This window comes from Arachis hypogaea, chromosome 1, assembly GCF_003086295.3.
Source record: "Arachis hypogaea cultivar Tifrunner chromosome 1, arahy.Tifrunner.gnm2.J5K5, whole genome shotgun sequence".
NCBI classification, from domain to species: domain Eukaryota; kingdom Viridiplantae; phylum Streptophyta; class Magnoliopsida; order Fabales; family Fabaceae; genus Arachis; species Arachis hypogaea.
The window spans coordinates 91,542,533-91,614,621 of record NC_092036.1 but is presented as its reverse complement, the minus strand read 5'-3'; the positions used below and the strand labels follow the sequence as shown (position 1 = coordinate 91,614,621).

Here is a 72,089-nt window from a genome sequence, read left to right as displayed (position 1 = left end):
GCAAGATTGATAGAAATCAACAAGCTCTTGTGATGATAAGTTGAAACCTCGGTCCAATGAAATTAGACATGGCTTCACAGCCAGCCAGATTTCAACAGATCATCATGAAACTCTAGAATTCATTCTTAAGAACTCTGAAGAAAAAAAAATACCTAATCTAAGCAACAAGATGAACCGTCAGTTGTCCAAACTCAACAATCCCCGGCAACGGCGCCAAAAACTTGGTGCACGAAATTGTGATCACTACAACTTCGCACAACTAACCAGCAAGTGCACTGGTCGTCCAAGTAATAAACCTTACGCGAGTAAGGGTCGATCCCACAGAGATTGTTGGTATGAAGCAAGCTATGGTCACCTTGTAAATCTTAGTCAGGCAGACTCAAATGGATATGAATGATGATATACGAATAAAACATAAAGGTAAAGATAGAGATACTTATGTAATTCATTGGTGGGAATTTCAGATAAGCATATGAAGATGCTTGTCCCTTCCGTCTCTCTGCTTTCCTACTGTCTTCATCCAATCCTTCTTACTCCTTTCCATGGCAAGCTTATGCAAGGGTTTCACCGTTGTCAGTGGCTACCTCCCATCCTCTCAGTGGAAATGTTCAACGCACCCTGTCACGGCACGGCTATCCATCTGTCGGTTCTCGATCAGGCCAGAATAGAATCCAGTGATTCTTTTGCGTCTGTCACTAACGCCCCGCCCTCAGGAGTTTGAAGCACGTCATAGTCATTCAATCATTGAATCCTACTCAGAATACCACAGACAAGGTTAGACCTTTCGGATTCTCTTGAATGCCGCCATCAGTTCTAGCCTATACCACGAAGACTCTGATCTCACGGAATGGCTGGCTCGGTTGTCAGGCGAGCACTCGGTTGTCAGGCGATCAACCATGCATCGTGTATCAGGAATCCAAGAGATATTCACCCAATCGAAGGTAGAACGGAGGTGGTTGTCAGTCACACGTTCATAGGTGAGAATGATGATGAGTGTCACGGATCATCACATTCATCAAGTTGAAGAACAAGTGATATCTTAGAACAAGAACAAGCGGAATTGAATAGAAGAACAATAGTAATTGCATTAATACTCGAGGTACAGCAGAGCTCCACACCTTAATCTATGGTGTGTAGAAACTCCACCGTTGAAAATACATAAGAACAAGGTCTAGCCATGGCCGAATGGCCAGCCTCCCCATGATCTAAGATAGCATCAGAACAAGGATAACTACCCAGATATCTCAATACAATAGTAAAAGGTCCTACTTATAGAGAACTAGTAGCCTAAGGTTTACAAAGATGAGTAAATGACATAAAAATCCACTTCCGGGCCCACATGGTGTGTGCTTGGGCTGAGCAATGAAGCATTTTCGTGTAGAGACACCTCTTGGAGTTAAACGCCAGCTTTGGTGCCAGTTTGGGCGTTTAACTCCCATTCTTGTGCCAGTTCCGGCGTTTAACGCTGGGAATTCTGAGGGTGACTTTGAACGCCGGTTTGGGCCATCAAATCTTGGGCAAAGTATGGACTATTATATATTGCTGGAAAGCCCAGGATGTCTACTTTCCAACGCCATTGAGAGCGCGCCAATTGGGCTTCTATAGCTCCAGAAAATCCGCTTCGAGTGCAGGGAGGTCAGAATCCAACAGCATCTGCAGTCCTTTTCAGTCTCTGAATCAGATTTTTGCTCAGGTCCCTCAATTTCAGCCAGAAAATACCTGAAATCACAGAAAAACACACAAACTCATAGTAAAGTCCAGAAAAGTGAATTTTAACTAAAAACTAATAAAAATATACTAAAAACTAACTAGATCATACTAAAAACATACTAAAAACAATGCAAAAAGCGTACAAATTATCCGCTCATCACCTCCCCACCCTTAAGATCAAGCATCGTCCAAGATGCTAGTGCTCAGGCTCGGAATGGGGGTCAACGGTCACATTTGGCTGCAGCTGGGGCTCAGGCTGGGTCACTAGCTCCTCGCGAGGCGGCTGCGTCTCCTGGGTAGTCTGTGTCTGTGAGGGTGCCTCCTACTAAACTGGCACCTCCACATGCTCCTCCTCATCGGATGCTGAGGAGTCAGGAAGAGATGGTAGCTCAACGCCATGTGCTGCGAATGCCAGGTCCAATCGGTCTAAGCGTCGCATAATTCGGCGCTCACTGCACTCCATGAATCGGAATAGACGCTGAACCAGAAGGTAGGTCGGCTCGGGTACTGGTGGTGGTAAAGGTACTGCTGCTAAAGCAGAGGGTCCTGCTGGTGCAGCTGATGAAGGTCTAGCTGCCCCTATTGCTACTCTAGTTCGAGAGTGGTGCCTGGATGGGGGCTTCTCGTGCACCCACGTACCCCACAGAATAGTAACCTCCTTATCGTCGTCGTCTGGGGGTGGTGGTATTGTGTCATCATCCCTCCATGGGGCGCCAGCTAACTCAATCATCCTAGTGACCAAGGTGGGAAATGGTAGTAGGACATGGATGTGTGCTCGCCACATGCATCTCCTGATCAGCCGGGGGATGTATACCTCCTTCCCCTCCATAACACAGCCAATCAGGAGAAGCATATCCATTGGAATCTCAGAAAAATGGGTAGTATCCATGACGTAGTGGGCAAATATCTGCTGCCAAGTCCTGGCCTCTCTACACAGATAGGCAAATAACATCCCCTTGGGCCTCTTATTGTTAGCATCCATCACCCAAGGGGCGTCCGGGGTGGCAATAACACTCTTCAAAGCTTCATAATCAAAGGTCATAGCATTAATTGCTATCTCTGCCTGCTAGTATACACAAGTATCACCAGTCCGAGGTAGGCAATGCAATACATCCCCATTGTCTGCCTCAGTAATCAAGATCTGCCCGCCCCGTAAATGTACTGAATCAAGAGCCTCTCGAAAGAAATTGCAATAAAACTCCTGGATCCATGAGGTGTTTATCCATCCCAAATTCCTATCAACAAAGCCTAAGCCCAATCCCTGAATACGGGCCTCCATAGACTGCCTCAGGTCATCGGGAAGAGCCAATTTCTTCTCAATATTCAGGTTCTTCTTCCGAAAGGTAGGGAAGCGGAGCTCATAGTATATATTGGGAAACTTGGCCGTATGAGTGGCCGGTGTTGCTGATTCTCCTTATCCACTTCGTTAAGTGGGTTCTTGGCATAGTTGGCCTAAGCATGCTCACATTCATGAGGGGAATGCAGTCATTGATGATGAAATTTAAAATTGCGAAAGGAGCAATTAATTGAAAGTACGTCATCAAGGGTTCAAAGCATATCACCGGGAACATAAGAAACACGAAAAAGCCAACCCAAGGTCACCTAAGAGTTGAACTTGAGGTATTCCAGTCAATACTCAATTCTAAAAGCAACAAGTTCAATTATAGGTAGCATGTCTAAAACCAAAATAATTTCTAGAAAATTGGGCAGCATTCCGACAATAAATTGGATGTTCCCAGATGGCAATTAGTAGCAGAAACAGTCATATAAGTTGACATATCAAAAGGCAAAGTAATTAAGGAATACATAGGACTCGGGCAGCATTATCGAGCAAGGCAGTAGTGAGATAGAACACATAAAACAGGGTACACCACTCAATATTCAGCATGTAACACTCAAACAAGTAAGCACAAACGGAGCACTTATCAGGCCTAGAATCTTCTAACCACAACCTAACTACCTAACCGCAGTTATTTCTATCTAGCCTAGCATGCAGGATTAACCAACTAACTCATTTAAAACCAACTAATCAAAATTAATGAAAACAGTAAGGAAATAGAGCAAAGATAGAGGCATGGTGAACCTGGGAGTCAGAGATAGAATGGAAGTGGAAATGGAACTAGGGAAGGAAGGGTTGCCACCACTCAAAGCTAGTGGCGACTGGTGGAGCTCGCGGTAGCTTGCAGCGGGCAGAAGTAGAAATCAGCGCTGAAGCAGTAAGGCAGCGCGGAGCAGTAGAATAAATACAGGGCAGAGAAAAGAGTGAGAAGAGGAGAATTAGATGGAATGTGAGAAGAGGGGAAGAAGCAACGGCGGCAGAGGGTTCGCCGGCAACTGCTGGTAGCTGCGGCGGAGAGAGAGCAGAGAGAGAGAGAGGGGCGGTGAGAGAAGTGAGTGAGAATAAAGGAGGGAAGTAGGGAAAGAGAATGGTGGTGGTGGCAATGGCGTCACCGGCGGCGGTGGTGGGTGGTCCGGCAGCACTTGAGAGTGATGGTTATGAAGGGGAAAGGGGAAGAGAGAACGTTAGAAGGGGTAAGGGTTAGGATGCACGAATGAGGGGTTATCGCGTCCCTGGGGTGTTAGGGAATTCAAATTCATATAGTTGTGCACAGCACGCGTCCGCACGGTTGGTCGACAGAAAATGGTGCACGGAAGCGCCAGGTGTGCCTTCGCATAGATAGAGGGTGTAGGCATGGGCGCGGACGCGTATAGTGCGCATCCGCGTCTAGTCAGTTGGGCCAGTGGCTTGATGTGAGCCCAGAGTTAGCGCAACTCTCGGGTTGGATTATGGAAATTATGTCGGCGGACCCGCGTGTACGCGGCATTGGCGCGGGCGCGCACAATGCAGTATGATGCCATCGGCGTCCATGCACGTAGTGCGCATCCGCGCGAGTGAGGTTGTGCTAGGAGCTTAATGTTGGCACAGGGGTGGCCCAACTCTCTGGAAAATGTATGGGCATGCATCCTCGCTATGGGCGCGGGCGCGTACAGCGTGGTCTCACGTCCCTAACACTACCGACGAAAACAGCTCAAAATCCTCCTAACACTACCGACGACTCAAAGTTGACCAAAAATACAGAATTTTCAAAAATCTTTTGGCTTTTTAAGAATTTTCAAATTCAAGCAAGAGAAACTTGGTTCACAAGCAACCTACAACCACTTTATTGAAACAAGTATATGGAGAGAAAACTACCTACAATGGTAACTCAAATCACTTATTAATCAAAACTACAAGAGAGTGGAAAGAGTTTACCATGGTGGGGTGTCTCCCACCTAGCACTTTTAGTTTGAGTCCTTAAGTTAGACCTTTGGAAGCTCTTTGTCATGGTGGCTTATGCTTGTCCTCATCCTTGAACCTCCAAGGATCTTTGTTCCTCAAATGGTTGACAGAAGTTCCAGCCATCTTCACCAAGTTTGGATGGAGTTCCACCCAAAATATGAGTTCCCATAGTCGGTCATCATGCTTCGATCTGGGATCCCATATCTTATTCTCACACTTGTCTTCTAGTTGATCTTCATGATTTTCCCTCTAGGTGTTGACAACTTGAATTCTTTTTAGTACACCAATTCTTCTTCCTAGACCCATGCAAAGCGGTGTTCGTCCAATCGTGGTCCCTATGCCTTGGAACTTTGACCTTAACGAGCCTAATACCAAACTTCCAACCGCTACACAACTCCTTTTTACCCTTAGTTCTACAAAGAGCTCTAAGTTGTCCATCCATTTCAATCAAGCCATATTCAAGTTAGAAAGTAAAGCTTAAGGATAGGAATTTCACCCACTTGAATGTTGTGTTGCATGGCAATTTGGGGAGGGAAACCTCCCCACACTTAGACAATGCAAGGTCGACTTCCATATGCTCTTCTTTGGGTATCTCCACCTCTTGACAACTTCTTTCAACTTCTTCTTTCTTGTTGACTTCTTCCATTTCCTCCTTGTCCTCAATCAAATCAAACTTGGGAGGTTGTGTAAAATCTACTTCACTATCAACTTGACCTTCAATGGAAGAGTCTTCAATGAGATCACCAACTTCTTTTGGTGTTGAGTGATGAGCGGATAATTTATATGCTTTTGGCATTATTTTTAGATAGTTTTTAGAAGGATTTAGCTACTTTTTCTTATATTTTTATTAGTTTTTAAGCAAAATTCACATTTCTGGACTTTACTATGAGTTTGTGTGTATTTCTGTGATTTTAGGTATTTTCTGGCTGAAATTGAGGGACCTGAGCAAAAATCTGATTTAGAGGCTGAAAAAGGACTGCTGATGCTGTTGGATTCTAACCTCCCTGCACTCGAAATAGATTTTTTGGAGCTAAAGACGTCTAAATGGCTCACTCTCAATTCCTTTGGAAAGTAACATCCAGGGCTTTCCATCAATATATAATAGTTCATACTTTGCTCGGGTTTTGATAACGCAAACTGGCGTTCAAACGCCAACTTTCTGCCCTCTTCTGGCGTTAAACGCCAAAAATAGGTTACAAGCTAGAGCTAAACGCCCAAAACAGGCTGCAAACTGGCATTTAACTCCAAGAAAAGTTTCTACACATGAAAGCTTCAATGCTCAGTCCAAGCACACACCAAGTAGGCCCGGAAGTAGATTTCTGCATCATTTACTTATTTTTGTAACCCTAGTAACTAGTTTAGTATAAATAGAACTTTTTTTACTATTGTACTGGAGGATCTAGGGACTTTTGACATCTTTGGATCATTTTTAGTCGTTAGACATTGGGGGCTGGCCTGACGGCCATGCCTGGACCTTCATCACTTATGTATTTTCAACGGTGGAGTTTCTACACACCATAGATTAAGGTGTGAAGCTCTGCTGTTCCTCGAGTATTAATGTAATTACTACTGTTTTCTATTCAATTCATGCTTATTCTTGTTCTAAGATATCCATTCGCACACAAGAACATGGTGAATGTGATGATTATGTGACGCTCATCACCATTCTCAACCTATGAACGCGTGCCTGACAAACACTTTCGTTCTGCATGAAAACAAGCTTGAATGCATATCTCTTGGATTCCTGGTCCATGCGTTTGATTTCCTCTCCTGACAACAGAGCCTTCCATTCCTTGAGATTAGAGTCTTCGTGGTATAAGCTAGAATCAATTGGCAACATTCTTGAGATCCGAAAAGTCTAAACCTTGTCTATGGTATTCCGAGTAGGATCTCGGATCAGATGACTGTGACGAGCTTCAAACTCATGACTGTTGGGCATAGTGACAGACGCAAAAGGATCATTGGATCCTATTCCAACACAAGTGAGAACCGACAGATGATTAGCCCTACTAACCCGTAGCCGGACTATTTTCACTGAGAGGACGGGAGGTAGCCATTGACAACGGTGATTCCCGAACATACAGCTTGCCATAGAAAGGAGTATGAAAGATTGGACGAAGGCAGTAGGAAAGCAGAGATTCAGAAGGAATGACGCATCTCCATACGCTTATCTAAAATTCCCACCAACGAATTACATAAGTATCTTTATCTTTATTTTATGTTTATTTATATTTTAATTATCAAAACTCCATAACTATTTGAATTCGCCTGACTGAGATTTACAAGATGACCATAGCTTGCTTCAAGCTGACAATCTTCGTGGGATCGACCCTTACTCATGTAAGGTTTATTACTTGGATGACCCAGTGCACTTGCTGGTTAGTTGTGCGAAGTTGTAAAAAGAGTTGAGATTACAATTGTGCGTACCAAGTTGTTGGCGTCATTGAGATCACACTTTTTTGCACCATTGAGTTGTCTTCATTAGCTTCAATTTCACAACCCATGGGAGAGTATTCAATTTGTGATAAGAAGTCATTGATGATTGAATCCATCTCTTGATCAACCTTTTCATATTCCTCAATCCTTATATCCTTCTGACATGCTTTCAGAATGGAGCATCTTGGATATATTCTATGATGGTCTGTCTGAATTGTCCAAGATGTCATTGGACCACTCTTCTGGTGATCTCTTCATCTGAAGAGAACCCCTGTAGAAGCTCAGGAACTCATTGAAGTGGTTGCAAATAACTAGTTCATGTACACTTTTGAAAGAAATCCTGTGAGTAATGGGATGACTCAGAAGAAAGGAGTTTTTGAGATTGATACTTTGAATGCCATATTGGCTCAGAACAAAATATTGACTCAGCAAGTCAATATGATTTCTCAGAATTTGACTGGATTGCAAGTTGCATCCAGTAGTACTAAAGAAGCCTCCTCTAAAGGAGAAGCCTATGACCCTGAGAATTCTACAATGGAAGAGGTAAATTACATGGGAGAATCCTATGGAAAGACCTATAATCCTTCATGGAGAAATCATCTAAATTTCTCATGGAAGGATCAACAGAAGCCTCAATAAGGCTTCAATAATAATAATAATGGTGGGAGAAATAGGTTTGGCAATAGCAAGCCTTTTCCATCATCTTCTCAGCTACAGACAGAAAATTCTGAGCAGAGCCCCTCTGGCTTAGCAAACATAGTCTCTAATCTATCTAAGGCCACTCTCAGTTTTATGACTGAAACAAGGTCCTCCATCAGAAATTTGGACGCACAAGTGGGTCAGTTGAGTAAAAGAGTTACTGAAACCCCTCCTAGTACTCTCCCAAGCAATACAGAAGAGAATCCAAAGAGAGAGTGCAAGGTCATCAATATAACCAAAATGGCCAAACCTATAGAGGAGGAAGAGGCAGTGATTTCCAGTGAGGAAGACCTCAATGGACGTCCACTAGCCAATAAGGAAGTCCCTAATGAGGAACCAAAGGAATCTGAGGCTCATATAGAGACCATAGAGATTCCACTGATCTTCCTATAACCATTCATGAGCTCTGATGAGTATTCTTCTTCTAAAGAAGATGAAGATATTGTTGAAGAGCAAGTTGCATGATACCTAGGAGCAATCATGAAGCTGAATGCCAAGTTATTTGGTAATGAGACTTGGGAGGATGAAACTCCATTGTTCATCAGTAAACTGAATGCCTGGGTTCAGCAGACATTACCTCAAAAGAAACCGGATCCCGGAAGGTTCTTAATACCTTGTAATATAGGCACCATGACCTTTGAGAAGGCTCTGTGTGACCTGGGGTTAGGTATAAACCTCATGCCACTCTCTGTAATGGAGAAACTAGGGATTTTTGAGGTACAAGCTGCAAGAATCTCACTAGAGATGGCAGACAAATCAATGAAACAAGCTTATAGAGTTGTAGAGGATGTCTTAGTGAAAGTTGAAGGCCTTTACAACCCTGCTGACTTCATAATACTGGACACTGGGAAGGATGAGGATGAATCTATCGTCCTTGGAAGACCCTTCCTAGCCACAGCAAAGGCTGTGATTGATGTGGACAAAGGAGAGTTAGTCCTTCAATTGAATGAGGACTACCTTGTGTTTAAGGCTCAATGATCTTTTTCTGTAAACATAGAGAAAAAGTATGAAAAGCTTCATCCAATTCTCTCCATATAGAGTCAAGGAGAGCCCCCACATTCAAACTCTAAGTTTGGTGTTGGAAGGCCACAATCATGCTCTGAGCATCTGTAAAGCTCTGTAAGAGCTTCCTGTCAAGCTATTGACACTAAAGAAGCACTTGTTGGGAGGCAACACAATTTTATTTATCTATGTTAATTACTTTTTCATTCCATTATCCATTATTAGTTTATGTTTTCTTTAGGTTGATGATCATGTGAAAGTCACAAAAACAGCTGCAGAATTAAAGCAGGAATCAAAAATAGCATCAAAAATAGCACACCCTGGATGAAGAGCTTACTGGCGTTTAAACGCCAGTAAGGACAGCAAAATGGGCGTTTAACGCCCAGTCTGACAGCATTCTGGGCGTTAAATGCCAGAATTGGCATTTTACGCCAGAAAAGGGTGTCTGGTGTCTGGCTGGCATTAAACACCAGTAAGGATAGCAAAATGGGCGTTTAACGCCCAATCTGGCAGCATTCTGGGTGTTAAACGCCAGAAATGGCACACAGAGAGCGTTTAAATGCCAGAAAGGAGCAGGGATGAGAATTCCTTGACACCTCAGGATCTATGAACCCCACAGGATCCCCACCTACCCCAACTATTTTTCTCTCTTTTTTACACCTTTCCATAATACTCTTCCCCAAAATAACCTCCACCAATCACCTCCATTTCTCCTCCAAAAACATTATACAACCCACCTACCACTCCCATTCAAATTCAAACCATCTCCCTCCCAAACCCAACCCCTATTACAAGAATTCCTTCCCCCCTCCACTCCTATATAAGCCCCTCATCACTCCTTCATTTTTACACATCATAACCACCTAAAACCCCCCTTGGCCGAACCATTCACACACCTCCATCTACTCCATCTCTTCTTCCTCTAATCCATTCTTTCTTCTTTTGCTCGAGGACGAGCAAACCTTTTAAGTTTGGTGTGGAAAAAAGCTCTACTTTTTGTTTTTCCATAACCATTAATGGCACCTAAGGCTGGAGAAACCTCTAGGTAGAGGAAAGAGAAGGCAGTTGCTTCCAACTCTGAGTCACGGGAGATGGAGAGGTTCATCTCAAAAGCCCATCACTAGAAAGAGGATGGAGCAAACAAGAGAGCCCACTCATAGACCTCAATAAGAGCATGAGGAAGTCCCTCATCAAGAAATCCCAGAGATGCCTCAAGGGATACACTTTCCTCCACAAAGCTATTAGGAGCAACTCAACACCTCTTTATTTGAATTCTAACATGGAGCAACTAAGGATGAAGTACCAAGAGCACTCCATTATCCTCCATGAAATCAGAGAGGACCAAAGAGCCATGAGGGAGGAGCAACAAAAGCAAGGAAGAGATATTGAAGAGCTTAAGCACTCCATAGGATCTTCAAAAGGAAGAACTAGCCACCGTCACTAAGGTGGACCCGTTCTTTAATTTTCTTGTTATTTGTTTTTCTGTTTTTTGTTTCCCTTGCTTTATGATTTGTTTATATTTGTGCCTTTATTACATGATCATTAGTGTCTATGTCTTAGAGCTATGAATGTTCCATGAATCTTTCACCTTTCTTAAATGAAAAATATTTTCTGAAAAAGAAAAAGAAGTACACGAACTTTGAATTCTATCTTGAAAATAGTTTAACTATTTTGATGTGGTGACAATACTTTTGGTTTTCTGAATGAATGCTTGAACAGTGCATATTTTTTATAGTGAAGTTTATGAATGTTAAAATTGTTGGCTCTTGAAAGAATAATGAAAAAAGAAAAATGTTATTGATAATCTGAAAAATCATAAAATCGATTCTTGAAGCAAAAAAAGCAGTGAAAAACACAAAACGTGCGAAAAAATGGCGAAAAATAAAGAAAAAGAAAGAAAAAGAAAAAGCAAGCAGAAAAAGCCAATAGCTCTTTAAACCAAAAGGCAAGAGCAAAAAGCCAGTAACCCTTTAAACTAAAAGGCAAGGGTAAAGAGGATCCAAGGCTTTGAGCATTAATGGATAGGAGGGCCCAAAGGAATAAAATCTTGGCCTAAGTGGCTAAATCAAGATGTCCCTAACCATGTGCTTGTGTCATTAAGGTCCAAGTGAAAAGCTTGAGACTGAGTGCTTAAAGTCGTGATCCAAAGCAAAAAGAGTGAGCTTAAGAACTCTGGGCACCTCTAACTGGGAACTCTAGCAAAGCTGAGTCACAATCTGAAAAGGTTCACCCAGTTATGTGTCTGTGGCATTTATGTATCTGGTGGTAATACTGGAAAACAAAATGCTAAGGGTCACGGTGCGCGTGCACGTCTCTCTGCGAAATCACTTTTGCGCGTGTGCGCCTTGTACGCGTGCGCGCCCATCGATGCATTCCCAGTTCTTGTTTCCTCATGCATTCTCTACCTTGCATGCTTTTCTCCTCATTTCTTCCATCCAATACTTGCTTTATGAACCTGAAATCACTCAACAAACACATCAAGGCATCGAATGGAATTAAAGTGAGTTAAAATCACCAATTTAAGGGCCTAAAAAGCATGTTTTTACACTTAAGCACAATTCAAGGGAGAATTACAAAACCATGCTATTTTATTGAATTAATATGGGAAAAGGTGATAAAATCCCCCAAATTAAGCACAAAATAAACCACGAAATCGGGGTTTATCAAATCTCCCCACACTTAAACTAAGCATGTCCTCATGCTAAAGTCAAGAAAGAAGCAAAAGGGTATCACATTTATTCAATGCAAACTAACTAAATGCAACCTATCTATATGCAATCTATCTATATGAATGCATCTACTTGGTCAAAATAGGTCAACTTCCAAGAACACATATATGAGTACAAGGGCTAAATCCATAGCAGTCGAATCAACCCACAATTGAATTGAATTATTGAAAGATTTTACAAACTTTCAAGAAAAGATGATCATGGGTGGAAACATGTAACTGAGCGATCGAACCCTCACCGGATGTGTATCCACTCTAGGCACTCAAGTGTATGGGGTTGATTCACTCATTTCTCTTCCCAATCATGCTTTTCAAGATTTGTTTTTCATCTAACAATCAACAATTACTTTATGCATGCATACAAATATCATGAGGGCTTTTCCATAGGTTGTAATGGGGCTAGGGTCAAGGTAGGATGCATATGGTCAAGTGGACTAGAATTTGAATCTTTGATTAACCTAAGCTTCCCACCTAACCTATGACAACCTATACAATTCAAAGCTAACATAACTACCCATTATTTACTTTTTCACACACTCATGCATTCCCTTTTGATCACCACACATATGCATTGACTCTTATTGAACTTCACTTTAGGGCATTTTGTCCCCTTTTTATTGCTTTTCTTTTTTCTTTCTTTTCTATATATATATATATATATATATATATATATATATATATATATATATATATATATTTGTTTTTCTCATTTTTTTCTTCTTTTCAGACTAAAATATATACAAGAACATCAATGCATATGGTTTACACATGATTAATACATGAGTATGTACCCAATTCTCAAGATTTTCAACACAAATACAAAATATACTTTTATCTCTACCCAATGTTCCCAACTTTTCCAAAATTAAATGATAAACACTCTCACTAGCCTAAGATAATCAAAGATCCAAATTAAGGATATTTAATGTTTTTCACTTAGGCTTGTAATGTGCTACAATTAAGAATAAGTGGGTTAAGCATAGGCTCAAAATTGGTTAACAATGGAAGGTAAAAGGTAGGTTGTTTGGGTAAGTAAGCTAATGAAACAATGGCCCTCAATCATATAAGTGCATGTATACATAAAATAATGGACATATAGAATTAAACAAATCAAAGATTACAATCATAGAAAGAGAATACTGCACACAAGAATGAAAATAAGTGGTTATGTATGATGTAACCACACAATTGCGGCTCAAATCTCACATGCTTGTGTTCTTAGCTCAAGAACATGATCCACAAAATATATAATTCAAGCAAGTTCTAAAAAAAAATTTTTTCAATCAATTGGGGTGCCCTATAGGTAAAATTCTTGAAAAATTTCATTATTTTGACTAAGCTTAATATATACATATGCAATGCAACCAAAACTCCTAAGAGACCTAAAAGTGAAATGCAGAAGTGTTGGGGTTAGAAACTTGTTACCCAAAAATGCCGAGTAGTCGGACGACCTCCCCACACTTAAAAATTTGCACCGTCATCGGTGCACTCAAAGATGAGCAAGGGGGTATGGCGACCTTCCTAGTTGCCACCTCCAGCTGGTGGGTCAACCGGTTGCTGCATGTCCTTTTCCTGCTTCCATTGTTGCTTATGATGACTTATCCTGGAAATAGAAAACAAGAGATAATAAGACAAGTAAATGCACAAGCAAGGAAGCATGGCTTGTTGGAATGAGGTAATTCACTAGAATTGAGTGAGTTAATGTGACATTGATGAAAAATAGGCGTGTGGGTCCTAACTTGCATGCGGTTTAGAACTCACACCCTAGTATTTAAAAGTCATGTCACAATTATACAAAAGAAGTATGCACTTCACTCATTCTAGTGTGCTTGAAGTACTTCAAGAGACTTGTAAGTTAAGTCAATCAAACAAGTATTGAAGAGGCATGGAAGCATTCAAGCAATTAATCAAGAAATTGTGAGATTGGATAATGCATGGACATTGATTGATGTGTAAGTAGACTTAGTGAACAAAATGGTATATGAAACTTACACAACAATCAATGACACATATTGAAGTTGTTGCAACACCTAAGTGACATAGAGGTGAAACACATGGGTGCTATGGAACTTAGGAAAAAGAAGATAGAAGTGGAAATCCATCACATAGCAAGCATGGTCCACAAAGCTAAGAAAGCTCAAAAATATGTTACTAGGTAAGCTTTCGATCCAATTTCACAATTCTACAATCTCAATGCATGAAATAAGTGATGTGCATAAAACCACAAACAAGCATTACCTAAAAAAATGCAATGATAATATATAATTGCCTAGCAATGGATGACGAATGCATGGTGGCCAAAACATGCAACTTAAAAGAGTTAAGAAGCTTAAAGGCAATGTAACATTCACTTGGTGCTCACAAATATTAAACATGAAAACTCAAAACCAAGTGTATATATGTCATTTATTTTAAACATGAAAACTCAAAACCAAGTGACAAAATATAACTTCAACAATTAAATCCAACAATAAAAATTAAAAATAATGATGTTAAAATAATATCTCATCAATAATCAGCAGCAAGAAAGAGTAAACAATATTAATAATCCAACACTTATAGGGAAAAATAGAAAACAAAATAAAAATGTACTAATTAAATAATTAACTAACTAACTAAAAGAAGTGGTTATGGATGGTGTTTGGTAGTGTTGGATGATGATTGAAGGGTGGAAAGAGAAGAGAAGAAGGAAAGAAATGGAAGGAGGAGAAGAAAAGAAGGTGGGTGAAACAGGGCAATCCACGCGTACACGTCATGTGCGCGTAAGCGTGGATTGATGAAATGGAAGCGACGTGTACGCGTGATGCACGCATGCGCGTGATGAGTTTTTTGGAGCGGCGACGCGTACGCGTGAGGTACGCGTGCGCGTGCGCGTGCCCTGGAGCACAAAGTTGGAACACTTCAGGCACAACTCTCGGGTGAATGTATGAGAAGTGGAAAAATTCAATCCACGCATGCGCGTACATGACGCGTGCGCGTGGATGGTCGAAATTGCTTGTTTCACGCGTACGCGTAAAGCACGCGTGCGCGTGGATGGTGCTCTGTTTTTCAAATTTTTTCTATGTTTTTGCACCAAACCAAGCATTCCAAACCTCCAAACAACTACCAAAACATCATAAAACCTTATTTAACACACTAAACTCCCAAATAAACATATCTAACCAAACAAAACATAAAATTAAACTAATTATTAGCAATATTTACAAAAAGATAAAAGGAAAGATGTTACCATGGTGGGGTGCCTCCCACCTAACACTTTTGTTTATTGTCCTTAAGTTGGACTTATGGGGAGCTCTTATCAAGGTGGCTTGTGCTTGAATCCATCCTTGAACATCCATCAATGCTTGGACTTCCATTGTGCTTCATCATTCAAAGTTAATAACTCCAAGCTTTGATGGAGTTCTTCACAAACCATAGGCTCCCAAAGTTGATTTTCCTTATGCGATCCGAGATCCCACACTTTGTTTTCACACCTGTCCTTGAGTCGATCATGGTGATTTCCTCCGGGTGGTAAGAGAGATGAATTCTCATGGAAGCACCAAACTACCCTCCTAGACCCATCCAATTAAGCACTAGTCCAACCCTTGCTCCTTGAAGCTTCAACCATAATGAGCCTAGACTTACAACGCCAACCACTAACATCCTCCTCTTACGCTTAATTCCGTAAAATGCCCTAAGTTGGCCATCCGTCTCAAGCAAACCAAATTCAAGTGGGATAATAGATCCAAGAGTTAGAAGTTTTGCCCATTCAAATGAAGGATTAGGTGACAACCTATGTGGAAGAGTTCCCAATGATCTTGATAAGGCGCGCTTTACTCCCGTCCATCCTCTTCTAGAGGCTTCCACCGCATGGCAAGCTTTTTCAAGTTCCTTCTCTTGCCAAGCCTCCTCAAGTTCAAGCTCTTCTTCATCAATTTCTTCAAGCTCTTTCCCATCACTCAAATCATAAATAGGAGGTTGAGTGAAGGCTACCTCCACATCAATTCCGAGCATAGTGGGGAAGGATTCTTCAAGCTCAAAAGGATCATATGTTGGTATGGAATCATCATAAATAGGAGGGCCTATTACTTGGAACACTTCTCCCAATTCTTCAATCACATTGTGCCTTGGAGGTTGTGCACTCTCTTCCTCAGCATCAACTTCAAACTCCATGGAATAAGGCTCTTCAATTTGTGATTCCTCTATGTATTCAACATATCCTAAGGCTCCAACCACTACTTCCTCTTGTTCAATAACCTCTACCTCTTCCTCTTGTTGCACTTCTTGCTTTAACTCCTCTTCTTTACCTTGGAGCTTCAAGTCTATTCCCTCACTAAGCTCATTGGATACTTCTCCACATTCAACAATGGGAGTGCCTTGATCACATAGGCTTAGGCGGGATGAGACTATGTTGCCAATGGCTTCTACCATGATAACCATTTTGGCTCTTATCTCCTTGAACTTCTTTTCATCTTCCTCTTGTTGCCTTAAGATATGAGATTCAAGATCTCTTAGTTCTAGCATGAAGGCTTCATCGGGAGATGGTGGTGGAAGAGAGGTTTTATTGTTTGAGGGAAGGTTATTGTAATTGGAAGGTGGTTCATATTGGTGAAATTCTTGAGGTGGTGTGTATGGACTTTGTGGTTCATGGGAGTATGGGTATTGGAAAGGTGGTGGCTCTAGAGATGGTTCATATGGTGGTTGGTATGGTGGATATGGGTTAGGATCATATGGAGGTGGTTGGTGGTATAAGGCTTGTGAGTATGGTGGAGGGCTATATTGAGGAGGGGGTTCATATGCATATGATGATTGTGGTTGACAACCATAATGAGGGTCATCACATACATTAGATTGGTATGCATCAAGATTTGAATTATACCCATAAGAAGTCGTAGGAGGTTGTTGCCAAGAAGGTTGTCCATAAGTTTGGGGCTCCTCCCACCTTTGATCTCCAAATACTTGATGCACATCCCCATTGAAGCTTCCATTTCCTACAACATAGTTGTAACCATGCTCATAGCTAAAAGGATGAGAATTCATAGTATAAAGAGAAAATAAAACAAAATCTAACAAGAAATAAGGAGAACAAAAATCCTACAACTAGCAAAAACTAACAAACAAACCAAAAATCAAGCTATTCACAATATATACAATAGCCAATAACATAGCACCATTGCAATCCCCGGCAACGGCGCCATTTTGATTTAAGAGATTTGCTCGATGGTCTAGATTTTCTTCTTATAGAAAAGAATTACTTTGTTGCAAGCATAGCTCCACACCAACAAACAATTCTCCCAAACAAAAATTTTGAGTTGTCACATGTACAAACCCAAATAAGAATTAACCAGAGTATTTGGACTCTGGGTCGTCTCACAAGGATTACAATGAAGTGTATGATTATTGGCTATGAAGGAATATGGGGGTTTGATTTATAAAAGGGACAATAAAATAAATGGACAAGAAAGTAGATGGCAAGAAAAGTAAATCAAGAAAGCAATTAAAGAAAGCAAGCAATAAAGAGAGACATTCATGGCAAGGGTTGAGATCATAGGCTTTCCATCCTAGTCATGCAATTATTAATTCATCTTATTTAGTCAACTCCAACACATAGGGAGAAAGTCAAACAAGACTAATCAATCATATCACTATAATAACAAGAATCTATCTCATTTCGTCATCTCCAATATTGGAAGAAGGTATCACATTATCTTCCATGAGAGAAAGTCAAACAAGACTAGTTAACCTCAATCCAAATGTACTAATCAACTCACTAGTAGAATTAGCAAAAGATTAGAGTCAATGGAAATCATATTAACTAACAATTCTAGATCACCAACATTAGTTGGGTTTTCATGACTCAAGATTGCCTAATTACTCTTTCCAAGCCAACAATGCTCAAAATCTACTCTAACATCCTTCCAAGCATTTTGTCAAACACTTGGAATGCATAAAAGGAAAGCATAATAAATGACAAGAAATAGTAAAATCTAACAACTACCAATTGCAATTAAACAAGATCAACAATTCAAATCAACAATAAAGAGGACATCAAACATCAATTGCATTAAAGAAAAAATCCAAATCCAACAAGTGTTCATCACTCATGAACAAAGAGGCATAAAAGTAAAATTAACATCACAAACTAAGAGAATGAAGGTGTAGAAGCAAGAATTCATAAAAGAAATGAGATGAAAATATGAAATTGGACCTAGATCTAAGATGAAATTAACCTAATCTAACCTAATTCTAGAGAGAAGAGGGAGTTTCTCTCTCTAGAAACTAAACTATATGATGCTAAGCTACAACCAATTGCTCCCCCTTTGCTTGGGCTTCAATTTTGCATGAAATACACTCAGAAACAGGTTGGAATTGGGCCTGGGCTGCTCAGAAATTTTCCCCAGCATTTTGCCGTTAAGTGAGTCACGTGCGAGTATCGGCGCGTACGTGCCATATGCGCGTGCGCGTCGATTGGCTATTTCTTCATCCGCGTGGACGCGTCCTGTGCGCGTGCGCGTCTCTCTGCAAAATCACTTTTGTGCGTGCGCGCCTTGTACGCGTGCGCGCCCATCGATGCATTCCCAATTCTTGTTTCCTCATGCATTCTCCACCTTGCATGCTTTTCTCCTCATTTCTTCCATCCAATACTTGCTTTATGAACCTGAAATCACTCAACAAACACATCAAGGCATCGAATGGAATTAAAGTGAGTTAAAATCACCAATTTAAGGGCCTAAAAAGCATGTTTTTACACTTAAGCACAATTCAAGGGAGAATTACAAAACCATGCTATTTTATTGAATAAATATAGGAAAAGGTGATAAAATTCCCCAAATTAAGCACAAAATAAACCACGAAATTGGGGTTTATCAACCTCGGAAAGGGAATCACTTGCATTAGAATTGGTGCTCTATCCTTCACAACTCTCTTAACCAACACTATTCGGGAGGAATTGAGGTTCTGAGAGATTGTGTGGCTTATGGATAAGAGAATGTGCTCTAACTCTTCTCACGATAATTAGATCAAGGAATTGGCAAGATTGATTGTGATTAGAGAGATTGGATTGCCAAGAAACTGGGATCCAATCAATTTCAATCCGCCATAGATCTACTCATATGATTGAGAAAGGAGTTGAGACCCATTTGATTCATGATGGATTATGATATCTCCAATCCCTGATGAATCATTTTCTTTGAATTTTCTCAATTTAGATCTCTCTGATTTCACTTCAATTTAAATTGTTTATTGCTGTTTGATTCCATGCACCCATTTCCTTTTATAATTCATGCAATTTAAGTTTCACTGCAATTTAGATTCTGCAATTTTACTTTTTTGTACTCTAAGATTCAGTCATTTACATTTCTTGCAATTTAAGATTCATCTCTTTTAGTTTCTTTCTCTTTAAGTTTCTTATCATTTAAGTTTCAAGCAATTTATATTCAGCACTTTAATTTCTTGCAATTTACTTTCTATTAATCAATTTTCACTCAAATCACCAACTATCAGCTTGACTAGATTAATCACCCAACTAAATTTGCTTGATCCATCAATCCTTGTGGGATCGACCTCACTTTTGTGAGTTTTACTATTTGATACGACCCGGTACACTTGCCGGTTAGTTTGTGCGGAATTCAATTTTCCGCCATCAAGACCGACTACTCGAAGTCAGAACTATAAAAGGAAACTAATAATTCGTAACAAAGTTGCTGAGATCTAAACATCAAGCAAGCTATATTCAACTGCAAAGATGCTCGAGCCCGACCTCTTGAAAAACTCAGACTCAAGCAGGGACATTGTTCATACCCTGACCCAAATTATAAAGTCAGGTCTAATAAAGATAAAAGGCCCAGCCCAAGAAGGTGGCATCTATCCCGTACCCCGACCACTTCGAAGAGGTCAAACACCGACAAAAAGGGCAACTTATGTTTACCTAAGTAAGTAACTATATCCCCAAATCTCTCCAAATATCTCTATCTTCAAATAGATTTTAACAAACTCCCAAGATAAAGGAAATGGTTATCCATCAATTAAGATAGAACTACTCCAACAAAGGTGGTTATTTACTCTACTATAAATACACTGACATCCCTCAGGTATATTCACATTCTAATCTACTAAAAATCTGTCTAAAATCCTTGCTAACTTGAGCATCAAAGCCTCTCGCCCTACCGCCCCCCACCTCCTTATGAAGAACTCGGACATGTGGCACCTTGACATTAACAAGTCGGACGCTACCATACAAAAGAATCTGAACTTTACGTTCAGACCTAAATCAACATTTCAAGTAACCTTCGAAACAGATTGGTTCCAAAAGGTTTCTTATTCTATTAAAATTAATAAATGTAAAATATTAATCAATTTAAATTAGTTAAATAATCAACCCACTTATTCGTTAAAATAAATAATAAGAATTTGAATTCTATTTTATGTTATAAAAATTTATTAGTTAATAACATATTTTTAAATAGAACTTAGATCTACAATAGATTAATTATTATTATCCTGTCAGATTAAAAAATTTCGTAAAAACAAAATAAATAAATAAATGTGAACTATTATCAAATATTCAAAGGGTGAAGCACGAATGCCATGTAGGGCCACGTGTTTGGCAAAGAGAGCAAAAACGAAGATCAATCATTGGATCAAGCTACCTGAAAGTTCTAGATGAACAAGTTTTAAGATTATCGATTTTTCCACTTCAGAGCATTTATGTGTGTATTCAATATTCATACGTTATCATCTACCCCAACCGTGTAAAATAATCTTCTTGTGTTGTGAAATTAGAGCTGTTACTTAAAATGAAACGCTAAATCAAACACACATGCAAAATGTAAGTATATAAAAATTAAAATTATAACTTTATTTAGATAAGTATGCCTGTGCTTATGCAGGAGTACCGATTAACGCTCAGCATATCAGAATCGCATGTACGATAACACCGCAAAATAATGACAGAATCAACGAGGATTCTAACGCTACACGTTGCAGCACCAAAATCACTTTTGCATTGCAAAATCATGAATTTCAATTCAATATACAACTATGAGTGAACTGAATTCTTGAGAAACAACCGTTCCAAACAAAAACTTTCCGTATTAAGCTAACGTGGCAGATTAGTCAGCATTTTCCCTAGGCACTGCATTAATGTCGTCTCTCTTTAGATGCGGCTTCTGTTGTCCCTTCATCCATGAAGCCTTTCTCTTGCAATTCATCTTTCAGCCGTTGGATCTCTTGATCCTTGTCTTCTAATTTCTCTTGCAACATCAAAACCTGCAGTAAAACCCACTGAAGTTATGCGTACTCAAGGATTTTCTTTGGTACAATGTACTCAATATTTAGGTTAAGCTCTTAAGCATCTTATATATAACTCCACAAAAGTTCAGCACAAGGAAATTTCAAATCATCATATATTTCTGGGCTTTTATCCAAATATATGGGGAAGAGGAGACTCTCCCATTATGAACCAACACAAAACAATAAAGTCTTATCTGATTAGGTGAAATCAGTTACATGAATCAAACAACCTAATTGAATTCCACCATGTTTAGCGAGACCGTTCTAGATCTTTCTTGACCAGCAACATAGTACATCCATATAAATGTATATTATATTATTTGTTCCCTATTAGTATTCATCTATATCATAGAGATTTAAGTATAAGCGGACTAAACAAAAATGGTTTACTCCGTCAGAAACTCTGAAGCAAATAGTGTATAATGCAGAGGAGAATATGCAGTGCATTGATATTTTAAAATAACATTAAAGTATGACATTAAAGTATGTGAGTAGGGATAAGCAAAAAACCATTTCATTGGATCTTTCAACGTCGTTTGTCAGTCCGTCCATATGTGTCTGCAGTCCTGTAGTCAAGTTTAGAGGTTAAGATTACATAAATTGCTAAGAGTAAATTACCATTTCTACCGATGAAAGTATAGAATGCTGACAAATTTATCCATGAATAAATAAAATTATCATTTCTACCCAAGAAAGAAGAATTTTTGTCAACAAAACTACACGACTCTAAAAACCTATTTGAAATTTCCAAAATACTCTCTAATATAACCTAACTTCTTTTTACTCCACACCATCACTCCTCCAATTCCAAACCTTACCTCCACCCAAATCTCTTTTTTACACATCACCTCTCGTCCACTTCGCCAGCTCTGCCGCCTCCTCCCCCGATGGCGCCCCTCTACGAGTGCCCCATCCGCCATGTCGCCGCCAAAGCCTCCAAGAACCTCGACCGCGCTCCCTCCCTCGTCCGCAAGTGCAAGCACCGCTCCATCCTCCGCCGTGTCGTCACCATCATCTCCGCCGCAGACTTCCGCAAGGTCCTCTCCCACCTCGAAGCCTCCATCGGTGACATGCGCTGGCTCCTCTCCATCCTTGACGCTGATGGCTCTACCGTGGATGTAGGTGGTGGTGGCAGCATTGTCCTCTCGCTCCCTCCGATCGCCAGCAACGACCCATTTTGTCTTGGGTATGGTCTTTCATTGCTAGTGTTCAAATGGGTCAATTGAACGATAAGGCAGAAGCCGCTAATGAACTTGCTTCGCTTGCAGATGATAATGATAGGAACAAGAAGATCATTGTTGAGGAAGGTGAAGCTCTTGAAAGAGAGTGGTGGTGGTGGAGTTTGGAATTAGGAGGGTGGTGGTGTGGAGTAAAACAAGAAGTTAGAGTTAGGTTATATTAGAGGGTTTTTTAGGAATTTCAAATAATTTTTTAGGATTCGAGGAATTTCAAATAATTTTTCAGGTTTCGAGTAGTTTTGTTAACAAAAGTTCATCTTTCATGGGTAGAAATGGTAATTTTGTTTATTTGTGGGTAGATCTATCAGTATTCTAAACTTTTATAGATAGAAATGGTAGTTTACTTAATTGCTAATGCATGGAGATAATATAGTAGAGTAAAATTAGCATAACTTTTGATTCCAATAAACTCCACTTTTATAGGCAAATCTGTTTAGGATTCATCCTAAAAAGGGTCAAAGAGGATTAAAATGGCAGAGCATAGAATTTTTTATTATGAAATCATCCAGCTGCTAACCTTCAAATTGACTTCTCAGTTCGGCATTCTGGTATTTCTGCAATGATAGTTTCATTGCTAACTCTTGTATCTGCAAATCAAGAACAACAAAACATTGAGTGGGGAGATGCCAACATCACCATCGACACAGCAATAACCATGCCGAATAAATTATGTACAATTGTACATGCATCAGTAATATTACCTCTAGCAAATAATAGATTATTATGTCATCAGCTCAATGACAACTATATTAGAAACACTGGTAAAGAATCTCATGTATGCAACAAAAAAAATGGGGGTTGGGTTTTTTTTTTTTTTTTCGGGAGACAGGGGGTGAAGGGACACTTAGAGCGATCAAGAAAATAAGATAACATCACCTTTGCGTCAGTCGCTTGGTTCCCAATCTCCTCATTTTCCTCCTGCAAAGTCTTGCATTTAGCCATAAGCATCTTTCCCATCTTGCTCTGGGGAGTGAAATTGATTGCGGCAATGTTATCTTGCAACTCTTTCATTTTTTTATCCTTCTCCTCGACTAAATTCTAAGATCAAATGAGAACCCATGTAAGAAACAAACATAGAAGTAATCACCATTCACCAATGTAAAAACTGACTAAAGTTTAATTTGAAGTAGTGGATCCTATTGTCATGGATGGTGTACAATCCGGAGTGTCAATCTAGGACCACCTAAGAAGTTCTCCATACTTAAACTGGAAGTTTGCATGAAGCCTACCCTTTTCCACTTTCTCTTTAATCTTGACTCCTTTTTCATTTTGCTACCTCCAAAATACTGAAATCTCTTTAGGTAAGTTCCCCCAGTGAAGAAGGGACTAAAACTACCACTACATAAGACACAGTACATTACTCCTCTCTCATAATGGATAACAAGTTGTTTCTTCACCATATTTCTAAGGTGATACTCTCCAGGAAAGAACTAACAAGACAGCTTGCTCTAACATTTTCCATTGAACTAACAAGACAGCTTGCTCTAACATTTTCCAAGTACAACTCTAGCATGAGCCATAATATCCATCCTGGATTCTATATCTCTGAAAATAACATACTTGACGCAATAGAATTCATAACCAAGTTGAATAACAAACCTTCAAACGAGTAAACTCTTCATGGACAGCTGGATCTAGTAACAGCCTCCTTGCCTGAAAATTAAAATCATGGAACCAAGGACTACCTTTGGGCAAAACTAAGTCAAAATGGAAGGCAATAAGATGCAGCCAAAATTATTCGAAAGCAGCATATCATGAATAGCTCAATAAATAAATAAATAAAAATAAATAAACAGGCAGAAAGTATTGAAAATTGAGTTGCATAAGTATAATAGACCCACTTTTATCAGATCCAATGCAAGTACATTACTCCTCATTTTTTTATAATTATTATTCAAGTTCCAGTAACTGTGTAATCGGGTAATGATCCAGAAGATCTATGCCTAGATCCAGTACCAGATTACCAGGGCTGCTATAATTCTATAAAACTTTTTAGTAGAAAGAGGCAGACTAGCACAGTTATTTATCTGGAGTGCAACCATCTTGTCAGCTTATATACAAGATCTAGTGAACAATATATACATGCCATAAAGTGTAAACCTCCTGGGTATATCACTGTTTAAAGGAGAATAATGAACAGAACAACAAAAATAATACATAAAACCACTACAAGCAGGGTAACTTGGAATTAAAACATTGCAGCTTTTCCTATGTACCATGAAAGACTTTAGACACAACCATACTGATGAAAGCACACTAGCAAAAATTATATTATATAAAACAATACCTGTATCGTTGCTGGCTTGAGTTGAGCTTTCAGATCCCGCAAAGCAGACTGGAAAAGTTTAAACAGGCAAAAACGATTTAGTGGGGAAAAAAAGTTTTCTAAAAGTAGATAAAGTCTTAATACATAACCCTATATCTTTAAAGTGCATGTAGCTTTAAACTTTCTGATGAAAATGCGTAACAAGCAATAGGATCAGTTCAAGCTCTTATTGCAATTCAACACTTCATACACCTACACAATACATGATAATTTCTGGCCTCTTATCCTTTAAGGACATTCTACTTTTTCATCAAAAGCATAATACTTGAATATTACAACCAGTTCATTCCAACCCTTCTGCTGTTACTTCATGCTAGTTGCTAAATAGAGAGTATATCCATTATCCAGTTCTATGGTCAGAATAAATAACATGTTACACTGGTATTTATTTTAATGGAAATATAGAAATACAATAGAACAGTAAAAGATAATAGAGGAATTTCGAGAGTCCTCTTCTCTCCTAGCTTAGGCCTTTCCAAGTCTTTTTCCTACCTCTCACCTAATAAGCTCCTCCTTTTATTGCCTTCCCTCAAATTAATTATCATAATTAGCATTCAACTCCTACGATTACGCCTCCGTGATTCTCTCATCTGACTAATCCAATCATCAATTATTGTCACTTATGATTACACATTTCTCCTGCCCTATTATTCCTCCCTTTTGGCTGCCTTTGCTGCTGACTCGGCATTCTCTCTCTCTCCAGGGTATGTAACATAACATTTCTAGGGTATAATGACTTCTCCATACAGCTAACTATTATTAACCAATTAGGCAATTGAAGAGCTTATTTAAATAAATAAATAAATAAGAAAGAAAGAAAGAAAGAAAGAAAGAAAGAAAGAATGAATGAATGAAAAAAGCACCACTCCCCAATCTAAAATTCCAAATTCCAATGAAATTTTTCTCAAAGGAAGTGGGTATCTCCTTCCTTTCCATCTCCTTCTTTTCCAAACAGCCACTTATCAATAAAAAGAATGAAAACAGACCCCTAACTTATAAAGGATAAGTCAGTCAATGTTGAGCAGTGTAGACATGATATTTAACTGCCAATCAAGACCGTATGAAAGTCATCATCATCTAAGATTTTACAAGTTAAAAACTTCTGTTAAAGAGCATCGGAACCCTATTTTAAGTATATTACCTACCTTCAACTCTGCTATTTCTTGTTCTCGTTTTGCAAAAGTAACAAAGAATGCACCTTCCTTTTTTTTTGCTTTTTCAAGCTAATAATCAATGAAACAGTGAAAGGAATCAATGAACCCTGATCAGTGGATAAAGAAAAATTTTTAAGGGGAAAAAATGAGAGATTCAATTCCAAACCTGCTCTTTTAAAGACTCTTCAGAAGATTTCAGGGCTTGAAGATAGTTAATCGCCAATTTGGGTGCTTGAATGAAGAAAGATAACAGAAGAGATCAGGGATATATTTGAACAAAAGAAGTAATAGAACTAGATCTAGAATAACAATACAAAGGTCACCTGCAAAACACCAGGTATAAACTAACCTGGAGTGGTCCCAGAAGGAATGAAGGGTTCATTCTGAAAAGCTGTGCGCCACTTATGAATTTCAGATTTTGCAGCCTCAAGTTCATTCTGAAATATGGAATGATCTGATCAAGTTTCTAAGAAAAGGAAAAGGTACAATTCAAACTAAGATATCACAATTGAAAATAAAAATAATAGTTAAAAAACACAATTTGAACAAATTATGGCCAGGGCTCTCTGCTAGTCTGCTATGGGAATTTACTCAACCCTAATAGGGGACTCAAACATTAGACACCATATCCCACAACCATCAAATGATCAAAATAATAAACGTGAACCTTTTCACCATGAAGCGTGAAGCACTGAGACCTAGGTATGGTAATCCTAAATGCCTAATTTTTAGTATGCCTGTCCTACTCATACCGACTATGTACCCAGTGCCAATTTCTGCTAGGTACATGTGAATAATTGTTGGTCAAACATTACAACAAGCATATGTACCCAAAGGCCTAAATCTAAGTTAGTACTTACAAATAATAAAATTTGACAAGTACACTATTTGGTTTACTTATAAATGAAATAAAACACTACTTCATTTCTTCAAATCTTATTCCTCTTGAGGTATTGCTTTCTTTCCTAATACTTTGATAAAAACTTGAAGTTACAACATCATAAAAATTGCATATAATAATATGCTTCAATTACTTTATTGCTTACTGTTTTACATTTTATATAATATACACACACATACATACCCTATCTCGTGCAAAATGACCATAATATGTAACCATATCTATGCTACATTTTCCTGAAGCATTAATGAATCCAACATTATTACAAACTACAGACCACTTCATCAAGAAGAGAATATCAACTTTGAGTAATTGAATTCATAAAAGTAAGACGTACTTGGCATGTGAGTAGGGTATCCTTACAGTTTTGAAGACTACCAGAAAAAAAAGAGTCACGGAAAGAAGTTTAGGCTCAAATTATATCCTCATAGAAACCTGAACACAGTACAACTAACATTTCGTTATACCTCTCACGAAGAGACAATATCATTCCAGTGGTTACACCAGAAGCAGCTTCTTCAGCCTTTGATTTTGCCTGAACCAACAACAAACAGAACAGAGTACAATTTTAGAAAACGAATACCCAACCTTCAACGAGTAATGTACAATTAACGAACGTATTCCATTTTCCACATAGAACATTCTAATTAGAGAACATGTAACGCAGAATCGCATAGAATAAACTAAACTATAGTGGATTATATTTGATTACCTTCTTGGGTGCGAAAGGGTCATTATCGTAATATTCGTCGTCATAATCAGGAGAGGGCCTCTTCTCCCCAGAACGCGTTCCGGAAAATCCGCCTTCAAAATCGAAGTCTTGCTGCGTTTGAGAAAATTGAAGTGAGGGCCAAGACTCATAGATAGAGTGGGGGAAGAATAAATAAAATTTGAAAAGAAAGAGTGTCTTACATCATCGAAATGAGGAGAGGAAGCCATTGATTTCAAAAACCCTAGATAGGAAGGAGAAGATCAGAAGAAGCCAAAGCTGAAGTTGGAGTACTTCCAAGTTCTAACTATTATCAGAGTGCGAACCAAACAGGCAAACAAGTTATAAATTAATTTTTAAAATTTTATTTTAATAGACAAATTAGTTTTTAATTTATATTTTGATAAGTAATTATTAAAATCAGTTTTTAAAATTTTTAAAATTGAATATTTTAGTTTAAAAATAATTAATATACAGATAAATTTGTAATATTTTTTTTATCAGATAATTTTTTATCTAATTTATTTTTACTATATGTCAACATTTGTTATTATTAATTTAACTTTGTACATGTAAACTATGACACTAGTATATTAATACATTTTTTTTTCGTTAAAAACAAGTAACTAGCATATTAATACACTCTTTTCACTAGAAATAAGTTAAATGAATAATGATGCCTTAAAATTTAAATTGAAATATTTTTTTAATATAAATATGTTTTTTTAATAAGACATTTTTTATTATATTAAAAATAATCTCTAATAATTTTATTAAATATTATTATTATTGAGTGAAATTTATGTGTGTGTTCCGAGAGTTACCTGAAACGTTGATTTGGGCCTGAACGTGAGGTCCAGATCCCTTGTGGTGGCAGCGTCCGACCTCGTTGGTGCCGAGGTGCCGCCTGTCTGAATTCTTCGTGAGGAGGTGGGGGTGGTACCTGCAAGAGACTCCGATACTTAAGTTAGCAATAGTTTAGGCAGGTTTTTAGTAGATTAGAACGTGAATATACCTGAGGGGTGTCAGTGTATTTATAGTAGAGTAGATAACCACCCTTGTTAGAGTAGTTCCATCCTATATCTTATCTTATATCTTGGGAGCTATCTTTTGAATGAGATAGAGATTTAGTCACGGCTTCTAGAAGCAGTGACCTGCCGCGTTGGATAAGTGGAGCTGGGCTCCTTGGTACTAACCTTAGCTCATCTAAAATTTCAACCCCAAACATTCAAACATTCATGACCCATATGCAAATTAAACTATCTAACTCAAAGATGAAATTAATTCTAAGCTAACCAAGATAAACAAAAATGCAATAAAACAAAATTATAAACAAGGAGAGGGTAAGAACAATGTTATCATGGTGGGGTGTCTCCCACTTAGCACTTTGGTTTATAGTCCTTAAGTTTGACTTGTTGAGGAGACTCTTGTTAGGGTGGCCTATGTTTTCACTCCTCCTTGAATCTCCATCCAAGCTTGCACTTTATAGGTCCTCCAGGATCCCATGTTTTAGTTTCCTGCTGCCTTCTTGTTGATTTCTATGTTTCAAGCTGGATGTACAAAACCTCAAATTACCCTCGAAGCAACCCAACACTCTACAGAATCCACTCAATTGTGCTTTACACCGTGCTTGAATTCCAATTCTTGAATTGGTTTTCTTGTAGAGCTTTGGACTTCCTTGGCAACCAACACTCCTTTCTCCATGATGAGCGGATAATTTATACGCTTTTTGGCATTGTTTTTATATAGTTTTTAGTATGATTTAATTAGTTTTTAGTATATTTTTATTAGTTTTTAAGCAAAATTTACATTTCTGGACTTTACTATGAGTTTGTGTATTTTTCTATGATTTCAGGTATTTTCTTGTTGAAATTGAGGGACCTGAGCAAAAATCTGATTCAGAGGTTGACAAAGGACTGCAGATGTTGTTGGATTCTAACCTCCCTGCACTCAAAGTGGATTTTCTGGAGCTACAGAACTCCAAATGGCACGCTCTCAATTGCATTGGAAAGTAGACATCTAGGGCTTTCTAGAAATATATAAACATTATACTTTGCGCGAGTTTTGACTACGTAAAATGGCGTCAAAACGCCAGTTCTCTGTCTTGTACTGGCGTCAAAACACCAGAACTAGCATAAAAGTTGGAGTTAAACGCCCAAACTGGCACCAAAGCTGATGTTTAACTCCAAGTGAAGCCTCTACACGTGTAAAGCTCAATGCTCAGTCCAAGCACATACTAAGTGGGTCCGGAAGTATATTTCTGCATCATTTACCTATTTCTGTAAACCCTAGTAGCTAGTTTCATTATAAATAGGACCTTTTACTATTGTATTTTCATCTTAGAATCTTGGTATCCATCTTTGGAACGTTTTTCCTTAGACTTGGGGGCTAGCCTCTCGGCCATGCCTGAACCTCTATCACTTATGTATTTTCAACAATGGAGTTTATACACACCGTAGATTAAGGGTGTGGAGCTCTGCTTTTCCTCGAGTATTAATGCAATTACTACTGTTTTCTATTCAATTCATGCTTATTTTTATTCTAAGATATTCGCTTGCACTTCAACCTGATGAATGTGATGATCCGTGACATTCATCATCATTCTCACCTATGAACGCGTGACTTACAACCACTTCCGTTCTACTTAAGATTGAGCGTGTATCTCTTAGCCTCCATTCCGAAAGATCAGAGTCTTCGTGGTATAAGCTAGAATTATTGGTGGCCATTCTTGAGATCCGGAAAGTCTAAACCTTGTCTGTGGTATTTCGAGTAGGATCTGGGAAGGGATGACTATGACGAGCTTCAAACTCGCGAGTGTTGGGCGTAGTGACAGACGCAAAAGAAATCACTGGATTCTATTCCAACGTGATCGAGAACCAACGGATGATTAGCCGTGCGGTGACAGCGCATTTGGACCATTTTCACTGAGAAGACGGGAGGTAGCCATTGACGCCGGTGAAGCCCAACATACAGCTTGCCATAGAAAGGAGTATGAAGGATTGGATGAATGCAGTAGGAAAGCAGAGATTCAAGAGGGATAAAGCATCTCCATACGCTTATCTAAAATTCCCACCAATGATTTACGTAAGTATCTCTATCTTTATTTTCTGTTTATTTATCTTTTTACTTCTTAAAACTCCATAACCCATTTGAATCCGTCTGACTGAGATTTACAAGGTGACCATAGCTTGCTTCAAGCCGACAATCTCTGTGGGATCGACCCTTACTCACGTAAGGTTTATTACTTGGACGACCCAGTGCAATTGCTGGTTAGTTGTGCGAAGTTATGACAAAGTGTGATTCACGTTTGAGAGCTCCAAGTCTTTGGCGCCATTGTTGATGATCACAATTTCGTGCACCAAGTTTTTGGCACCGTTGCCGGGGATTGTTAGGTAATTTTTATTTTTTATTTTCTTTTCAAAAAGCTTTCAAAAATCTTTCAAAAGTTTTTTTTATTATTTGTTTTCGTTTTTCCCTAAACAATTTTCGAAAACCCAAAAAAATTCATAAAATCATAAAAACTCAAAAATATTTCATGGTTCTTGTTTGAATCTAGGGCCAAATTTTAAGTTTGGTGTCAATTGCATGATTTTAATTGTCTTGCAATTTTCGAAACACATGCATTGTATTCTTGATGATCTTCAAGTCGTTCTTGATGAATTGCCTTGTTTGATCTTCATGATTTATTGATTTGCACTGCATGATGTTCTACATATGCATTCTTGCATTCATATGGGCCAAACATGAGAAAGTTCTAAGTTTGGTGTCCTCCATGTTTTCTTTCATTAAGAAAACTACGTTCTTGATGTCCATCTTGATCTTCAAGATTGTTCTTGATGTTCATCTTGACGTTCATAATGTTCTTGCATATATCTTGTGTTTTGACCCAAGAATTATATGTTTTGACTCATTTTGTTGTTTTTTCAAAATTGAAAATATATCTTCTTGAATAAAGGATTTAGTAAAATGAAGATCCAAGAACATAAAGCAGAGGAATTACAGAGAAAAAGCTGGGCGTTCAAAACGCCCAGTGAAGAAGGAAAGATGGCGTTTAAACGCCAGCCAAGGTACCTGGCTGGACATTTAAACGCCCAAACCATGCAGCAATTGGGCGTTAAACGCCCAAAACATGCAGCTCCTGGGCGTTTAACACCAGGAAGACATAAGGAGAGGAATTTTTGTTTTCAAATCAAATCTTTTTCAAATCTTCATAATTTTTCAAAATCAAATCTTTTTCAAATAAAATATTTTCAATCATAATCATATCTTTTCAAACATATCTTTTTCAAAAATCAAATCTTTTTAAAATTTCTTTTTCAAATCTTTTTCAAAATAAATTTCAATCATATCTTTTTAATCATATCTTTTTCAAAAATTTGATTTCAAAAATCTTTTCTAAACTTCCTATCTTTTCAAAATTTGATTTTCAAATCTTTTTCAACTAACTAATTGATATTTTTTTTGTTTGTTTTACTATTTCCTATCTTTTTTCAAAACCACAACCAATTTTTCAAAAATTCATTTTAAATTTTATTCTTTTAATTTTTGAAAATTTCTCCCCACTCTCTTATCTTTTTTATTTAAACACTAACATTCCTCCTCCATTGTCAATTCGAACTCCATCTCTCTTTGTGTGTTCGAATTCTTCCTTACCTACCTCATCCTTCCATTCTTGTTTTCCTCTGACACCTCAAGGAATCTCTATACTGTGACATAGATGATTCCATATTTTCTTTGTTTTCTTCTCTTTCATATAAGTAGGAACAAAGATAAAGGCATACTTGTTGAAGCTGATCCTGAACCTGAACAGACTCTGAAGAGGAAGCTAAGAGCAGCTAGAGCACAAAACTCTGAAGAGGACCTCACTGAAATTTTCGAAAAGGAAACGGCAAAAGAAACAATTATGGCCGAACCAAACAACAATGCAAGGAAGATGCTTAGTGATTTTACTACACCAACTTCCAACTTCTATGGAAGAAGCATCTCAATTCCTGCCATAGGAGCAAACAATTTTGAACTAAAGCCTCAATTAGTTTCTCTACTGCAACAAAACTGCAAGTTTCATGGACTTCCATCAAAAGACCCTTATCAGTTTTTAACTGAGTTCTTGTAGATCTGTGATACTGTTAAGACCAATGGAGTTGATCCTAAAGTCTACAAGCTTATGCTTTTCCCTTTTGCTGTAAGAGACAGAGCTAGAACATGGTTGGACTCACAACCTAGAGATAGCCTGGACTCTTGGGATAAGCTAGTCACGGCTTTCTTAGCCAAGTTCTTTCCTCCTCAAAAGCTGAGCAAGCTTAGAGTGGATATTCAGACCTTCAGACAAAAAGATGTTGAGTTCCTCTATGAAGCTTGGAAAAGATACAAGCAATTGACCAAAAAGTGTCCTTCTGACATGCTTTCAGAATGGACCACATTAGATATATTCTATGATGGTCTATCTGAATTTTCCAAGATGTCACTGGACCATTCTGCAGGTGGATCCATTCACCTAAAGAAAATTCCTGCAGAAGCTCAGGAACTTATTTAATTGGTTGTAAATAACCAGTTCATGTATACCTCTGAGAGGAATCCTGTGAGTAATGGGACGCCTCAAAAGAGAGAAGTTCTTGAAATTGATGCTCTAAATGCCATACTGGCTCATAAAAAAATATTGACCCAACAAGTCAATATGATCTCTTAGAGTCTGAATGGATTGCAAAATGCATCCAACAGTACTAAAGAAGCATCTTCTGAAGAAGAAGCTTATGATCCTAAGAACCTTGCAATGGTAGAGGTAAATTACATGGGTGAAGCCTTTGACAACACCTATAATCCTTCATGGAAAAATCATCCAAATTTTTCATGGAAGGATCAACAGAAGCAAGGCTTCAATAATAACAATGGTGGAAGAAACAGGTTTAGTAATAGCAAACTTTTCCCATTATCATCTCAGCAACAAACAGAGCATTCTGAGCAGAATCCTTATAGCTTAGCAAACATAATCTCTGATCTATCTAAGACCACTCTTAGTTTCATGACTGAAACAAGATCCTCCATTAGAAATTTGAAGGCACAAGTGGGCCAGCAGAGTAAAAGGGTTACTGAAACTCCTCATAGCACTCTCCCAAGCAATACAGAAGAGAATCCCAAAGGAGAGTGCAAGGCCATTGATATAATCAACATGGCCGAAACCCTAGAGGAGGAGGAAGACGTGAATCCCAATGAGGAAAACCTCAGAGGATGTCCAAAGGTCAGTAAGGAATACCCTAATGAGGAACCAAAGGAATCTGAGGCTCATACAGAGACCATAGAGATTCCCTTGGACCTCCTTTTACCATTCATGAGCTCTGATGACTATTCATCTTCTAAAGAGGATGAAGACATCATTGAAGGGAAAGTTGCCCAATATTAAGGAGCAATCATGAAGCTGAATGCCAAATTATTTGGTAATGAGACTTGGGAGGAAGAGCCTCATTTGCTCACCAATGAACTGAATACATTGGTTCAGCAAAATTTACCTCAAAAGAAACAGGACCCTGATAAATTCTTAATACCTTGTACCATAGGCACCATGACCTTTGAAAAAGCTCTGTGTGACTTGGGGTCAGGGATAAACATGATGCTACTCTCTGTAATGGAGAAACTGGGAATCTATGAGGTATAGGCTTCCAAATTCTCATTGGAGATGTCAGATAAATCTATGAAAAAGGCTTATGGACTAGTAGAGGACGTGCTAGTGAAGGTTGAAGGCCTTTACTTCCCTGCTGATTTCATAATCTTAGACACTAGGAGGGGTGAGGATGAATCCATCATCCTTAGAAGACCCTTCCTAGCCATAGCAAGAGCTGTGATTGATGTTGACAGAGGAGAGTTGATCCTTCATGTGAATGAAGAATGCCTTATAGTAAAGACTCAAGGTTCTCCATCTGTAACCATGGAGAGTAAGCATGAAGAGCTTCTCCCAATACAGAGTCAAACAGAGCCCCCACATTCAAACTCTAAGTTTGGTGTTGGGAGGCCATAGCCAAACTCTAAGTTTGGTGTTGAGAGATCTCAACCATACTCTGACCATCTGTGAGACTCCATGAGAGCTCACTGTCAAGCTATTGACATTAAAGAAGCGCTTATTGGGAGGCAACCTAATTTTATTTTAATTTTATCTATATTATTTTGTTTTCTTTTAGGTTGATGATCATGTGAAGTCACAAAGCCAATTACAAAAATAAAGAAAAAAATCAAAAACAGTATTGAAAATAGCACACCCTGGAGGAAGGACTTACTGGCGTTCAGTAAGGGTAGCAAAATGGGCGTTTAAACGCCCAATCTGGCACCTTTCTGGGCGTTTAAACGCCAGAATAGGGCAGCAAACTGGCGTTTAAATGCCAAAATTTCACTCTAAGATATTGTAAATGCCTAATTGGAGTAGGGATGAAGAATTCCTTGACCCCTCAAGATCTGTGGACCCTACAGGGTCCCCACCAACCTTAACTCACTCTCTCTCCTCTTCACACCTTTCTACAACACTCTTCCTCAAATACCCTTCACCAATCACCTCCATATCTCTTCCCCAAAGACCCTTCACCAATCACTTCCTTAACTCTCCCTCCCAAACCCACCCAAACCATTTGGCCACTCTCCTTATAAATAACCCCCTTCACCGCTTCATTTTCACACATCACAACCACCTTCTTCCCCTCTTGGCCGAACCCTATACACCCTCCATCTCCTACATTTTCTTCTTCTTCACATCTTTCCTTCTTCTTTTGCTCGAGAACGAGCAAATATTTTAATTTTGGTGTGGTAAAAGCATTGCTTTTTGTTTTTCCATAACCATTTATGGCACCTAAGGCCAGAGAAACCTCTAGAAAGAGGAAAGGAAAGGCAACTGCCTCCATATCTGAGTCATGGGAGATAGAGAGATTCATCTCAAAGGTCTACCAAGACCACTAGCAACCAATCTGAGGTAACTGTGGATCGGGCCATCATGATTCATAGTATCATGATTGGAGAGGAAGTAGAAGTTCATGAGATCATACCTCTAGGACTCTACAAAGTGGCTGACAAGCCCTCACCTTTGGCAAGTTTAGCCTTTCCTCATCTCATATGTCACCTTTGCTATTCAGCTGAGATTGTCAAAGAGGGAGACATCCTCATTGAAGAGGACAAGCCCATCACTAAGAAAATGATGGAGCAAACTAGAGAGCCCATTCATGGCACTCAACAAGAGCATGAGGAAGTTCTTCATCAAGAAATCTCTGAGATGCCTCAAGGGATGCAATTTCCTCCACACAGTTATTGGGAGCAACTCAACACTTCTTTGGAAAACTTGAGTTACAACATGGACCAATTAAGGGTGGAACACCAAGAGCACTCCATTATTCTCCATGAGATTAGAGAAGATCAAAGAGCTATGAGGGAGGAGCAACAAAGGCAAGGAAGAGACATAGAGGAGCTCAAGAGCACTATTGGTTCTTCAAGAGGAGGAAGACGCCACCCTCACTAAGGTGGACTCATTCCTTAATCTCCTTGTCTATTTATTTTTCTATTTTTCGGCTTTATGCTGTATGTTCTATCTATGTTTGTGTCTTCACTACATGATCATTAGTGTCTAGAGTCTATGTCTTAAAGCTATGAATAACTCCATGAATCCTTCACCTCTCTTACATGAAAAATGTGCTTAATTACAAAAGAACAAGAAGTACTTGGATTTCAAATTTTATCTTGAAATTAGTTTAATTATTTTGATGTGGTGGCAATACTTTTTGTTTTTTGAATGAATGCTTGAACAGTGCATATTTTTTATCTTGTTGTTTATGAATGTTAAAATTGTTGGCTCTTGAAAGAATGATGAGCAAAAAGAAATGTTATTGATAATCTGAAAAAATCATGAAATTGGTTCTTGAAGCAAGAAAAAGCAGTGAAAAAAATGGCGAAAAAAAAGAGAAAAAGAAAAAGCAAGCAGAAAAAGTTAATAGCCCTTTAAACCAAAAGGCAAGGGTAACCAAGATAAACAAAAGTGCAATAAACCAAAATTATAAACAAGGAGAGGGTAAGAACAATGTTATCATGGTGGGGTGTCTCCCACCTAGCACTTTGGTTTATAGTCCTTAAGTTTGACTTGTTGAGGAGACTCTTATTAGGGTGGCCTATGTTTCCACTCCTCCTTGAATCTCCATCCAAGCTTGCACTTCATAGGTCCTCCAAGATCCCATATTTTAGTTTCCTGCTGCCTTCTTATTGATTTCTATGCTTCAAGCCGGATGGACAAAATCTCAAATTACCCTCGAAGCAACCTAACACTCTACGGAATCCACTCAATTGTGCTTTACACCGTGCTTGAATTCAAATTCTTGAATTGGTTTTCTTGTAGAGCTTTGGACTTCCTTGGCAACCAACACTCCTTTCTCCATGATGTGCAGATAATTTATACGCTTTTTGGCATTATTTTTATATAGTTTTTAGTATGATTTAATTAGTTTTTAGTATATTTTTATTAGTTTTTAAGCAAAATTCACATTTCTAGACTTTACTATGAGTTTGTGTGTTTTTCTGTGATTTCAGGTATTTTCTGGCTGAAATTGAGGGACCTGAGCAAAAATCTGATCCAGAGGCTGACAAAGGACTGCAGATGTTGTTGGATTCTGACCTTCCTGCACTCAAAGTAGATTTTCTGGAGCTACAGAACTCCAAATGGTGTGCTCTCAATTGCGTTGGAAATTAGACATCCAGGGTTTTCCAGCAATATATAATAGTCCATACTTTGCACGAGTTTTGATGACATAAAATGGCGTCAAAATGCCAGCTCTCTGTCTTGTTCTAGCGTCAAAACGCCAGAATTGGCATAAAAGTTGGAGTTAAACGCCCAAACTGGCACCAAAGCTGATATTTAACTCCAAGTGAAGCCTCTACACATGTAAAGCTCAATGCTCAGCCCAAGCACACACCAAGTGGACCCGGAAGTGGATTTCTGCATCATTTACCTATTTTTGTAAACCCTAGTAGCTAGTTTCATTATAAATAGGACCTTTTACTATTGTATTTTCATCTTAGAATCTTGGTATCCATCTTTGGAACGTTTTTCCTTAGACTTGGGGGCTGGCCTTTCGGCCATGTCTGAACCTCTATCACTTATGTATTTTCAACGGTGGAGTTTCTACACACCATAGATGAAGGGTGTGGAGCTCTGCTGTTCCTCGAGTATTAATGCAATTACTACTATTTTCTATTCAATTCATGCTTATTCTTATTCTAAGATATTCGCTTGCACTTCAACCTGATGAATATGATGATCCGTGACACTCATCATCATTCTCACCTATGAACGCGTGACTGACAACCACTTCTGTTCTACTTAAGATTAAGCATGTATCTCTTAGCCTCCATTCCGAAAGATCGGAGTCTTCGTGGTATAAGCTAGAATTATTGGCGGCCATTCTTGAGATCTGGAAAGTCTAAACCTTGTCTGTGGTATTTCGAGTAGGATCTGGGAAGGGATGACTGTGACGAGCTTCAAACTCGCGAGTGTTGGGCGTAGTGACAGACGCAAAAGAGTCACTGGATTCTATTCCAACATGATCGAGAACCAACAGATGATTAGCCATGCGGTGACAGCACATTTGGACCATTTTTACTGAGAGGACGGGAGGTAGCCATTGACGCCGGTGAAACCCAACATACAGCTTGCCATAGAAAGGAGTATGAAGGATTGGATGAATGCAGTAGGAAAGTAGAGATTCAAGAGGGATGAAGTATCTCCATACGCTTATCTAAAATTTTCACCAATGATTTACATAAGTATCTCTATCTTTATTTTCTGTTTATTTATCTTTTTACTTATTAAAACTCCATACCCCATTTGAATCCGCCTGACTCAGATTTACAAGGTGACCATAGCTTGCTTCAAGCCGACAATCTCCGTGGGATCGACCCTTACTCACGTAAGATTTATTACTTGGACAACCCAGTGCACTTGCTGGTTAGTTGTGTGAAGTTGTGACAAAGTGTGATTCACGTTTGAGAGCTCCAAGTCTTTGGCGCCATTGTTGATGATCACAATTTTGTGCACTACTCCACCATGTAACAACCCAAGAAAGATTTTGAGTTGGTAATTTATCTCCAAGATAGCATATTGATGGGGGCCAATGAAGTTCATAGGTGAAATTGCCACCCACTTATTGTGCTCTTAGAATGGAATTGCTTCCCTAGATTCTTGCATGAGGACTTCTACTTTTTGGTTGTCAACTCCTTCCTCATCAACCTCTTCCTCCTCTTCCCCATCACTTAAGTCATACTTTGGAGGTTGTGTGAAGTCCACGTCAACCTCTTCTTCAAATCCAAGAGGGGAAGGTTTATCAAGATCATTGAAGGGATTGACCAATGCAGACAAAAAATCATCAATGATGGAATTCATATCTTGGTTAATCTCCCTCAATTCTCCCTTTCTCTCCTCCGGGTCAAATACTTCCTTTTCTTCCTCTTGTTGTAATTCAAGCTCTAACCATTCTTCTTTCTCTTGAGGTTCTACATTTTCCTTCTCACTACACTCTTTAGTAGATCCTTCACATTCTACAAGAGAGGTGCCTTAATCGGATGAGCATAGAAGGACTAAACGGTTTACCGCTTCGGCTATGGTAGCCATAAGTTGCCCTTGTGTCCTTCGAAGTTCTTCTTGCTCTTGAAGAAAGGCTTGAAGCTCTTATTCTTCTTGGGACAAGAGTTGGAGAACTCCACAATTAGATAAGAGGGAAGGTTCATTGGGTGGGATAAAGATTGTATATGTAGGAGGTAGTTCACATTGATGAGTATCTTGAGGTGGTATGTAAGGAGGTGGATGGTGGTATTGGTGTGGTGTTTGGATATGTGGTAATTGAGGGTTATGTTGGAGGTATGGGTTACAGGCATATGGTGGTGAAGGTGCATAACCAAAGTGAAATCCACCATATCCTTGGGTTGGGTATGTGCATCGGGGAGGGTATGGCTCATTGTGACATGGAGGAGATTGCTCCTCCCAAAATTGATGTTCCAATCCCATTATGCAATCCAAAATTGAAGTTATCAAGCCTTACAAAATGATCACAACCATACTCCAAACCAAGAGGGTGATAACTCACAGAGAAAATTGAAAATAAATCTAAAGACATTAATTAACAAAAGAAACAAAATCCTAATTAACAGCAAAAACAATCAAACAACCCAAAAAGTGTCTATTCACACTATTCACATATTCACAACAACCAAAATTATAGCACTCATTGCATTAGCTCACCGGCAACGGCACCAAAAACTTGATAAGCGAGAATTGCACCGGTTTGGATTTTTCCACTTAAAATAATTTCTGTTGCAAGTATAGACCAAACTGGCAACCAACTCCCACCATCAGAGTTTAATTTCAAATTAAAATAACCAAGAGTAATTAAACCTTGGGTCGTTCTCCCTAGGAACTAGTGACAATAAGCGCACAATTTTGGTTGTGAGAAGCGAAAATGTTTTCAATAATAAAGCAATTAATAAAGAGATAAAAGAACGATCCAAAATTGTAATTAATGAACTAATAAAAGAACTAAAGAACTATGTATGTAATATGAACAAGTAAAGCTTTAAAGTGAATGAGGAGTGATTCAAAATATAAATGGAACCTTGACTTGGGATGAGTTGTGGAATTCCTTCCTTGCCATAACCACAATTATGATAATTATGATGGATTAATCTCACTTAGTCAATCCTTAACATTGAAGAGTAAGTTAAATGAGCATAATTGTTATTAATCCACAAATCCTAGCTAACTTACTAATTACCTTAGTAAAAACCTACCTTAGTGGAAACAATAACAACTAAAAACCCAAGAATTATCACTAAATGTCAGACATTATGACTCTAGTATTCCATATACTCAATCCCCCAAGCCAAGGGGTGAAAATTTACCCCATAATCAAAATTGGCATTTCATCAAACACATAGTGAGGATAATCATAAAATATGACAAAATTGGAAAATTACTTAAAACTATGAACAACCAAAAAATAAAATCAACAAAGGCAACTCAATAAACATAAAATAACCATTAAACATCAAATTCATTAACCAAAACTCAAAATTGCAAGAAGCATATTTGTATTGATAAAGGAAATTAAAATAGAAGAAAGTGTAGAACAAGTAGTGTAATAAAAGAGAAAATTAAAAAAATACTTACAATAGAAATAAGCTAGGATCCAAAATAAAAACTTGAAGCTATAAAATTCTACAAACCCTAATTAAATCCAAAGGAAAATTGAGAGAAAACCTAACCTAAACTACCAAAAACTATTCCTAAGTGTGTTGTATAATGTATTGTCTTGTATTTGGTTGCTTGCCCCTCCCTTATATGCTTCAACACTTCAGAAATGGGCCAAAAAGCCTCCCAAATCGCAAGCCACGTGACTTTTTAATGAAGTCACGCACAGGGAATTGTGCGTACACACAGATGTGTGCGTACGCACACTTTCTGATTTTTCCTTTTGTGCGTACGGATAGACGTATGCGTATGCACACTTGCTGGTTTCTTCACTCGTGCGTACGCACAGGATGTTGTGTTGTGCGTACGCACACTTGGCTGTGTACTTCTCCTTTGCTTTCATAATGTTTTCTCCCAATTGCGTGCTTCTCTTCCACTATTATCAAGGCATTCCTACATATTACACCTGAAATCACTCATCAGAATCATCAAGGCATGAATGGAATGAAAGTGGAATAAAACTGATTAAAATAAGCACAAAATAGCATGTTTTCACAATTAGGCACAATTTAGAGAGAAAACTCAAAAGTATGCTATTTAGATGAATAAATGTGGGTTTATATAATGAAATCCACTCAAATCCAGCCAAAATTTATCATCAAATTTGGATTCATCACTATGCCGAGCTTCAAGAGCATGTAGTCGGGGATATGGCTAAAATGTATAAGAATCTGAAGGCCCAAGTTCGGGTCCTGGACCCCGACCTTGAACTTTCTTTGTTCAATACTGATAATGTTGTTGTTGAGGGAAGATCGTCCCTACCCCTAATGATAAGGAGGAGATGCTCGCGCTCGACCCCAAGACTCAGACTTGTCCAGCTTCTTCGGTTTCAGAAATCCAAGCCAGGGCTCAACCCGAGGTCATTTTTGTGGGGGCTTCTCCTTCCTCTCCTGAGATTATTGAGGCAGTTCCAATTATTGGGCTTCTACCTTCTCCTCCTGCCAAGGATGCTGTGGGGGTGAGAATCTTAACCCTCTTTAATCTCCCTATATTTTTAGGTTATTTGAGATGTGCTTGACTTGTGGGCCGAACACTTCAACTTTTTGTAATAATTAGTGTTTTGCTTTGAACTCTTTATTATTTGGTCGAAAATCTTATGAAGAGAGATCGATTAAAACCCTTTTTCTTTTTAAGATGAAACTTAGGTTCCCTTTGGGTTTTTTTGGCTGAGATGTTTGAGTTTTCCTTTTGTAGGTCTAACTTTGAGTAGTCGGCCTTTATTAATTTACTTTTACTGCTCATTTTTTTATCTGGTCTCATTGAGATCACTTTATATGAGCCATTTTTGTAACCTTTTACATTAATTTGGACCTCGTCGCTTCATCTTGCCGACTTTGTTTAGGTCAGACAATGATTTTTTGCAGTTTTTTGAGCTTAAATTAATGCGTTTCTTAGGTAGAAAACTTTTTGAAAGAAATAGGAATTTTATTAGTGATTAAGGGTTTCCTTTACAGAGGTCTACGTTCTAGGGACTGGAATACCCTAACCGTTGTGCTGGATTAAAATCCATTAAGTCAGGGAAAAAAGAGTACACCTTGGGACAAGGTTTGCTACCTAGCTGTAGTACTTTCTCAAGTTACATGCATGCTACGACCTTAAGACCTCCCTCCGTGTAGGTCGGACACTTTTTAGTAACCTTTTCCTAAGACCTCTAGTATCTTGTAAGATCCTTTCCAATTAGTGGCCAGCTTCCTAATGCACCACTATTTCATGGCACATCTTGTGCTTAATTGAGTGGATTTTATCCACTAATCTCACACTTATTCATTGAAATTGCATGTTTTACATTTCCTCTCCTGATTTTGTGCTAAGATTGAAAACATGCTTCTTTGGCCTTTAATTCACTATTTTTAATCCTTTCTTATTACCATTTGATGCCTTGATATGTGTGTTAAGTGATTTCAGGGTTTATAGGGTAGGAATGGCTTAGAGGATGGAAAGGGAGCATGCGAAAGTGGAAGAAATACAAGAATTTTGATGGATTTGCTGAGCTGTTAACCCTGACCTCTTCACACTCATTCAATCATAACCTGAGCTACAGAGATCCAAATGAGGCAGTTCTAGTTGCGTTGGAAAGCTGACATTCGAGGCTTCGCAACGATATATAGTTTGCTATAGTTGCCATGCTGTTAGGTGATGCGTAGCCTAGAGAAAGTTCAATCTACACATACGCGTGGTCGACGCGTACGTGGTGCACGAAATTGTGATCAATACTTTTCACAACTCAAATAATCCCAGGTAATGAATCCAAAAACTTGGTATTCAACACCATGGCATAAACACAATTTCGCACAACTAACCAACAAGTGTACTGGGTCGTCCAAGTAATAAACCTTACGCGAGTAAGGGTCGATCCCACAGAGATTGTTGGTATGAAGCAAGCTATGGTCACCTTGTAAATCTTAGTCAGGCAAACTCAAATGGGTATGGTGATATGCGAATAAAACATAAAGATAAAGATAGAGATACTTATGTAATTCATTGGTAGGAATTTCAGATAAGCATATGAAGATGCCTTCCCTTCCGTCTCTCTGCTTTCCTACTGTCTTCATCCAATCCTTCTTACTCCTTTCCATGGCAAGCTTAAGCAAGGGTTTCACCGTTGTCAGTGGCTACCTCCCATCCTCTCAGTGGAAATGTTCAACGCACCCTATCACGGCACGGCTATCCATCTGTCGGTTCTCGATCAGGCCGGAATAGAATCCATTGATTCTTTTGCGTCTGTCACTAACGCCCCGCCCTCAGGAGTTTGAAGCACGTCACAGTCATTCAATCATTGAATCCTACTCAGAATACCACAGACAAGGTTAGACCTTCCGGATTCTCTTGAATGCCGCCATCAGTTCTAGCCTATACCACGAAGACGCTGATCTCACGGAATGACTGGCTCGGTTGTCAGGCGAGCACTCGGTTGTCAGGCGATCAACCATGCATCGTGTATCAGGAATCCAAGAGATATTCACCCAATCGAAGGTAGAACGGAGGTGGTTGTCAGTCACACGTTCATAGGTGAGAATGATGATGAGTGTCACGGATCATCACATTCATCAAGTTGAAGAACAAGTGATATCTTAGAACAAGAACAAGCGGAATTGAATAGAAGAACAATAGTAATTGCATTAATACTCGAGGTACAGCAGAGCTCCACACCTTAATCTATGGTGTGTAGAAACTCCACCGTTGAAAATACATAAGAACAAGGTCTAGGCATGGCCGAATGGCCAGCCTCCCAATGATCTAAGATAGCATCAAAACAAAGATAACTACCCAGATATCTCAATACAATAGTAAAAGGTCCTACTTATAGAGAACTAGTAGCCTAAGGTTTACAGAGATGAGTAGATGACATAAAAATCCACTTCCAGGCCCACTTGGTGTGTGCTTGGGCTGAGCAATGAAGCATTTTCGTGTAGAGACTCCTCTTGGAGTTAAACGCCAGCTTTGGTGCCAGTTTGGGCGTTTAACTCCCATTCTTGTGCCAGTTCCGGCGTTTAACGCTGGGAATTCTGAGGGTGACTTTGAACACCGGTTTGGGCCATCAAATCTTGGGCAAAGTATGGACTATCATATATTGCTGGAAAGCCCAGGATGTCTACTTTCCAACGCCGTTGAGAGCGCGCCAATTGGGTTTCTGTAGCTCCAGAAAATCCGCTTCGAGTGCAGGGAGGTCAGAATCCAACAGCATCTGCAGTCCTTTTTAGTCTCTGAATCAGATTTTTGCTCAGGTCCCTCAATTTCAGCCAGAAAATACCTGAAATCACAGAAAAACACACAAACTCATAGTAAAGTCCAGAAAAGTGAATTTTAACTAAAAACTAATAAAAACATACAAAAAATAACTAGATCATACTAAAAACATACTAAAAACAATGCCAAAAAGCGTACAAATTATCCGCTCATCACAACACCAAACTTAAATTGTTGCTTGTCCTCAAGCAACTGAAAATCAAATAAGATAAAAAGAAGAGAATATGCAATGAATTCCAAAAACATCTATGAAGATCACTATTAATTAGATGAGCGGGGCTTTTAGCGTTTTGCCTCTGAACAGTTTTGGCATCTCACTCTATCCTTTGAAATTCAGAATGATTGGCTTCTTTAGGAACTCAGAATCCAGATAGTGTTATTGATTCTCCTAGTTAAGTATGATGATTCTTGAACACAGCTACTTATTGAGTCTTGGTCGTGGCCCAAAGCACTCTGTCTTCCAGTATTACCACCGGATACATACATGCCACAGACACATAATTGGGTGAACCTTTTCAGATTGTGACTCAGCTTTGCTAGAGTCCCTAATTAGAGGTGTCCAAGGTTCTTAAGCACACTCTTTTTGCCTTGGATCACAACCTTATTTCTTTTCTTTTTCTTTCTTTTCTTTTTTTTTTCTTTTTCTTTTTCTCTCTTTTTTTTTGTATTCACTACTTTTTCTTGCTTCAAGAATCATTTTTATGATTTTTCAGATCCTCAGTAACATGTCTCCTTTTTCATCATTCTTTCAAGAGCCAACATTCATGAACCACAAATTCAAAAGACATATGCACTGTTTAAGCATACACTCAGAAAACAAAAATATTGCCACCACATCAAAATAATTAAACTGTTATAAAATTCAAAATTCATGCAATTCTTTCTTTTTCAATTAAGAACATTTTTTCATTTAAGAAAGGTGATGGATTCATAGGATATTCATAACTTTAAGGCATAGACACTAAGACACTAATGATCACAAGACACAAACATAGATAAACATAAGCGCTAAATTTCGAAAAACAGGAAAATAAAGAACAAGGAATTTAAGGAACGGGTCCACCTTAGTGATGGCGGCTCTTTCTTCCTCTTGAAGATCCTATGGAGTGCTTGAGTTCCTCAATGTCTTTTCCTTGTCTTTGTTGCTCCTCTCTCATAATTCTTTGATCTTCTCTAATTTCATGGAGGATGATGGAGTGCTCTTGATGCTCCACCCTTAGTTGTCCCATGTTGGAACTCAATTCTCCTAGGGAGGTGTTTAGTTGCTCCCAATAGTTTTGTGGAGGAAAGTGCATCCCTTGAGGTATCTCAGGGATCTCATGATGAGTGGGGTCTCTTGTGTGCTCCATCCTCTTCTTAGTGATGGGCTTGTCCTCATCAATAAGGATGTCTCCCTCTATGTCAACTCCAACCGAATAACAGAGGTGACAAATGAGATGAGGAAAGGCTAACCTTGCCAAGGTAGAAGACTTGTCCGCTACCTTATAAAGTTCTTGAGATATAACCTCATGAACTTCTATTTCTTCTCCAATCATGATGCTATGAATCATGATAGCCCGGTCTATAGTAACTTCGGACCGGTTGCTAGTGGGAATGATTGAGCGTTGGATAAACTCCAACCATCCTCTAGCCACGGGTTTGAGGTCATGCCTTCTCAATTGAACCGGCTTCCCTCTTGAATCTCTCTTCCATTGGGCGCCCTCTTCACATATGACTGTGAGGACTTGGTCCAACCTTTGATCAAAGTTGACCCTTCTAGTGTAAGGATGTTCATCTCCTTGCATCATGGGCAAATTGAATGCCAACCTTACACTTTCCGGACTAAAATCCAAGTATTTCCCCCGAACCATAGTAAGATAATTCTTTGGATCCAGGTTCATACTTTGATCATGGTTCTTGGTGATCCATGCATTGGCATAGAACTCTTGAACCATTAAGATTCCGACTTGTTGAATGGGGTTGGTGAGAACTTCCCAACCTCTTCTTCGGATCTCATGTCGGATCTCCGGATAGTCACCCTTTTTGAGTGAAAAAGGGACCTCGGGGATCACCTTCTTCAAGGCCACAACTTCATAGAAGTGGTCTTGATGCACCCTTGAGATGAATCTTTCCATCTCCCATGACTCGGAGGTGGAAGCTTTTGCCTTCCCTTTCCTCTTTCTAGAGGTTTCTCCGGCCTTGGATGCCATAAATGGTTATGGAAAAATAAAAAGCAATGCTTTTACCACACCAAACTTAAAGGGTTTGCTCGTCCTCGAGCAAAATAAGAAAGAAGAGAGCAGAAGAAGAAGAAATGAGAAAGAAGGGAATGGCTTTGTGTTCGGCCAAAAAGGGGGAGAAGTGGTGGTTTGGTTGTGTGAAAATCAAGGAGTGAAGATGGGTTTATATAGGAGTGGGGGGCTCATGGTTCGGTCATGTATGGGTGGGTTTGGGAGGGAAAGTGGTTTGAATTTGAATGGTGAGGTAGGTGGGGTTTTATGAAGGATGGATGTGAGTGGTGAAGAGAAAGATGGGATTTGATAGGTGAAGGGTTTTTTTGGGGAAGAGGTGTTGAGGTGATTGGTGAATGGGTGAAGAAGAGAGAGAGTGGTGGGGTAGGTGGGGATCCTGTGGGGTCCACAGATCCTGAGGTGTCAAGGAAAAGTCATCCCTGCACCAAATGGCAAGCAAAATTGCGTTTTGTGCTAATTCTGGCGTTAAACGCCGGGCTGGTGCCCATTTCTGGCGTTTAACGCCAGCTTCTTGCCCTTTTCTGGCGTTTAACGCCAGTCTGGTGCCCCTTTCTGGCGTTAAACGCCCAGAATGGTGCCAGACTGGGCGTTAAACGCCCAACAGCTAGCCTCACTGGCGTTTAAACGCCAGCACGCTCTCCTCCAGGGTGTGCTGTTTTTCTTTCTGTTTTTCATTCTGTTTTTGCTTTTTTCATTGATTTTGTGACTTCTCATGATCATCAACCTACAAAAAAAACATAAAATAACAAAAGATAATAGATAAAATATAACATTGGGTTGCCTCCCAACAAGCGCTTCTTTAATGTCAGTAGCTTGACAGAGGACTCTCATGGAGCCTCAGAAATGCTCAGAGCTATGTTGGAACCTCCCAACACCAAACTTAGAGTTTGAATGTGGGGGTTCAACACCAAACTTAGAGTTTGGTTGTGGCCTCCCAACACCAAACTTAGAGTTTGACTGTGGGGGCTATGTTTGGCTCTGTTTTGAGAGAAGCTCTTCATGCTTCCTCTCCATGGTGACAGAGGGATATCCTTGAGCCTCAAACACAAAGGATTCTTCATTCACTTGAATGATCAACTCTCCTCTATCAACATCAATCACAGCCTTTGCTGTGGCTAGGAAGGGTCTGCCAAGGATGATGGATTCATCCATGCACTTCCCAGTCTCTAGGATTATGAAATCAGTAGGGATGTAATGGTCTTCAACTTTTACCAGAACATCCTCTACAAGTCCAGAGGCTTGTTTTCTTGAATTGTCTGCCATCTCTAGTGAGATTTTTGCAGCTTGCACCTCAAAGATTCCTAACTTCTCCATTACAGAGAGAGGCATGAGGTTTACACTTGACCCTAAGTCACACAAGGCCTTCTTGAAGGTCATGGTGCCTATGGTACAAGGTATTGAAAACTTCCCAGGATCCTGTCTCTTTTGAGGCAGTTTCTGCCTAGACAAGTCATCCAGTTCTTTGGTGAGCAAAGGGGATTCATCCTCCCAAGTCTCATTTCCAAATAACTTGTCATTTAGCTTCATGATTGCTCCAAGGTATTTAGCAACTTGCTCTTCAGTGACATACTCATCCTCTTCAGAGGAAGAATACTCATCAGAGCTCATGAATGGCAGAAGTAAGTCCAATGGAATCTCTATGGTCTCATTTTGAGCCTCAGATTCCCATGGTTCCTCATTGGGGAACTCAGTGGAGGCCAGTGGACGTCCATTGAGGTCTTCCTCAGTGGCGTTCACTGCCTCTCCTTCCTCCCAAAATTCGGCCATGTTGATGGCCTTGCACTCTCCTTTTGGATTTTCTTCTGTGTTGCTTGGAAGAGTACTAGGAGGGAGTTCAGTAATTTTCTTGCTCAGCTGACCCACTTGTGCCTCCAGGTTTCTAATGGAGGACCTTGTCTCAGTCATGAAACTTTGAGTGGTTTTGATTAGATCAGAGACCATGGTTGCTAAGTCAGAGGTATTCTGCTTAGAACTCTCTGTCTGTTGCTGAGAGGATGATGGAAAAGGCTTGCCATTGCTAAACCTGTTTCTTCCACCATTATTATTGTTGAAACCTTGTTGAGGTCTCTGTTGATCCTTCCATGAGAAATTTGGATGATTTCTCCATGAAGGATTATAGGTGTTTCCATAGGGTTCTCCCATGTAATTCACCTCTTCCATTGAAGGGTTCTCAGGATCATAAGCTTCTTCCTCAGATGAAGCTTCCTTAGTACTGCTTGGTGCATTTTGCATTCCAAACAGACTTTGAGAAATCATATTGACTTGTTGAGTCAATATTTTCTTCTGAGCCAATATGGCATTAAGAGTGTCAATCTCAAGAACTCCTTTCTTCTGACTAGTCCCATTGTTCACAGGATTTCTTTCAGAAGTGTACATGAATTGGTTATTTGTAACCATTTCAATCAGCTCTTGAGCTTCTGTAGGCGTCTTCTTCAGATGAAGAGAGCCTCCAGCAGAGCTATCCAAAGACATTTTGGATAGTTCAGAGAGACCATCATAGAAAATACCTATGATGCTCCATTCAGAAAGCATATCAGAAGGACACTTTCTGATTAATTGTTTGTATCTTTCCCAAGCTTCATAGAGGAATTCTCCTTCCTTCTGTCTGAAGGTTTGGACTTCCACTCTAAGCTTACTCAATTTTTGAGGTGGAAAGAACTTTGCCAAGAAGGCATTGACTAGCTTTTCCCAAGAGTCCAGGCTTTCTTTAGGTTGAGAGTCCAACCATGTCCTAGCTCTGTCTCTTACAGCAAAAGGGAATAGCATCAGTCTGTAGACCTCAGGGTCAACCCCATTAGTCTTGACAGTGTCACAGATTTGCAAGAATTCAGCTAAAAACTGATGAGGATCTTCCGATGGAAGTCCATGGAACTTGCAATTCTGTTGCATTAGAGAAACTAATTGAGGCTTAAGCTCAAAGTTGTTTGCTCCAATGGCAGGGATAGAGATGCTTCTCCCATAAAAGTCGGGAGTAGGTGCAGTAAAGTCACCCAGCACCTTCCTTGCATTGTTGGCATTGTTGTTGTTTTTGGCTGCCATAGGTTCTTCTTCTTTGAAGATTTCTGTTAGGTTCTCTACAGAGAGTTGTGCTTTGGCTTCTCTTGGCTTTCTCTTCAAGGTCCTTTCAGGTTCAGGATCAGCCTCAACAAGAATGCTTTTGTCCTTGCTCCTGCTCATAAGAAAGAGAAGAGAACAAGAAAATGTGGAATCCTCTATGTTACAGTATAGAGATTCCTTGAGGTGTCAGAGGAAAAGAAAAATAGAAGGCAGAAGTAGAAAATTCGAACTTATCAAATAAGATGGAGTTCGAATTTTGCATTAAGGAATAGTGTTAGTCCATAAATAGAAGGATGTGAGAAGAAGGGAAGTAATTTTTGAAAATTAAGTAAAAGATTTTGAAAACATTTTTGAAAAATACTAATTGATTTTCGAAAATGAAAGTGGAAAAGAAATCAAGTGATTTTTTGAAAAAGATTTTGAAATTAGAAATCAAAAAGATTTGATTGAAAACTATTTTGAAAAAGATGTGGTTAAGAAGATATGATTAGTTTTAAAAAGGTGTGATTGAGAAGATATGATTTGAAAAACATTTTAAAAAGATTTGATTTTGAAAATTAAAAACTTGGCTAACAAGAGAAGATATGATTCAAACATTAAACCTTTCTCAACAGAAAAGGCAACATACTTGAAATGTTGAATCAAATTATTGATTGATAGCAAGTATTTTTAAAAAATAGAAAGAAATTGATTTTGAAAACATATGATTGAAAAGATATGATTTGAAAAAGATTTGATTTTGAAAAGATTTTGAAAACTGAAAAAAAATCTGCATTAAAAACAAAATCTTCCCTCTTGTGCCATCCTGGCGTTAAACGCCCAGAATGGTGCACATTCTGGCGTTTAACGCCCAAAATGCTACCCTTTTGGGCGTTAAACGCCCAACCAGGTACCCTGGCTGGCGTTTAAACGCCAGTCTGTCCTTCTTCACTGGGCGTTTTGAACGCCCAGCTTTTTTTGTGCAATTCCTCTGCTGTATGTTCTGAATCTTCAATTCTCTGTATTATTGACTTGAGAAGACACAAATTAAAAATATTTTTGGATTTTTAATAATAAGGAAAAATCAAAATGCAACAAGAATCAAATAACAATGCATGCAAGACACCAAACTTAACAGTTTGTATACTACTGACACTAATGAGACTGCATATGAGACACACAAAACACTCAAGTCAAGAGAATTTAAAGATTAGAGTAAGAAATCATCAAGAATTATTTGAAGATCCTTAAGACACATGAATGAATGCATGTAATTGACACCAAACTTAATATGAGACTAGTGTCTCAACAAGAAAACATAGAATATTTTTTTATTTTTATGATTTTGTAAATTTTTTTTTGTGCTTTTTCGAAAATTAAGTGGAAAAAGATATCAAAGTTCTTAATGAGAATTCCAGGAATCATGCAATGTTTAGTCTAAGACTCCGGTCCAGGAATTAGACATGGCTTCACAGCCAGCCAAGCTTTCAAAGAAAGCTTCGGTCCAAAACACTAGACATGGCCAATGGCCAGCCAAGCCTTAGCAGATCACTGCTCCAAAAGCAAGATTGATAGAAATCAACAAGCTTTTGTGATGATCAGTTGAAACCTCGGTCCAATGAAATTAGACATGGCTTCACAGCCAGCCAGACTTCAACAAATCATCATGAAACTCTAGAATTCATCTTCAAGAATTCCGAAAAAAAATACCTAATCTAAGCAACAAGATGAACCGTCAGTTGTCCATACTCGAACAATCCCCGGCAACGGCGCCAAAAACTTGGTGCACGAAATTGTGATCAATACTTTTCACATCTCAAATAATCCCAGGTAATGAATACAAAAACTTGGTATTCAACACCATGGCATAAACACAATTTCGCACAACTAACCAGCAAGTGTACTGGGTCATCCAAGTAATAAACCTTACGCGAGTAAGGGTCGATCCCACAGAGATTGTTGGTATTAAGCAAGCTATGGTCACCTTGTAAATCTTAGTCAGGCAAACTCAAATGGGTATGGTGATATGCGAATAAAACATAAAGATAAAGATAGAGATACTTATGTAATTCATTGGTAGGAATTTCAGATAAGCGTATGAAGATGCCTTCCCTTCCGTCTCTCTGCTTTCCTACTGTCTTCATCCAATCCTTCTTACTCATTTCCATGGCAAGCTTAAGCAAGGGTTTCACCGTTGTCAGTGGCTACCTCCCATCCTCTCAGTGGAAATGTTCAACGCACCCTGTCACGGCACGGCTATCCATCTGTCGGTTCTCGATCAGGCCGGAATAGAATCCATTGATTCTTTTGCGTCTGTCACTAACGCCCCGCCCTCAGGAGTTTGAAGCACGTCACAGTCATTTAATCATTGAATCCTACTCAGAATACCACAGACAAGGTTAGACCTTCCGGATTCTCTTGAATGCCGCCATCAGTTCTAGCCTATACCACGAAGACTCTGATCTCACGGAATGGCTGGCTCGGTTGTCAGGCGAGCACTCGGTTGTCAGGCGATCAACGATGCATCGTGTATCAGGAATCCAAGAGATATTCACCCAATCGAAGGTAGAACGGAGGTGGTTGTCAGTCACACGTTCATAGGTGAGAATGATGATGAGTGTCACGGATCATCACATTCATCAAGTTGAAGAACAAGTGATATCTTAGAACAAGAACAAGCGGAATTGAATAGAAGAACAATAGTAATTGCATTAATACTCGAGGTACAGCAGAGCTCCACACCTTAATCTATGGTGTGTAGAAACTCCACCGTTGAAAATACATAAGAACAAGGTCTAGGCATGGCCAAATGGCCAGCCTCCCAATGATCTAAGATAGCATCAAAACAAAGATAACTACCCAGATATCTCAATACAATAGTAAAAGGTCCTACTTATAGAGAACTAGTAGCCTAAGGTTTACAGAGATGAGTAGATGACATAAAAATCCACTTCCGGGCCCACTTGGTGTGTGCTTGGGCTGAGCAATGAAGCATTTTCGTGTAGAGACTCCTCTTGGAGTTAAACGCCAGCTTTGGTGCCAGTTTGGGCGTTTAACTCCCATTCTTGTGCCAGTTCCGGCGTTTAACGCTGGGAATTCTGAGGGTGACTTTGAACGCCGGTTTGGGCCATCAAATATTGGGCAAACTATGGACTATCATATATTGCTGGAAAGCCCAGGATGTCTACTTTCCAACGCCTTTGAGAGCGCGCCAATTGGGTTTCTGTAGCTCCAGAAAATCCGCTTCGAGTGCAGGGAGGTCAGAATCCAACAGCATCTGCAGTCCTTTTTAGTCTCTGAATCAGATTTTTGCTCAGGTACCTCAATTTCAGCCAGAAAATACTTGAAATCACAGAAAAACACACAAACTCATAGTAAAGTCCAGAAAAGTGAATTTTAACTAAAAACTAATAAAAACATACTAAAAACTAACTAGATCATACTAAAAACATACTAAAAACAATGCCAAAAAGCGTACAAATTATCCGCTCATCAGTACGCGTGACAGAGACACGTGTTGGACGTATCAGAAATCGCTGGAGGCGATATCTGGGCTGTTTTTTACCTAGTTTTCGGCACAGAAAACATAGATTAGAGGCTGCAGAGTAGGGGAATCATTCATTAATCATCATACAACTTCTCATTCACATAATTTTAGGTTTTAGATGTAGTTTTCTAGAGAGAGAGGAAAGTCTCCTCTCTTTAGGTTTTAGAATTTAGGATTTCTCTTAATTTTAAGATTGTTTCTTCTCAATTCCAGGTTCAATGTTCCTTTAATGTAATTCTCTTCTACTTTTATTTATTCTAGTACTTTGGTTTATCTATTCTTCTTGTTGATTCTCTTCTTATCCAATTTGGTTTATGAACTCTATGTTAGATTTGATTTCTTTATTTAATGCAAACTGAGGCATTTCATATTTATGATTTTAATTTAGCTTTTTATATTCTTAGCTTGAATTGATTAATTAGAGACACTTGAGTTATCAAACTCCTTTGTTGATTGATAATTGGAAATTGCTGGTTGGTTTGGATCCCTCTAAAGCTAGTCTTTCCTTAGGAGTTGACTAGGACTTGAGGAATCAAATTGATTAGTCCACTTGACTTTCCTTTCTTTAGTAATGGTTAACTAAGTGGGAGCAATGAACAATTCTCATCACAACTGATAAAGATAACTAGGATAGGACGTCTAGTTCTCATACCTTACTAAGAACCTTATTAGTTATTAATTTAATTTCTTGCAATTTACTTTTCTTGTTCCTTATTTCAAAACCCCAAAAAGATACAATTTCATAACCAATAATAACTACACCTCCCTGTAATTCCTTGAGAGACGACCCGAGGTTTAAATACTTCGGTTATCAATTGTATTAGGGTTTGTTACTTGTGACAAACAATCTTTTGAAAGAAAGGATTATTGTTAGTTTAGAAGCTATACTTTCAACGAGAATTTATTTGTGAATTCTAGACCACGCAAGAACCCGATCATCAAAATAGCACCATTGCCGGGGAATCGCAAACGTGTGCCTTATTATTGGTTATTGTAAATATTTGCTTTTTACTTGTTCTTAGTTTTTATTAGTTTTAGGAATTAGTTACCTATTTTTATTAGTTTTTGTTTTTCTTTTCTACTATGACTTCTCACCCCTCTGGCTACGAGCGTGGTTATAATTATGTTACAGGAAGAGGAGATTATAATGCCAACATGCACCATGGTTGGAACAATCAAAGATGGGAGGAGTCACAAGGATTTGATCAACCCTCTTGGCAACAACCCCCTCCAATGTACTACAAGCAACAACCATTCCATGATGCATACCAAGCCAATGGTTATGGTGGACCTTTTCATGACACTCAATACCCACCACAACACGTCTATGAACCCCCTCCTCCTCAACGTAGTTTTGAACCACCACACTCACAAGCCCATTACCACTAAACACCCCCATATGACCCTAATCCTTGCCCACCATACCAAGAGCCATATGAGCCACATTATGAACCACCGCCTCAATATTCACCATCTCCATACGCTTACCAAGAAGAGCCACCTTCCTATTATGAACCCTTTCTCTAAAATAATGAACCATCCTACCCACCCCAACCTCTACTGGATAACAACATCCTCAATGTTATTCACCAAGGGCAAACATCCATGGAGAACACGCTTAATTCTACCATAAACAGTATAAACTCTGCTATACAAGCTCTCGCCTCTCGGATTGAATCATTAACTACCCTCAACAATCAACCCTTAAGCTCTAGTGCACTTCCTTTTCAACCACATAATGATCTCTCCATCCCATCACCACCCCCATGGAAGAGCACCCACATCCATCAATCCAAGAGCAACACAATCCCAATTATGCTACTGACATAGAACAAGAGAGAAGGGATCGCCTTAGGGACACAATGGATCAGCTTCACACAGCCATATTTCAAGAGAAGTAAGAAGAGGCCCAAAATGTGGAGGTAGGAGAGATCCTTGAAGATGAAGGAGTAGTTGAAGGGAGTTGTCATGAAAAGAAAATCATCATAGAGGAGTACGATTTTATACAAAAACAACTGGACGAAGCAGTAATTATTGAAGAGGAAGAAGTGGTTGCAGACTTAGAAGATGTTGAACCTCTATGGGAAAGTCCAGTCATAGAGCCTCCCCCCAAGAATATTGAAATTGATGCTGAGGAGGATAGTGTACAACCTTCAAGGCAGATCATGGTTGAAGACTTTGAAGAGGTTGATCAAGAGATGGATTCAATCTTTGATGAATCTTTATCTACAATTGAATCCTCTTCCATTAGACTTGACATGGAGAATAAAGAAGAAAAAGCACAACCTCCCATGCCCTTGGTGAGCAATGAAGAAGAGATTAAATTGGAAGAAAGCTACAAAGAGGAAGCGATTGAAATTGAAGAAGCTTGCAAGGAGGTGGAAGAATTCAAAGAAGAACACAAGGGAATGGAACTTGTAAGATCACTAGCAACACCTCTCCCAAGGCCATTACCATCCAATACAACATTCAATTGGGTATAATTATTATCTTTAACCTTTACTTTTCCACTTGAATATGGGTTACTTGAGACGGATGGTCAACTTAGAGCTCTTTGTGGCATTAAGAGTAAGAGAAAGATGGTTAGTGGTAAGAGTTGTCCTGCAATGTTCAATATGGTTGCATGCTCCAAATTGAAGTGCAAGGATTGGTGTAAAGCTCAATTGAATAGGTCCAGAAGGTTGTTTGGATGTCTCTGTGAGAATTCAGATTGCTTACCACTCAGATGGAACAATATTGCTCAATAAGAAGACGGGTGCAAAAGCAAAGTTTGGGACCCCGGAATTCATTCCAACAATCAATACTTTTGGGACCTTTTCACTTGCTTCCACTTACTTGAAGGCGTTTTGCGCCTAGTTTGGGACCTCGGAGGCTACTGGAATTACAAACGTTAGTGGGCATTCCTGGACGAGTTCAAGCACAAGCCGCCATGACAAGGAGCTCACCACATGTCCAACTTAAGGACTTTAACTATAAGTGCTAGGTGGGAGACAACCCACCATGGTATGATCGTCCCTTTTCATTCCTAGTTCTATTTTATTTTGTTTTTCACAGTATTCATTCATAATTTCTGCATAATCATCTACATTCTGCATTCTGCATTTTGCATATAAAAAAAAGAGACGCATCCACGTGTGAGCGTCGATGACGTGTACGCATCGTATTTGGGTTCGCAAATATTAAATATGGGTAGCACGTTGTGCCAGAACCGTGCCAGGACGGTGCCTCACGCACAACCTGACCCACGCGTACGCGTGCATGACGCATACGCCTGGGTGTGCAAATCGGCGTTATTGAGTTTTTGCACAGAGAGTTGTGCGAGAGTGCGGATGCTTCGTGCGTTTTGCACGATCCTTAATCACGCGTACGCGTGATGGACGCTTCCGCGTCCCTCCCCTATACGCTCACCCACGCGTCCGCATGCGTGATGCGTCCGCGCCATTAGCGCCTTCCACCTTGCACGCAGCGCGCCGCCTAATTAGTTCTCTTTTCTTTTCTTTTCAAATCCTAATTCTTTCTTCTTCTCCTTCCTCCTCTCTTCTTCATTCTTCTTTTTCTACCTTTCGCACTTTTCTTCCTCCTCTCCATTCTTTCTATCATTCATCTTTTAATTACTGCATTTAATTATTTTTCTTTCTTCTAAATTTTCTTTTAGCTTAATTATTTATGGTTTCTTCTTCTTTCTTTTTCATTTTCATGCATTTTTATGTTGGTGTTGGAGCTTTATTTGGATTCTACCTTATTGTAATTGAGCCTGTAAATATTATGAGGAGTAATTTGACAATTGATATTTTAATTTGGCTCTCATATACATTTGAATTATATTATTTTCATTCCTACTTTAACTTGCTCACTAAGTGTTTGTGAAAAAGCCTACGGCATCTTGAACTCTATTTTGTTTTACTCCTCTTTTACTTGAAATGCCTCTTTTTCAAAACACTTGCATTCCACATGTAATTGGGATTATCATTCACAATTGTCATTATTACAAATGCTCTTTTGTTTGGCACATTTATTACTTGATGCTTGAGTTATGCTTCTCATGCCTTCGCTTGCATGCTTTTAAACCTCTTGCATCTAGTTGCTCTAAAATACCTTCATTGACTTCAATTAATGTCCTATTTGTATGTAGTCGCAACCATGTATTTAAGACATTATCCTTTACCTTGGCAGTGATTATCACTTGAACCTTCCTCCTCCCGGTTTTAGCTATTTGAATTACATGTCCCTTTCCTTTCTCCTCTTTCAGGCTGGCCACTAAGTAGGGTAAAGAGAAAGCCTCTACAAAGATACCGGCCAAGAGAAAAACATAAAGAGCACCAGCTGAGGAACCACAACCCCCACCCACTTGCACATCCTAGCATGCACCGGGGATGGTGCAATCTTTAAGTATGGGGAGGTCGATACCGATATCCGTGGGTTAGTCACTTTCCTGTCTCAACACCAATGTTTAATTTTCTTTGTTAAATTAGTTGTTGCATTTGCATGTTTGTTGATTTTGTGCATATTTACCACTACTTGGTTGAAGTAATATTCTCTTTGTCAAGAAACTTTTATAGCATTTCACTAATTTGAATTAAAACATTTGTTAAACATGTTTTAAGAAATATTATATTGGAACATGGTTTAGAGCTCGAACACACAAAACCAGTGAGATTTTGAGCCTATTTGATTGGTTGCATTTTATCAACCAATATTTTGTTTTGGTGTGTGTTGTTCTATCTAAAATTGTGGTCTATACCTTGCTTGATTCTATATTTCCATGGTTTGATGTATGCATGCACTTATATGATTGAGGCTTTTGTTTCACTATAGCTCACATACCCATATGGCCTTACCCTTTCATTATCCTTTGCAAACCAATTTGAGCCTATTTTATCCTATTTGTTTTTTACTTTAGCACATCATTAACTCTAAGCATAAAACAATAATGTCCCTAATTTGAATCCTTGGTTAGCTTAGATTAGTGAAAGTGCTCATGATTTATGTGTGGGGAAGTTGGGTTTGGAAACGTTTGGTTTGAGAACTGGGTGTTGTGTATTCTTGAGAAAATATGAACAAGAATGTTAAGCACATTTTATTGCATTCAATACTTTAATCATATGCATTGAGAAAAACAAAAGAAAAGAAAAGAAAAAAATAGAAAAAAGAAAAGAAAAAATGAGCAAACAATAAAAAGGGGACAAAATACCCCAAAGTAAAAGGTGAAAGCAATGCATAAGAGTTGTACTAAAACTAGGATGCATGAATATGTGGCAAAACATAGTTAATGGGTAGTTATTGATTTTATATTATGATTATTTGGATTGTCCTGAGTTAGGTGAGAAGTTTAGGTTAATTAAGGATTCAGATTTTAGTCCACTTGACCAAATATAATCCTACCTTGACCCTAACCCCATTACAACCCTTAAAAGACCCCTTGATATGTGTATTTGTGCATTAACTCTTTGTTGAATGGTAGAAGAAGAGCAAGCCATAGAAAGCAAGATTAGTAGAGAATTGAAAGAATCGAACTTTAAACACTTGAGCGATTAGAGTGTATACACTTCCAGTGAGGGTTCGATGCTCGATTCCTTGTTCCTGGCTTTCATGAGCTATCTTCATCTGCAAGTTTATTTGTACTTCATTATATGATTTGAATTAGTGAAATCCAGTTCGTAATTGTCCTTGGAGAATTTGATTTACTTTTAACCAAGTAGGTAGACTCATTTTTGCATTTAGCTGCATTCATACAGATAGGTTGCATTTCATACATATCCTACCATTTTGCCTTCACTCTTTTTGGTCTCCTTGAGCTTAGCATGAGGACATCCTAATATTTAAGTGTGGGAAAATTTGATGCACCACATCTTGTGCTTAATTGAGTGAATTTTATCCACTAATCTCACACTTATTCATTGAAATTGCATGTTTTACATTTCCCTTCCTGATTTTGTGCTATGATTGAAAACATGGTTCTTTGTCATTTAATTCACTATTTTTAATCCTCACTTATTACCATTTAATGCCTTGATATGTGTGTTAAGTGATTTTAGGGTTTATAGGGCAGGAATGGCTTATAGGATGGAAAGGGAGCATGCAAAAGTGGAAGGAATACAAGAATTTTGATGGATTTGCTGAGCTGTCAGCCCTGACCTCTTTGCACTCATTCGATCATAACTTGAGCTACAAAGATCCAAATGAAGCAGTTTTAGTGGTATTGGAAAGTTAACATTCGAGGCTTCACAACAATATATAATTTTCTATAGTTTCCATAGTGTTAGGCGATGCGCACGCGTGGATCACGCGTACGCCTGACCTGGCGAAAGTTCAATCCACGCGTACGCGTGGATGACGCGTACGCGTGATAGAGACACGTGCTGGACGTATCAGAAATTGCTGGGGGCGATATCTGGGCTGTTTTTGACCCAATTTTTGGCCCAGAAAACACAAATTAGAGGCTGTAGAGTGGGGGAATCATTCATTAATCATCATACAACTTTTTATTCACATAATTTTAGGGTTTAGATGTAGTTTTTTAGAGAGAGAGGAGACGGTTTTAGGATTTAGGATTTCTCTTAATTTTAAGATTGTTTCTTTTCAATTCCAGGTTCAATGTTCCTTTAATTTAATTCTCTTCTACTTTTATTTATTCTAGTACTTTGGTTTATCTATTCTTCTTGTTGATTCTCTTCTTATCCAATTTTGTGTATGAACTCCATGTAAGATTTGATTTCTTTATTTAATACAAACTGAGGTATTTCATATTTATGATTTTAATTTAGCTTTTTACATTCTTAGCTTGAATTGATTAATTAGAGACACTTGAGTTATCAAACTCCTTTGTTGATTGATAATTGGAAATTGCTGGTTGGTTTGGACCCCTCTAAAGCTAGTCTTTCCTTAGGAGTTGACTGGGACTTGAGGAATCAAATTGATTAGTCCACTTGACTTTCCTTTATTTAATAAGGGTTAACTAAGTGGGAGCAATGAATAATTCTCATCACAACTGATAAGGATAACTAGGATAGGACGTCCAGTTCTCATACCTTGCTAAGAACCTTATTAGTTATTGATTTAATTTCTTGCAATTTACTTTTCTTGTTCCTTATTTCAAAACCCCAAAAAGATACAATTTCAAAACCAATAATAACTACACCTCCCTGCAATTCCTTGAGAGACAACCAAAGGTTTAAATACTTTGGTTATCAATTTTATTAGGTGTTTGTTACTTGTGACAAACAATCTTTTGTACGAAAGAATTCTAGTTGGTTTAGAAGCTATACTTTCAACGAGAATTTATTTGTGAATTCTAGACCACGCAAGAACCCGATCATCACTTCCCTTCTCTTGACTTTTGGGCTCCGATGTCATTCCGAATTAGGATGAAGTGATTGGCGTTGAAGTTTCTTTTGATCATCTTTTGGTTGTGTCTTAGAGCCATCCTTTGTTTTAGAGCTTCCTCCCTAATCTGAGCTCTTTTTCAGACTTTGTGGAGGTGGTCGAGCTTTTCTTTTTGTGCCTGGGTGTTGGCTCTTTCGTTGTAGAATACAACCCTAGGTGATTCTTTAGTAACTTCTGCTGCAATCATCGCCTCCATTCTGTAAGTAAGTCAGAAGGGTGATTCTCATGTTGTGGAGTGTGGGAGTTTGATATGCCCACAAGACTTGAGGGAGCTCGTCAGCCCAGGCCGCCCTTTGTGTTTTGTAATCAGCATTTTAGCCTAGCCAATATGACTTTGTTGGCTGCTTCAGCCTGTCCATTGGCCTGGGGGTGTTCTACTGAGGTGAACTAGTGTTTGATTTTTAAGTTGGCCACCAGGTTTTAGAAGGTGGAGTTAGTGAATTGGGTCCTATTGTCCATGGTGATGGAGTGAGGACTCTAAACCTCGTGACAATATTCTTATACAGAATTTTCTGACTTCTTTGGATAGTGATAGTTGTTAGAAGTTCTGCCTCAATCCATTTAGTAAAGTAGTCAATCCCTACTATGAGGTATTTGACTTGGCCTGGTGCTTGTGGAAATGTTCTGAGTAGATCAAGGCCCTATTTTGTGAATGGCATGGTGAGGTAACACTGATGAGCTCATTTAGAGGCGCCACGTGGAAATTAGTATGTTTCTGGCATGCTGGGCACCTCTTGACGAACTCCGATGCTTCCCTTTGTAAGGTCAGCCAAAAGAAATCGGCCCGGATCACCTTTTTGGATAGTGACCGAGCTCCCAGGTGGTTGTCGCAGACACCACTGTGTTTGTAACATCCTAATTAGCCTAAGCTTTATCTCGCGTCGTAAAGCAAAGGTTAATAAGAGATTACGATAGTTCTAAGCTCATACATATAATAGATAGAAGAAATAATATTATTTAGGGATAAGTATGATTTTGGTCCCTAACATAGAGGCTGAAAATTTATTTCGTCCCTAGCCTTTTTTTTTGCTATAAAATGGTCCCCAAAGTTTCAAGTTGTTTTAAAACCGTCCTTCAGACCAAAATGCCCTTATCCCTTCCCTTCTTCCCCAAAATCCCAGAAGCACAAGCAGCAACACCAAAAGCACAAACAGAAGCATCGGCAGAAACAACAATAGTTATCAATTAAACAAAGTAACGGTAGGACAACAACAACAATGAAACACCAATAAAACAACAATGGAATCAAGTAGAAACAGAAGACGTAAGAGCAGAAACAAAACAACAACAATAATAATGTAACAATATAATCAATCAAGCAACCAGAAACAACAATAATAAAAAATCAACAACATAATTAAAGCAAAAGCAGAATGGAAGAAGAAGAAGAAGCGGTAGACGGGCAGTGGCGGGATCAAAGACGGAAGGGCGGTGGTGTGGTGGTGCAGTGGTGTGCCGGTGCGGTGGTGAAGAAGAAGCGGTTGGGAAGTGGCAGAATCACAGATGGCAGGGCAATAGTATGATGGTGCGGTGGTACGGCGGTAAGAAGAAAAAGAAGAAGAAGAAGAAGAAGAAGAAGAAGAAGAAGAAGAAGAAGAAGAAGAAGAAGAAGAAGAAAAAAAGAAGCGGCAGGTGGCGGCGGTGGGGTGGCGGAAAGAAGAAGCGGCGAGCGGCGGTGCGGCGACATGGCATCCCCCTTCTCTCCAACCTCTACCCTCCCGCTTTCTCGGTCCCCCTCCCCCTTTCTTTCTTTCTCGGCCCCCTCCCCCCACCCCGCTTCTCTGATCCGTTTCTTTCTTTTTTTATTTTATTTTATTTTTATTTTATATTTATTTTATTTTAAATTTTTTAATAAGGGGTAATTTGGTAATGAAAAAATAAAATTGGTAAAAAGGACGATTTTAAAACAAATTGAAACCTTGGGGATCATTTTATAGTGAAAAAAGGCCAGGGACGAAATAAATTTTTAGCCGCTACGTTAGGGACCAAAATCATACTTATCCCTATTATTTAGAAGCTTGATGAAAGGTATAGCTCAAAAACAGGATTTCAAAAGTGTAAAACGTACTAACGGAGCTACTAACTTAAAGCACAAGGAATAGATACAGTATAACAAAATATCATAGTATAAAATCATGAGAATCTAGCCATGGCTCGCGGAGTTTATGCCGGCTAGGCATATATACAGACAAACAGAAAAGTGATAGTAAAAGCAGCTTAGACAATTTTTGTTCTATCAAATACAAGCCTCTAGGCAAAGCAATATGCAAGAGTGAGAGACATATACAAAATAAATAAAAAAGACTCAAAAGAAGTATCAGGATCCTCCACTTTTGTCACCAACCAGACAACCCACCAAGGCGAGTTACGACCTGCATTTGAGAAACACAATAGAAATATGGTATGAGAACCGGAGGATATAAGACCCCGGGACGCCAAGACAATTCTAAGCTCCTTATCCATCACAAGATCTCATCTTAAGGCATACTAAAACCATAAAGCATATATATATATAAATCTTAACATAAAATAAACAGGGTACTCTATCATTAAGGGATTTCTATTCTAACCAAACACCGTTGTCCCACAGCCTTCACCAACTGATCCTCCATGCGATCCCATCGTCACTGCCTTCCGAACCTCCTCAATCCCAGTAGAAAACACAATTATATACAATGCAAGTAAAACATAAGTAGAAGCATATAAGGCAAGTAATTCAAGTAGCAATTAATCATGTTATACAAATAGGCATACAATTACAAGTCGGCAAGCAATCAAACAGATAGAAAATGCACATGATGAATGCCTGTCCTACTGGCTGTGTGATGATTGGATTTTTGATGGTATAGAATTTCACAATAAATTCTCGTTGTAAGTATAGCTTCTAAACCAACAATAATCCTTTCATACAAAAATTTGTTTCCTAAAAATATAAACCGAAGTATTCAAACCTCGGGTCATTCTCCCTAGGAATTGTAATAAAGTGTTCTCGTTATTGGTTATGAAGTATGTTTGTGGTTTTTGAGATAATAGACAAGAATTGTAAATTGCAAAGGAAGTAAACTAGCAAAAAGCTCTTGGCAAGGTGTGAGAACAAAAAATCCTATCCTAGTTATCCTTATCAATTGTGATAAGAGTTGTTCATTTCTCCCACTTGGTTAACCTCTAACCATAGAGGAAAGTCAAGTGGATGAATTAACTTGATTCCACAAGTCTTAGTCAACTCCTAAGGAAAGACTAACTTTAGTGGTATTCAAGCCAATTAGCAATCTCTAATTGTCAATCGACAAAGGAATTGGATAACTCAAGTGTCTCCAATTACTCTACCTAGGCCAAGAGGAGAAAATTCTACTCTAGTATCCTTTCAAGTATTTAATCAAACATTTGGAAGGCATAAAAGGAACGCATAGTAAATTGACAACAAGAATGAATTCTAACAACAATTAAATGCAAAGAATTAACAACAACAATCAAAGAAAACACAATTAACATGAATTACCTTAAATTGCATTAAAAGAAAATAAAAGAACAAAAGTAGATCCACAACAAAGTATAGAAACAAAATAGGGAAGATCACAACAAAAGAGTAGAAGGACAAGATGTAGAAAACAAAGAATTGTAAGGTAGAAGTGGATGGAAGCAAAGATTAAAACCTATATCTAAGAAGAGATTAACTTAAACCTAATCCTAATTCTAGAGAGAAGAGAGAGCTTCTCTCTCTAGAAAAGTAAGACTAAAACTAAACTAATTGGTAACTAGCTTGCTCATTTCCCTTCAATCCTTTGGTGAAATAGCATTAGAAATGAGTTGGATTGGGCCCAAAATGCTTCAAAAATCGCTGGCCACGAGTTGCCTTTAAGTGAGTCACGTGCAGCATTGATGCGTACGCGTACTATGTGCATACGCATCCCTAAAATTGTTGCAACTATAGCAAATCTTTTATCACTTTGAAGCCCTGGATGTTATCTTTTCAATGCAACTAAAACCGCTTCATTTAAATCTCTGTAGCTCAAGTTATTATTGATTAAGTGCAAAGAGGTCAGGAATGGCAGCTTTGCGATTCCTTCATTTCTTCATGAGTTCTCCATTTCTACATGCTTTTTCTTCATTCCCTCAATTCCAATCTTTGCCTCCTAAACCTGAATTTACTTAACAAACATATCAAGGCTTCTAATGGAATCAAGGTGAATTAAATTTAGCTATTTTAAGACCCAAAAAACATGTTTTCACTCTTAAGCACAATTAAAGGAGAATAACAAAAACCATGCTATTTCATTGGATAAATGTGGGAAAAGGTGATAAAATCCTCTAAATGCAACACAAGATAAACCCTAAAAATGGGGTTTATCAACCTCCCCACACTTACACAATAGCATGTCCTCATGCTAAACAAAGAAAGACAAGAAAGGGGGTATGAACGTTTATTCAATGCAACCTATCTATATGCACCCTATCTATATGAATGCAACTAAATGCAAAATGATTCTACCTACTCGGTTAAAAATAAATCAAACCTCCAAGAGCATGTATAAACAGGTAGGGCTAAGGTCATATGACGATTCATGAATCCTACCAATTCAAGTATAAAAATGAAGTTCAAATAGACTTGCAAGAAGAACGCTCATGAAAGCCGAAAATCAAGGAATTGAGCATCAAACTCTCACCGGAAGTGTTTGCACTCTAGTCGCTCAAGTGTATAGGGTCGATTCTCTCAATTCTCCCCTAATCATGCTTTCCAAGATTTGTTTTTCATCTAACAATCAATAATTATTCAATGCATGCATACATTCATCATGAGGTCTTTTCATAGGTTGTAATGGGGCTAGGGTCAAGGTAGGATTGTATATGGTTAAGTGGACTAGAATTTGAATCTTTGATCAACTTAAACTTTCTACCTAACCTATATAACAACCTATACAATTAAAAGCTAACCTAACTACCCATTCTTCACTTTTTCACATACTTATGCATTTTCGTTTTTTCATTTCACAAAACTTATGCATTGATTCTCATTGGGCTTTATTTTGGGGCATTTTTGTCCCCTTTGTTATTGTTTTTCTTCCTTTTTTCTTTCTTTTCCCATTTTTTTCTTTCCTATATGTTTCGAGGGTTACCTGAAACTGTAGGTCGATCTCGGACGAGATCTTCTGTACTGGTCGGAGCAGTTGTGTCCGACTTGTTAGACTTGGAGATGGTGTTGATCCTTCGTCATCGGAAGGTGGTGGTACCTGCAAGGGACTCCGATGCTTAAGTTAGCAAGGGTATTAAGCAGGTTTTTAGTAGAATCAGAGTATGAGTTATACCTGGGTACTCCAGTGTATTTATAATAGTGTGGAGTGATCTTCCTTTGAGATAAGATAGTTATCTTATCTTATCTTTTAGTGAAGTCATCTTTATCTTTTAGGGGAACCGCTCTTATCTTCCTAGGCTTGGGTTGCCTTTAGATTTGGGTCGTGTTCCTCTGTTTGGGCCTTCTTGGGCCTCTATAGCGGTTTGGTTGACCACTTTCATAAAGAAGTCGGGTAGTCCTGGTCTGAACAGGTCGGTTGATTTGTCGTTGATCAGCCCGGGTCGTGCAGCTCGACCTCGGGCATGAACAGTGCCCCTGCTTGAGCATGGTCTTCCTCTTGAGGTTGTGTCTTTTTAAGGCGTTCGACCTCTTCTGGAGAAGCCGAGCTCGAGCATTTTTTGTTGGTCTGAGTCTTTTTTGAATGTGAAGCGTTTTCCTTCACTCCTTTTAGTTTGAAACGTGCGTTTCTTGCTTTGGGAACGTGCGAGGGTTTTTTAAAAGCCCATTTATTTCCTCTTTTGCCGTTTCCCTCTTTTCATTTTGAATTGACAAAAAGATTTTGCTTTCAGCCTTCTCTCGCTTCCTGAGACCCCATTTTTACCCCTCTGTCTTCTGCTTACCGGCGACTATTCATTTTCGCTTGCTCCCAAGCTCTCACATCTTCGCGCTTTCTCTCGTCTTTTGAAGGTGACTATCTGGTGTGGCCTTGTTGTTGCTTCAGTCTTTTGGCATTTATTGCCTCCTTCCTGCTACTGGTTAGTCTCCTTTCTTCTACGTCGTTCTTTTTTTTCGCCTGACTTTTGAGAAAGTGTTGGTTCCTTGTTTGAGAAAAGTTTGAATCTTTATCGCTGTGTTTGATTAGCGTTGTAATGTGTGTTTTGTAGAGTTTTTCTGACTTTGCATGAATCTTTTTGCATTTTCTAATAGTTGGTGCTTTTAGGGCTTTACCATTTGTTACTGTCTCTGATTGTGTCTTCTTGATTTGGAACCTTTTGAAATGATGAACCATTTGGTTCTGAGAAAGGAAGTGCCTTTAATGCTTTCCTCATTGTATGTCTGGTGTTTTGATAGTTTGCTTTGCTGATAGGTTGTTTGATGGCACCTTGTGTCTTTTTCTTGTGAACTGTCGCTGTCAAAGGAGGATTGTATTCTTTGTTTGAGAGATGTCGGGGTTGTAGGTCGTAGATTTTTTCTGAAATCTTACTCTGTTATTGCCTTCAAAGGATGCCCCTGGACACTGGATTGTGTCCTGGGGTTTCCTTTTGCTATTGCTTCTGCTCTGTGTGCCTTAGGTTGAGTTATATCTCTTTCGTCCGAGCTGTTTTCTTTGTTATGCCCAAGATGTTTATTTAGTAATCCTCTTCTCTTTTTTCTTTGTTGTAGGGCTAGTTGACCAAGTATTCTTGCAAAAATATTGTTGAGACATCTTCCAAGGTCCCCGAAGGTATGTCTGACTGGCTGGACTCCCTCGTCCAGATGTGTGTTTCCGTAGTGAATTATGAGTTCTGTGTGGAGCTTAGAAAACATCACTGAATCTGTAGTAATAGAGATCAGGAGAAGAACTACGAGTTAGTGACACCGGATTCTGATGAGACAGTTTGCTTTCCTTCTCTCACCCAGGGGGAACGCCCCTTCTTTTATTCTTACGACTACTTTTTTAGCCAGATGAATATTACCCTGCCTTTTACTTCTTTCGAGACTAACTTGATATGGTCGTGTAATGTAGTTCCATCCTAATTCATGGGTCTTTGTTAAGATTTTTCAATTGCTTTGCCAAGAGTTGGATGTCAAACCTTCTCAAACTCTCTTTATTTATCTTTTCATTTTGACTAAGCCCGGGATCTCCTCGAAAAAGAAAGCTTCTTGGATTTCCTTTTGATCTGCTCAGGGACATAAAGTTTTTGCCATGTATGATGAGTCCTTTAGGGACTTTAAGAATTACTTTTTTAATGTCCGAGCTGTTAAGAGAGCTCGACCATTTTTCTTGGAAGCGAATAATGAGCCTGCCTTCCCCTTGTGTTGGCAAAAGAATGTTGTGGTGTCTCGATACTCGTGGGAGATGCTTGATGGGGTTGAGCAGGCTTTTGTAAATGTTTTTGAAGATATTTAGGGGCAGTCTCCTCATCTTGATACAAAGAAATTTTTAGGGGATCCCTCCCTTCTCCGGGCTGAGCTGGGTAGTGGCCGACTTCCTTTGTATCTATTTGTGCTTTGCTTATTTCATTGAGTTTTACTCCTTTCTTTCCGATTTATAACTTTTGGTCTTGTATTTTCCCAGAGATGGTTAAAAACAATGACTCCATTAAGGCTTTCAAAAAGGCGAGGAAAGCTACTGCTGCTCAGAACATCTCTGCTAAGACTGCAGGGGAGGGATCTTTTCAGGTTCCTTCCAAGAAGCCGATCTCGAGCTTTGCCAGGCCGAGGAGGATGATTCCAACTCCTCAGGTTCATAGATTGTATGTGTGACCTCGGAGCATGTGTTAGCATCATGCCTCTCTCCGTCTACCGGGTATTGAAGTTGCCACCACTAAAAAGGTCGACGGCAAGATTTGTCCTAGCGGATAAAAGCATAATAACTGTGATGGGTGTTGCAGAAGATGTACTGGTGAATATCAAAGGGTTGGTATTTCCGATTGACTTCTATGTCCTTGAAATGCCATCAAGCGAAACCGAGAGAGCATCATCCATCCTACTTGGAAGACCATTTTTGAGAACTTCTAGATTTAAGCTAGATGCCTACTCGGGAACCTACTCATTTGAGATAGATGGGAGAGTCGTAAGTTTTAGCCTAGAAGAAGCAATGAAGCATCCATCGGAGAATCACTCTCTATTCTGCTGTGACCCAATTGACAACATTGTTGTCGAAGTTCACCTTGCAAAGTTAGATGAGAAGTACATGATTGAGGAAGCAAATGAAGATCCAAGCAAATTAAACACCACGCACCATACAAACCATCCGGAAACTCAAACCTCAAATAATGACAAAAAGATGGAATTGAAGCCACTACCACCCTACCTAAAGTACTCATATGTTGATGAAGCCCAAAAACTGCCCGTGATAATCGCAAAAGAGCTAACTCCTCAACAAGAAGAAAAGTTGCTAGATGTCTTGAGGAAAAATAAAAGCGCAATCGGGTGGAGTTTGGCGGATCTAGTGGGAATAAGCCCCCAAGTATGCGAGCACCGCATATTTCTTGAAGAAGGAGCAAGACCGGTCCGACAACCTCAAAGGAGACTTAACCCAACCATTCTTGAGGTTGTGAAAAAAGAGGTCACTCGGCTACTTGAAGCGGACATCATCTATCTTATCTCGGATAGCGAGTGGGTAAGCCCGGTCCAAGTGGTGCCAAAGAAATCCGGGGTGACCACAATCAAAAATGAAAGTGGTGAACTTATAGCAACAAGAGTGCAAAATTCTTGGAGAGTATGCATAGACTACCAAAGATTGAATGCGGCCACAAGAAAAGATCACTTTCCACTACCATTTATTGATCAAATGCTTGATCGACTAGCCGGTAAATCTTATTATTGCTTTCTTGATGGTTACTCTGGATACTTCCAAATACACATTGCTCTAGAGGACCAAGAAAAAACCACATTTACTTGCCCCTTTGGAATGTATGCTTACAAGCGTATGCCATTTGGTCTATGCAACGCACCGGCAACGTTTCAGAGATGCATGATGAGCGTATTTGCAGATTTTCTAGAACAATGTATGGAAGTTTTCATGGATGACTTTAGTGTGTACGGTGATTCATTTGATCATTGCCTAGGTAACCTTGAAAAAGTCTTAGAGAGATGCACCAAAACAAACCTTGTCTTAAATTTCGAAAAATGTCATTTCATGGTCAAACAAGGCATTGTTTTGGGACACATAGTTTCAAAAGAAGGCATCTCCGTAGAACCGGCAAAAATAAATGTCATATCTAGTCTACCTTACCCCTCATCCGAGAGGGAAGTCCACTCTTTTCTTGGACATGCAGGATTCTACCGGAGATTCATCAAAGACTTTAGCAAGGTGGCCTTACCTCTCTCTCGACTACTACAAAAGGACACTGAATTTGAACTGAGCAAGGAATGTATGGAAGCATATGACAAACTTAAAGTGGCATTGACACAAGATCCTATTGTGCGAGGACCGAATTGGACTCAACCATTTGAAATCATGTGCGATGCCTCGAATTATGCGATAGGAGCCGCGTTAGCACAACGCGAAGGTAAGATTCCCTATGTCATAGCCTATGCTTCCAAAACACTAGATGGAGCCCAATCTAACTACACTACTACCGAAAAGGAACTCTTAGCTATCATTTTTGCTTTGGACAAGTTCCGAGCCTATCTTCTTGGTTCCAAGGTAGTAGTGTACTCGGATCACGCTGCATTAAAGTAATTGTTGGCCAAAAAGGAATCAAAACCGAGATTAATTCGATGGGTGCTTTTGTTACAAGAATTTGATTTGGAGATCAAGGATAGGAGTGGTTCCCAAAACTTAGTGGCGGACCATCTAAGTCGCCTCGAACACACAAAAAGCGACACCACCCCTATCAATGACTCCTTTCCTTTAGATGGTTTGCATGCAATCTCAGAAGTAATTCCTTGGTATGCCCCAATAGCAAACTACTTGGTTTCACGCACCTTCCCTCCCAATCTCAACAAACATCAAAAAGACAAGCTGAAAAGCGAATCCAAATACTATGTTTGGGACGATCCCTATTTGTGGAGGTGTGGAGCGGACCAAATAGTGCGACGATGCATACCTCAAACCGAATTCCAAGCAATCTTGGATGCTTGCCATTCTTCCGATGGAGGTGGCCACTACGGCCCCCAAAGAACGGCAAGAAAGGTCCTTGATTGCGGATTTTGGTGGCCAACCCTTCTCAAAGATTCTTCCCTCTATTGCAAATCTTGTCCCCAATGCATTCGGTTTGGAAATATTTCTAAGAAGGACAAAATCCCCCAACAAAATATGTTTTTTTGTGAAATCTTTGATGTGTGGGGAATCGACTTCATGGGACCATTTCCAAATTGCAATGGCTTTCTCTACATTCTGTTAGCTGTCGATTATGTGTCAAAATGGGTGGAGGCAATCCGCACCCGAATGGATGATGCTCATGTTGTTTATTCTTTTGTGAGGAACAATATCATTTGTCGTTTTGGCTCGCCAAGAGCAATCATAAGTGACCAAGGATCCCACTTTTGCAACAAAAAAATGGACGGCCTCATGAAGAAGTACGGCATGACACACAAAGTTGCTACGGCCTACCACCCTCAGACAAACGGCCAAGCTGAAGTTTCTAACCGAGAAATTAAACATGTGTTGGAAAGAATTGTGAAGCCGAATAGGAAGGATTGGAGCACTAAGCTCTCCGATGCACTTTGGGCATATCGAACGGCTTACAAAACACCCATCGGCATGAGCCCTTTTAGGCTTGTATATGGTAAAGCATGCCACTTACTAGTAGAAATCGAACACAAAGCTTATTGGGCCATAAAGGAATGCAATCTAAGTTTGGGTGGAGCCGGTGTAGAGAGAAAGCTTCAATTGGCGGAATTGGAATGCTTGAGATTAGAAGCCTATGACAATTCTAGACTCTACAAGGAAAAGATGAAAGCCATTCATGACAAGAACATTAGGAGAAGGGAATTTAGACCCGGTGAACTAGTTCCCCTTTACAACTCAAGGTTGAGATTACTACCCGGAAAGCTTAGATCAAGATGGGATGGACCCTACCAAGTAGAAAAAGTAGAACCTTATGGGGTCTACCACTTGCGCCACCCATCAAGTCCGGACATTTTCAAGGTAAATGGACACCGTCTCAAATTGTACCATGGTGAGCAAAGAAAGAACTCCAAGGAATTTGAAGTGTTCCTCTTGAGGGATGCATCTCTTGAATAAGAACTTTGAGCTAGTGGAAATCCAACTTAAGGACGGTAAACAAAAGTGCTAGGTGGGAGACACCCCACCATGGTAAGATCTACCATTTGTACATAGCCATTGAATTCTTCTTTGATTGATACTTGCTTAACACTTGACTTCATGTTTGGTAGCTAGGTAATTGATGAAGTTGTAGCTAGATTTCATTTCAAATTTTGTTTCATTTGTTGAGTTCAATTGGTACTTTATCATGTTAAAACATCCTTCTATAG

At 39.1% G+C, this 72,089-nt stretch overlaps 1 protein-coding gene and 2 non-coding genes across 4 annotated transcripts; 1 reads left to right on the top strand and 2 right to left on the bottom strand.

Annotated features, from left to right (window-relative positions):
• Window positions 1-20,813: 20,813 nt before the first annotated feature.
• Window positions 20,814-27,811, bottom strand: LOC112695921 (FKBP12-interacting protein of 37 kDa). Of its 2 annotated transcripts, XM_025748463.3 has the most exons (13): window positions 27,657-27,811; window positions 27,457-27,567; window positions 27,212-27,279; window positions 27,082-27,118; window positions 26,193-26,280; window positions 26,010-26,074; window positions 25,835-25,912; window positions 24,651-24,698; window positions 23,963-24,016; window positions 23,240-23,401; window positions 22,881-22,950; window positions 21,636-21,691; window positions 20,814-21,101 (listed from the first exon to the last, which is right to left on the bottom strand). In XM_025748463.3, exons 1-13 carry the CDS (start codon window positions 27,681-27,683, stop codon window positions 20,973-20,975), a joined length of 993 nt encoding a protein of 330 aa, XP_025604248.1. In that variant the 5' UTR covers window positions 27,684-27,811; the 3' UTR covers window positions 20,814-20,972. The 2 variants fall into 2 exon arrangements, with proteins under 2 accessions (XP_025604248.1, XP_025604251.1); XM_025748466.3 differs by lacking the exon at window positions 25,835-25,912.
• Window positions 27,812-32,749: 4,938 nt separating this feature from the next.
• On the bottom strand, window positions 32,750-32,857 carry LOC112712169 (small nucleolar RNA R71). Its single transcript, XR_003157699.1, has one exon. It is a non-coding gene; the product is annotated as a small nucleolar RNA R71 (small nucleolar RNA).
• A 16,355-nt stretch (window positions 32,858-49,212) lies between these two features.
• LOC112716566 (small nucleolar RNA R71) lies at window positions 49,213-49,320 on the top strand. The gene has a single exon (XR_003160403.1). It is a non-coding gene; the product is annotated as a small nucleolar RNA R71 (small nucleolar RNA).
• Window positions 49,321-72,089: the final 22,769 nt, after the last annotated feature.

Bases quoted from the DNA above. Each gene is read 5' to 3' on its own strand.
- LOC112695921 (XM_025748463.3), bottom strand. From the start codon at position 27,683: ATGGCTTCCTCTCCTCATTTCGATGAT. The intron at 24,699-25,834 runs GTAGGTAATATA...AAACTTTTCCAG, and splicing joins AAGAAATAGCAGAGTTGAAG to TCTGCTTTGCGGGATCTGAA. The intron at 21,692-22,880 runs GTTAGCAGCTGG...ACTTGACTACAG, and splicing joins ACTGAGAAGTCAATTTGAAG to GACTGCAGACACATATGGAC.